Source organism: Pipra filicauda, unplaced genomic scaffold (assembly GCF_003945595.2).
Source record: "Pipra filicauda isolate LSUMZ 115617 unplaced genomic scaffold, ASM394559v2 scaffold17_size4572894_pilon, whole genome shotgun sequence".
Taxonomy (NCBI): domain Eukaryota; kingdom Metazoa; phylum Chordata; class Aves; order Passeriformes; family Pipridae; genus Pipra; species Pipra filicauda.
The window spans coordinates 2,231,378-2,292,325 of NW_024104287.1; the positions used below are offsets into that span (position 1 = coordinate 2,231,378).

The 60,948-nt window shown below is 40.0% G+C and overlaps 1 protein-coding gene across 1 annotated transcript; it reads left to right on the forward strand.

Moving 5' to 3' along the window:
* Positions 1–30,700: 30,700 nt before the first annotated feature.
* Positions 30,701–47,236, forward strand: FAM241A (family with sequence similarity 241 member A). Its single transcript, XM_027721708.2, has 2 exons — positions 30,701–30,845; positions 43,450–47,236. The coding sequence occupies exons 1-2, from the start codon at positions 30,735–30,737 to the stop codon at positions 43,693–43,695; spliced, it is 357 nt and encodes a 118-aa protein (XP_027577509.1). The 5' UTR covers positions 30,701–30,734; the 3' UTR covers positions 43,696–47,236.
* The last annotated feature ends 13,712 nt before the right edge of the window (positions 47,237–60,948 follow it).

Consider the following 60,948-nt stretch of genomic DNA (forward strand, 5'->3'; position numbering starts at 1 on the left):
CATAATCAACATTTCTTAGAAGAATGTGACATTATTATAAAGTCACCTTTTGGTATCTACTGTATTACTGGTAGGCTGCCTGTCCTCTTGCTGTGTCAGTAGGCAGTCCTTTTTTTGCAGAACTGCATCTTCAGCAGAGTAACAAACACCAAAAGCAATGAAATTCAAAACACATGAGATACAAAGGTCTTCCCAGAGAGTTGCTTTACTTTCAGTGTCTACAGTCTTGTACCTGAACCAAAGTTATGTGGCCAGGCTCTTGTCCATATATTGGACTGATGAGGACAGGTCACTGCAGAAGCTAAAAAGCTTGCAGCTTTTAATTCCTAGTTACTACATTGTGATTATTTGCTCTGGCTGAGGTTTTTTTGTGGTCTTAGTAGTCAGTGTAGGTCTTGCTTGGCTGAGTATTAATGGCATAATTTCAGGGCCACTGTAGGGCTGGGGATAAGAGGGAGTGAGACAGAGGAAAGAAGGAATCATTCTAAGCCTGTAAGGGATGCATAGTCATCCAAAAGGTGAGGAGAAAGGAGTGAACTATTTGCTAATGTCTAAAAATAAACATTTGGATGAAAGCAGAGGAGGATAGTAAGCTTCCCCAAAGTATGAGATCACATCAATGGTTTGATAAACAGTGCACTTTGCATCTTTAGTGATGGACTGTTTTGCAGTTGTCAAGTAACCACAGAGTGTGAACTCACACTTGAGCTGCGCCACACTATTCTAGACACCAGTATGGGCAACACTCATTTAATTTAATTTAATGCAACAAATCATATGGATAAAATGAACATGTCACCAGCCTTCCTGAGAGGCAAAATGCTATTGACCCTCTCATTTTTTTTCACATACTCTAGTGCTAGTCCAAACATCTCCACTTCTCGAGCAATAATTATCAAATTGTAGATAAGGGAAAGACTGTATCAGGCCCGAGCGCACTTCATATATTTTGTGCAAATGCTGGAGGGAAAACTAGAGAACACCTGAATGACTGTTTTATTACTGAACAGGACTCTTTGTCTAACCTGTCAACTACCTGGCTGGGAATCTCTGATTTTGACACAATAACAAGAGAACCAGTTTTACAAATGAATGTTCAGATGCTGAAAAAAGCAAGTCCCAACTCATATGCTCCAAATGTCACCTTTCTGTTTAATAAGGTGCAATTTAGATGCCAGTTCAGTCGATGTTTCACCCCTTGCTTTTTCACTTCCAGTTAAGCATGTCAGCAGGTTGAGATGTACATACCCTGCAGCTGTGGCAGTCTTCCCTGATAATAGCACAGAAGGGATTAACCACAAACACATTTTCAAATAATTCCTCCCCTCGGTTGGTTAATTTTCCATTTAAAGTTCTCATTTTATTCATTTGACTTGCTCACCTGGTTTAACACTGCAGTAAGACGTAAAACTATCTCTTCTGGGAAGTGTGATAATATAGGTCTCACCATTGCAACACTATCCCAAGTTGCATTTCCCCAGGCTCTGTCCCTTCATTTTCAGGAAGTCAGACAACAAAACTGCAGCTCTTTTCTTTTAAGCCTGAGGAGCCCTATGCATGTGTCAGTTGTCTCCATGTTGCTCTATTTAAGTCTAGCATTTGTACAAATAGCATTTGTAGTCTTCTCCAGAAAAATTATCTTACTTGTTCTGTCTGAAGCGCCTTTTATGGCCATGGTTAGAATAGGTGTGCATGTGCAATCTCTGCAATTTTAACTGTCAAAGAAGAGAGTTGTTGGATGTGGGCCCAGCTTTAGAAAAATTAGCTCTTCAGTAATTTGTGGTTGCTTAGGAAGGTTTGACAGTTCTGCAGCCAGAGGCCAGATTGTGGCCACTGTACACAGAGATGAATGATGCAAGAACCCTCCATCACCCCTGCCTGAGGCACTGAACAGTGCCTCCATACAGTGACAGTCCCCAAGATCCTTGAAATTAGGCAGCACTCCTCCCTTAAGGCATCAATTCTTTATCAGCAAAACAGGTGAAGGTATAGAGGGACCAAGAAAAATGTGGGAAAAGCTAATGGTGCTGAACATAGGGTCAGTTTCTTTGCTACCAAACAAAACAGGTCAAGAAGGAGGAGACAGTAACAGCAGCTTGAGTCAGTGACTAGAGTCCAGACAACAAAGAGGCACAAGAAGAAGGTGACAGGTGAGGGACGCTAGCAAAAATTGTGTCAAGAAAAGACCAAAATGTCAGCATGGACAGTGGGGAGGCACACCAGCCATCTAGGAGACAGAGAAGGTCTGTTTAGTGGAGTAGGAGAGGAAATCCCAACCCTTTGAGAATGACAGACTCTTGGTGACAGAAGCACTTTTCCTGAGGAATTAGTTGATCAATTAGGGAGCTTTACTGCAGCTTTTCTATAGATGGATGAAGCACTAACCCAAGGTAAATCAATTCCTGACAGAATCCATGCCTTTCCTTAGATATTGGCACACATAGCTGTGCCTCAACAGGGAAAGAAACTTTGTCAGCATTTGGATGAAGTCAGTGGCCACCTGTTTCTCTGAGACCTTTCTTTGTTTCAAATATGGCCTTATTCAGTTTTATTCCCATCTCTCAAACTTTATTCCTTGCTGTTCCACTGGCCTGCTGTTTGGTCTTGGACACTCTTTTTTTATATAAATACCTCAGTTTGTACATCTTTACATTAAGCCTAAAACAACTTGTCCAAGGATGCTCTATCCACTAATATATGGGAGCTCTGAACTTAGAAGAGAGAAAACATTTTAATTATACTGTTACCTTTATAACAATAAAAACATTCTTCTAATGCATTTTCTTTCCATTTGAAATCCATTTTAACAAGTGTTGCATACAATTCATTAGATGTGCGTTGTCACTTATCTACCTCATTGTAGTTTTTCCTTTATTTGACCGCAGAACAATTTGAATAGAATCCAGAGAATATGAAACATGTGGCTTATCTGTCTCTGATATTGAACAGCCACATTACAGGAGTTGTGCCTAGCCAACTAGGAGATGTCTATAAAGCTGACAGGTCCTGACTTTTTGAAAAACAAGCTTTGGATATCTGACAGTAAAATCTCTGGCTTTTACACCCAAAATTGAGAAGCACACTGAATGTCTGAGAAGCATATGTTACAAATCAGCTGTCAGTAAGTGACCAAGCAAATGCAGGGAACAACTTAGACATTCCTTGCACTTTGCAAATGCATATAGACTTTCTCTTATTTTTAAGTTTTTCCTTTACACTCATGTTCAAATGGAAACCTCTCCAAAAGCCAGGTAATGTGGTGCACAATGGGAAAATAGCACTGGGAGTGATTGATTACAAAAAATGGAAGATGTATTGTGTAATCATATGCCGGGAGAAGGAGCAGGCAACATGACTTGGTTTCCATTTCAAATAGACAGTGGAACAGTCGAGAAACTGCCAAAGTAAATTAATTCAGCATGGTTGGAACACCAGCACATTACTGCTTCAGAGAAGGTTTCTGTCGCAGCATCAGTGGTGAAAGACACAGATCTTCTGTTTTATTTTTCACTTCCTGAGCCACACTCTGCTCTCTGTTATTTTAACTGACATCTGGAGGAATGCCGGTGAGTTCACTCAAATTAGTCATAGTTTAAATTATTGTAAACCAGATCATATTCCTGCCCACTGTCCTTGAACCCCTGAGATATGCAAAATGCATGATGGACTCTTTCTCATGGGGATTTACACTGATTTAACTGCTCCTGGCAGCTTCTTTACCACATTATAAGCTTTAGGGGAGAAGGAAAAAAAAAATCTTCTAACTCTGAAAAAGTGATAGAAATAAAGAAGAATTAGTAGCTTTTCATGGAACATGCAAGAGGTCCCAAGGCCATATAAGAGCACATTATTTAAATTCTTTAACTTTCACCAGCAGAGCAGAACTTCTCTTCCAACATGTCTGAATCTGCATTTGATCTTGTAATTTGAGATATGTTAAATGAGAGGTTATCATGCTCCTTTACTTTGAAATCTGTCACAGTGCATTTTGTAAAAGGCTTTGACTTTGCATAAGCTGAATATAAGCATCACAACACACACCCCCTTGACTTGCACCAAACACTATATCTTTGCAAACTTCAACAGTGTTGTGCAGGTGTGTGAGCAAGGATTTACCAACACACCAGGTTATGCACAGCTTGTATCAGAAGGACAGAGTGCTCAAACAGTATCACAGTCTAATACCTAACATGCTTTATGTGAAAGCAGGGCACTCCTTCATTAGCTGAAGGTCACAGATTATAATAATGCTTGGCACTTACAATCCAGAAGGTGTTGTACTCCATCTAATTAAAATTGGCAGATATGTAGGCTTTTATGCATAGGGAAAATAAAGTAGAGATTTCCCTAAAGGCATAGAGAGAAGAGAAAAGAAGTCATAAGCACAGAATCCTAATTCTAATTCAGTTGCTGGGTACCAGTGCTTCCTCAGATTCCTGACCCCACTTTCTAATAATAAGGGAAGAATTCAAATTTCATTCAAAAAAAAAAAAAAAAGATGAAGTGAGGAATAAGTAACAAGTCTATCATTTATGCTAAGCCATGGCACAATATTTTGAATAACAAAGAGTTTTTCCAGGAGTATGAGTAGAAGAGCAAAGCATAACACCCACTGGTGTTAGAATTTACAGGATTATTGCAAGCCCGAAATCATCCCTTATTTCTCTTGCTACTTCACATCTCATTTTCCAGAGCAAAATCTTAGAGTAGCAGTGGAAGTTTTAAAGAACTTGATGCATTTGAGAACATCTCACACATTCATCTTATAAAGACTTTGCATGTAAGTGCATTTATTAAGCTGGACACCATAATATTACTGTTTAGCTTATATTAACCGTGTAAGCAGAAGGAAAACCCAATCTGACCAATTCTATTTTTATATTTTAAGAGTTTTTGTTCTTTTTTCTACCAAGTTTTACTAATAGATGCATACTTCATAATGAAATATCCAATTCTCCAAAAATCACATTTGCATGAAGCTCACTTCAGCTGGGAGTACAGCTATCTGTAATTCTTCACACTGGACTATGTGATGGGAGAGGTGTCCACAAAAGTCATCTCTCTTGGTGCTCTCCATCCTCATTTGAGGTTGGCTGTAAGTAAGAATGTATGTTAAGGCCTATGCATCTTATTAATCAATAAAGAGAGAGGCTGTAAAGTACAAAGTACATGCAGTTGACTGGCTGTATCTTGCAGCTTATAAAGTGTCCTTCCCTGATATCCTGCATGGCAACAGCATTAACTAGAAATGTTTAAGTAACCACATGTATTTTAAAGTGTCTGCTCTACTGCTAAACTGAACACATGTACAACTCTTCAAAAGAAGTTTCTCCATCTCATTCTATATTAGCCTAGAGAATGTCTTAACACTTAATAAATACTATCAACTTTTCAAATCATACTTTGCACTCTTAAACACTGTGCAAGCATTGTGTAGCAACATCTGAAAAATAAGCAGAGATCAGCATTCAGTAAAGTGCATTACATATGCCTCTTTATCTTTATTCAGTGGCTATAATTTCAATCCTTCAGAGCAGACAGAACAGGCTGCCACCACCTCTGTGTTATTTTGTTGCTACTGTCTTGATTTTTTTATTCAAACTGGAGCAGTCAAGAAGGTCATTATTAATAAAAGTAGCAGCTATGGACAAGGTGAATTGTATCGAATAATTAATTTTTCAAGAAAGCAGGATGTTCTCTCACAGTGTCTTGTATTTCTCATTGTTTTTAAAACAGATCAATACACTGGAATAACTTTTCTTAATAGGCTACATTTGCTTTTGATAGATTGAAAACGGAGAAAATGATAGTGTAGAAAGTTGAGAAGTTTTTCTCCTCAGAGCACTAGCCAGAGAACAGTGTGGAAGACATTTTCTGGAGTTGAATAAACAAGCTCAGTTATTTATACTGAAAAATTCCAAAGATTAGGCTTCTGCTTTTTAATGTCTCAGCCCTAAAAGGTATGTGATGTATGTGTTCAGTTTGTTCCTTTTTACATTTGCCCTTTAAGCACAGAGTCCACTGATAGCCATTTAGAAAGCACCTAGGACTTGAGTGCCATGTGTTTAACCAAAGCTAACAAGAGAGAGATTTTTAGATATAAGGACTAGTGTTTAAAACAACCTCATGAAATTGCTGGTTTCTTTACACTGCCAGAAATAAACCTGGGGTGGGAGGGGAGCAGAGAAGCTTCAGAGGAAGTCTTAAAGAAATGAGCCATAGCCAATGCTGTCATCTGTGACAATGAGACTCAGACTGGCAGTTTAATCAGGGTTAAGCTAATATCTGGAATTCAGATACCCCTGAACACAAATCCTTAATGCCAGGGAGCTCTGTAGCTGACTGGCACTTCAGCCAGCAATGCAGACATGGAATGGCTGGCTATCCTGCTGTGGATGCCATGTTCAACCTTTGGAAGGAGTAAGGGCTCGAATTTGCATAGAGATGACAACTATTTGCTTTTTTCATCCTGTCACATGGGATGGTCAGAACCACATTTGTCCTTCCCTAGCAGTGGATTCACACATATTTTTTCATACATCTTAGTCCTGCAGGAAGTCATCTTTGCTGCTGAACACAGGATACTGCAAAATTATTCAGTACTCCAGAGAGATGTTTAAAATGTAAGCCACCAGGTTTAATGAGGGGACAGGTCTTTTCCAGACTTACCAGGGCACTAGAACTTTTTCTTTACTTTCTCTGAAGCAATACGATTTTGCTTAGCCTTGCAAAAGACCTTTTTACGGCAAGGGTTGCGTGTAACGCTAGAGTTTCTGGAGATGAGTGCAGTGCCAAATTTGACCCACTGCTTTGATTGGAGTGCAGTATTCGTGGAGACTGAGGATGCCTGAAATGCCTGAAGATGTAGTTATCTTCTGTGTTACTATCTGAATTGGACTACCAAAGTCATGAAATTGAGGGTGTGAGTTCAGTGAGACTTGCCAGAGGCTTTATCAGCTGCTGAGGAACAGAGTTCCAGTGGGATTGATGGGAATTGTTGGGTCTCAGGAACAGATCTACCTCCCTTTAGGAATAACTATTGTTCCATTATTGATACATCTTTCAAAAATTTAGACTATATTTGCACCCTTTTTTTTTTAATCCAAACTGCAGTGAGAGCCTTGGTCTGGAGCACTTCAATAGCATGAGAAACTGGCAAGAACTGGTGGTCTGGGGCACAAATTTGCACTATTAACCTCTGACTCCCATTAGTTCCCAAGAAATGCCTAGTGATCAGTGTTGCTTAATCAATTTGTAGTGAACTGACAGGAAGATGTGGACCTGGTGTCTCTTAATTGTGTTACTTTCTAAATTGTGTCCTTTAAAAACCTTATTCATGTTATTCTTTAGACTTTTGACCTTCCATTCATCTTTCTTCTGCCATACAACAGATGGACTGGAATCTAGCATGAATGATGACAAGTCTTCATCTAGTAGGAGCTCTCATCAGCATTGCTCCTGCTTGTTCTGCCTTGTTAATACCCTGTTTCAATAGAAATGAGAAAAATGCCTTTATTCTCATTTCTCTGTGAAATACCATGTATTTGGAAGATAAGCCTAGACCTTCATGCTAATCATAAATCAATTATGTTTATCCTAAACCTAGAAAGCATGAAAATACCTTCTTTCCTTATTGCAAAATCCAGTAGGATATTCACAGTAATTATGGCACTTTTTGTACAAATCATAAGCTCATATCATAATCATTAGAGCTACAACTGAGTAGTTGCCTATCTTAGAATATTTGAAATGTCTGTTTCAATTGCAGTGGACATTTGGGAATTTATTTGTTTTTAATAGCTGAAGTAAATCCTTTCATAAACTAGTTTTCCCCTTTTTATTCCTCATGTAACCTTTTGAGTTTAATGAAGAAAATGAGAAGGGAACTATGAGGTTAAGCCTGTAAAATACTATCTGTGCCCAGTACCATTGACCATTGATTTAGCTGATAAGTACCCTGCAAGATCACTCCTTACACCCTGAGTTTGTAAATAGATTATGTCAGTCAAGCTGTCCCCACTGTTTGTTATTACTATCACTTGAACCATCCAATGTGTTTATCAGATGGAAACCTCTCAGTGTTAAGGGATGTACAAGGACAGTATTAACATCACAAAAGGTGGGAAGAAAGAAATATTCTTAATTCTGCTATATGCGTAAGTAGCTATGAGACAGAGAAAGTAAAGACAATTCATTGTCTTCATGCTCCTAATTTTTTGCAGTTGGGTTTTTGGAGGGTGGTTTTGTTGTTTGTTTGTTGGGGGATTTGGTGTTTGGGGGGGTTTTAGGGCGTGAGGAGGCGTCAGAGGGTGATATTTACAGTTCTGATCCCACCTGATACACAGAGGTTCCAGATTATAGGAAAAATGGATTAATCCACAATCTGTGGCTTGCACATACTATTCTGTTCCCAACCATGTCTAAAAACTGGCTAGGTTCACCATGGGCTCTCAACTCCCTTAAACCAATTTACCCCATGTGATACTAAGGTTCTGGGTTTGGCTCACATTGTGACTAGCAGTGCCAGAGAATAAATTCTCTGCACCTTGCCTCACAGTTCACTTGACAAAATATCAAATAAGCACACTTCCGCTTAAGAGAGTGCACATTTAATTGTCAATGTCTAGAACTCAACCACCAGAAATATCCCATTATTCTGTGTTCATTATTAAATAAGTGCCATGGACTCATTTCTCCTGTTGGTCTTGGACTCTGTGGAATGTAAGCATGATCTTATGGTCAGGCCCTGCTGCCCTTTCCACATTAAGTACTAAACTGTCAGAATGAGTGGAAACAGGTGTATGCAGAGAAAGAAAGATGGCTATATCTGAAAGAGTGATTTTGATTGTTGCAGCCATGGTTGAAATTAAATCTGGCTGAGAAGTGCAACCAAAATTTTTCAGGCTCTTTTGTGCACCTTCATGACTAATGACCATTGTGCCAGCAAGCATGTTAATAAAAGGGCACTTCGAAAATTCTCCCTTCATGGCAGTGCCCATTTCAGTTGCACATTATTACTTTCTGAAGCCTCTGAAATATTTTGGCTTTGTTGTGTCAAAACTTTCTAATGAGTAGGTCAAAAGATTCAAATATACCTTTTGTATTTCTTTCATTTCTGTAAAAGTAGGTGACTAAAATCAGTCCCAGTGAGTTTGCATGTAATTGCCAGTGCTGGAAAACAGACACCTGAAATATTCCATTGTTTCTCATGCACTGTGAGATAGGCAGGGAGGTATCTGCTCTGCCTGGCTCAGGCACTCTTAAGTGTAAAGTGCACTTGGAGATTACGTGCTCTTCCCAAAGGCTGAGGCTATTATGGCATCATGCATAAAAGCAGCTGCTATTTGTCAAAGTATGATAATTAATTTTATAGGATATATAGCGTAATGAAGAATTGAATCTCTACAAAAGGATTTAAATTGACAGTCTTTTGTTATCATTTTGATGGGGAAAGGGGGACATCTGGTGGGAGGTCTTCATAAAAATTGAACAAGGCAATTTCCTATTTGCAGCAGGATACAAATCCCTAGGGAAGTAGTATATTCTCAGTAACCTTTAGATTTTGCGTAATTTCTGACTAAGAGGGTTGATTAATTAATGTGTATCAAAACAACAAACCAGAATGTTTTGCAGTGGTGCATACTGTAAAGCCCTCACATCCCTTTTATTCAGTTCACAAAGTATAGCTAAACCTGGATGAATGCCCGGTACCCTCTTGTAATGAGATTCTTACAAAAGGTCTGGAAGAAAAGTGGTGAGATGAAGACTCATCCAGAAAAAACACTTAATACTTTTTGCTCAGGATTAGAAAATAAATATTAGAAATCTGCCAGCATTGCCTGAGTACATAAGAAAGCAAAACGTTCTGGCATTACTAAGCCTTAAGCAGACATCTTCTGAAGGATTATAACCTGCTTAATCAAGCCTTGGGAATGCAACAAGGCAGGAGGCAAAACATACAGCAATACTTGAGCATGACACTTAAAAATAAATTGCAGCAGATTAAAAGAAAGATGTAAAAATGTGGCACATCCCAGGATACAATGCCCAGTATACTTTGGCTTATCATGTAAATAATAAATAATCATTGCCTTTATTGATAAAGAAGAGGACAACTACAAATCTTTGTTGTTTACATGTTCTCTGATCCTTTCCTGGCAACAGTCAATCTGGAATAAGCAACTCTGCTCCTTCTGCTGCCATTTCATAGCTTCTGTCCCATGTTGTGAATGATCCCCTTAAAAAAGCATCCTATGGGGAGGCAGCTCTGGGGTCACAGAAGCCACAGGGAGAGACCTTCAGTCTTGCTGTGGGAGAGGCAGCGCTGGAAAATCATTCCCTGTACAAGCATCGCTGCACAGGGCTTTGAGGAGAAGACAGCCAGCATGATGTGAGACCTTACCATGGCTGCTCACTCTGTCAGGCCTTCTTGCATTGTAGCTGAGCTATCTCACCCACTGCAAACTGGGTGAAGTTAATTTCCTGGGAATTCTATGGCAAACATAGAATATGGCACATTTCTTTTCACCAAAATCAGCACAAGAGATCTGTTGCAAGCTGAGAATTGAAGTGAATGTATTTCTTTTTCCCCTACTCCACTGCCATATTTCACTTCTTTGTCTAAATCATTCCATATTCTGTGTCCCATGGCAACATAGTACACTTTTAGCCCATCACTGCTACAAATTTAGATTTTTTTTTTTTAATATTTCTCTGTTCTTACTAAAACATTGTCTTTGAGTGCATTCCAGATTTATCTGCAGTCTTTAAAGTGCAGTAAGAGACTATCAGTGCATCTAATTTATGCCTGCATTTGTATTTAAGTTATCATTAGCATAAGGTATTAAATCAGATTATGATTAACTTGCTTTTGCAAAGCTATAGCAGAACTTTTTGCGACAAAATGTATCTTACTGCTATCTGAAAAGTTATTTCCATATAAAGTGTGTTTATTTAATGTGATGAGCTGTTATGTAGTTCCTTTAAATTTATGAAAAGACTCAGAAACTGCTTGGCAAGAATGCTTGAAATGACAATATATATCATAAATGCCTTTCGTACTATAGGAAGAACAGCATGCAAAAAGAACAACTAAAAAGGTTCAGCATGTTCACTTATGCTCTGCGTATAACATAAGCCAAGCCGACCTCATTTTATATGAGGCCCTTTTTTACTCAAATATATCACTAAGCTTTATTTTATCTGTTGTATTTTCATTATTTTTGGCCAAATCTGAAGTGCAAGCATTCAGCTTGCCTGACAGAGAGGAATTCTAAGCTGCCTGATAGAGAGGAATTTAAAAATGAAACAAGGTTCAGAACTGACTCCTGTGATGGATACGTAACTTATTTTAAAAGATAGGCTTCTGAGCTAGCACAAAGATGCAATGCTAATATTGTGGTCCTACACGGAATACACATTTTAATTGTTTGGACTTCTACTGCAAGTGGAGTTTCAGTTCTCTCTCTCAAAAATTACTGATGTCATAGTTTATTAATTTTGGCAATCACTCTGAGTAGTTTAGTTTTGAAACATGCTACAACTTCCAAGTTAAGCCATTAGGAAAATTATTAGAGCTAAGTGCCCTTTTACTGTCAAACAATGAAGAATAAGATTTCTTGCACTAAATCTTCAATTTCCATTGGTTCCTGTAGGGTTTTGTAGCAGCGATGCAAAGTCATTTTTAAAGACAAGGTCTCACAGCTGATGGTGGACAACAAAGCACCTCTGTGAAGCACCATTACTTGACAGTTATTGCACTGATCACTCTTCAGAGGGGTCCTAGTTGTGTGACTAACTTTTCCATTTAGAGATATGCCCAAACCAAGATTCTGGATTTGAATGACTGTTAAGCAGAGAATAAAGTTTTAGCATTGAATCTAAATTTGCTTCTGCATTTAATAGGTGACAAAGGGAATGGTAGGTCATCTGTGCCTTTTTTGAGAAAATCTCCATGAGATTGTTCTCAAGGGAAGTGTACAACTAAATTTTAAAAAGAACTGACGTGTTCAATTGCCTGTAATCACAGAGTTTAGCATATTCAGAAAGGTAGTTGAATTTCAGCATCAGCCTGGTATATTCTTCTATTTCTATACCATATTAGTCTGATGGGATTTTCAACTTTTCTGTGAGGCACTTATTATTTACTATTTGCTAGTGAAAAATACCAGCTTTGATGGAAATATCATCTGATATCTTGTGGTAGATACTGTCTTCTTGAGAGCCACAGTAGCTTAACAGCCAGGGTAAGTGCTTGCACTATCAAAAGTCCAGCTGGAAGGCCCAGCTTGGCAAGGTGTGCAAACAGCATCATCCCTGAGGATTGCTGGGAGTTTTCTTACAGAGACCAAAAATTAAAGGTTTGCATGACTCTCTGTGTATGCATGAACATACCTATTTTTTTAAATACCTTCAGATTATTTTTGTGGAAATTAATCCATCTGTAAACCTGTTCTTTGTCTGAGTTGTGCAATTTTAATTGTCCCAGACTGTTCTATGAAATAAACAGGTGGCTGAGATGTGGTTGCATTAGGAAAAATTAGGTCCCTTGTGGTAATAGATTGCAGCAATCTCCGGCACAAAAAATAAGTGACAAGTGTTCGCAATAGAAAATTTATGGACATGTAAAAAAGATATTGTCAGTGATTTGGGTTAAAATTATACTAGAGTTAATGCTTATTAACAGTGAAATGTTAATGCTCAGGAACAGTGAAATAAAGAAGATATGTCTATTTTTTAATTAAGATTATATGTCAAATCTTGTAGAAACAAATCCAAACTCCGTTGAACTCTACAAACAGAATCCATGCCCGATTAATTTTGTATCGTTGCTTACAAACATCATACACAGCTGGACTTTCTGTAGCAGAGTGGCTCCCCAGTGTAAGTCAGTTGAGAACAACTTACATGACCTGTGTGCAACATATAGACAGCGAAGGTGTGCAGTGCATGCATACATAGTTTTCATTATGAACTGTGCGTAGGAGTCTTCCATCTTCCTGGAAGATTAACTATTTTTCTTTGGCTCTAGAGAGGTAGAAGATACACTGTGGGAGAATTCAAAAAAGGAAGCATTCATTTGAATTGAAAACACAGACAGGGAAGTACATGACATCTATAGAACAAGAGTTTATTTCCAAGGGATTAGCTGATGAGATTTTTAGGAATAAATACAATGTACATTAGGTTTAGGAAAGGCTTTTCCCTAGATTACTATAAGAACATTATGCCATTGATTTCTGACACTGGATTTGTAAACTTAAAATGTAGTGCTGAATCAGTAAGCACAGCTTTCATGGAACTTAAAAATCATCTCATGCAGTAATTGTTTCAGCTGTAACTCTGACACCAGCAGAAGTGTGGGAACTTTGATTTCTGTTTTAATTGTATGAGGATTGGGCTGAATTTATTAATTTCAATGTAATTCCATTGAATTAATGAAGCTACACTGGAAGAAAATTCTTTTCTGGTCTGATTTTCAGCTGGGTTTTTCTTCTTATATATTTTTACCCAAAGATAATTGTGGATGGCTGGATACAGACAGAGAAGATGCTGGAGTGCCTGGCCCTTTCTCAAGATGCCACCAATGCTGTGTGTCATTCTGACTTACATTGTTAGGAAATATTTATATTTTAGTAGTGCACAGAAACACAACTCGAGATAAAGCCCTACTGTGCAAACTTACTTTGCCCTACTCTAAGGCAAACTTAGTAATAGCATACCGACTGCTTAGGAAAACTCACATCAATTTAGAGAGCCCTCAGGAAAGTCACTCCTGTAACAGAAATTACTCATCCTCTGAACACCAAATGCTCCGTTAAGCTCTGAGATGTGCAGTAAGACACAGTAATCGCATTTTGCCTTGAAGCATTTGGGAGTTAATAATTCTTGTAGAGAAAATCCACCTTGTTCAATTCTCAGAGGAACTCTCTGTCCACACAGCCATCAGATCAGTCCAGTTTTCATCTAGAGATGTTGCTTCAAAGGGACAGCAAGTATTTCATGCTGTATGCTGGAATGTAATTCTGCATCACTAACTCATAACATGATAATAATAAACAGTGACATAAGTGACAAGGACTACAATAGCGATGGATAATATTTGGCCAATACAAACTGATAAGCATGTGGAGGGTAACAAATGTTAGTTGCACTCTGCTTTACATGTACACAATGCTGGGTCCTGTTTCTGACACTCTCAGTTGCCCCCCAAGAGAACTGGGAACCAGGCACCAGCTTGGGGCCACTCACATCTCCCATTTCACTCAGGCCGGAAACTTGAAGTGCTTTCTCTCACATCCATGCCTCTGAAACGGTACCAGCCTACTTGAAGGGAAATGGAAATCAGGCTTTCACTGTCCCTGTAGCTCAGTTCCTTCTCTTTTAAAATATTGTGAAGGTATATTTATTTAGTATTGTTTTAAAGTTCAGGTACCTTAGTGACACAGGCCTTTTACACAAATATTTGGAAGCTGTTCTTATTCAAGCTTTTAAAACTTAACTTCTCTGGAGTAGTCCAGGAGTCTAGACGGATTTATTTTCTTCACATATGCTTTCTTTCTCTCTCTTTCTCTGTTCGTCCCCCCTTCCCATGTTCTGTAAAACATATTAAGTTCTTTATCCTGAAAGGTATTTACTTTCAACTTTTTCAACAGACGGCCCCTAAACTCCATAGTTACATGAATTAAACATTATCCAGTCTTTGGAGCTGCAAATGTTGCTATGCTGCCTTGATTCTGTAAGCGGTTGCAAAAAGGATTTTTCCCGCTTTTTCAGTGACTCATTGGACATTATTCTGTATGAAATACGTCTATCCACTGATCTGCATGTTTTAGCAGTGGTTATAAATATGCTGAATAGGTACAAGCCAATCAAATAAATAAATACAGCTGATTGCTGGCTCTTGAATGAAGCAAACGACAACTGTAATCAACTGCTTTAGGTTTATGCAACTAACTCTTGAATTTTTGTTCCAATATATTTGTTAAAGAAGAGGAAGTGCTTTTAAGTCCTACCTTATGCTGCCCAAGTTGTAATTACTGTACCACTTCCTTGGATTTTAATGATGTTTTATGTCTCCATGTATCTAGTTCATAAATTCCCAGACATTTTTTCCCACTTTGGATAACTTTACCTTGTTTTGGAATGGCAGACCTCAGTACCATGGAAGTAAAAAATAAGCTGTTTCAGAAGAGACTGAAAGATTGATGAAGAACAGGAACTAATAAATTACATGGAGCGGGCATATCCTGCACTTATTTCACATAATTCTTTAAAATTATTATGATGTAATGATTTTTTTGTTCCATGAAAAGGGCTTTTGGCAAGAACTTGCCTAGTGAATACATCCTAGCATTAAACCTACACCCTTTTTTTTTTCCTGACAGGAACTGGCAAAGAAAAAAAAAGCCCCATAGCTGGGAATGGGTCTGCTGGAAGACACCACTATGACCTGATCTGCATGCTCCTTTACTGAGGTCATCATCATTCAGGTAACTCTCATGCTGTTTAAAAGCCCTGCCCCTGAAGAGCTGTGTTGAGTTATTTCACTCAGGTGACTGTTTCAGAGCATTCACCTCAGTAACTTGGTACCTTTCAAATCCGAAGCATCTGATCCTGACAACTCCAGGAACCAAAGGAAATGGAGCTGAAAAAAAACTACAGAAATATCAAAAGTAGGTATCAAAATTTATTGTTTTCAGGCATGGAGTAATCTGTAATAACAAGTTAGACTGACAATTCAACACCATTAACAGGAACTGATCCTTGCTAAAACAGCAGTGGAAACTAAGGCTGAATGGGCTTGTTATTTTCAGTTGCAATTTGTGTAACTCCATAACCAGTCTCTCTAATTTTGGGATAACTATCTCAGTTCTTCTGTCAATCGTGCATACCAGGGGCTTTGCATTGTTTCTTATTAAAAAAGCTTCACACATTGTGTCACAAATCTCACCTTTGAAAAAATTATGCATTTAAAGGCAAGCACGAAGGACCTCAGCTACAGAGCTCCGAACAGAAGGTTTACATTGAATTAAGGGTGGAAATGGTTTGGACCCTTCCAGAAGCACCATCTGTTTCTACGGCTGGTCATTGTTTGGATTATTTATGACCATAATTTTAAATTTATCTGGTTAACCTTTGGATAGCCTCCTAAAATAACTATTAACTCTTTGAATTTTCAAGGTAATATATTAAGATGCGAGGGTTTAATATTATTATATTATGGAAAGAACCACAAGCCTTTTCATGTAATATATCAATACCTACAAACCCAGGAAATAGCTCTACTATCACATGGCAAGAGGAACTGCAGCATCACATATTTGTTATTCACACCATGGCCTATGCAAGCTGAAATTTCTTCATAAGAAAAAGCAAAGGATAGCTTTTTTTTATTTTTTTGTAAAACTTCCCCTCCCCCCACAGTATCCATCTTCATGTTACAGTTCAACAGAGAAGGGAGTTACATGGGATGAAGGTCCTCCAAAAATAATAGAAAAGAAAAAGGAAATGGGTCTTGAGGATTCATGACTTGCATCAGGCTTTAAATGGATGAAAGGAGATGAAAAAAATTCTTTTACGTATCAGCTTGTATGACCTCATCCTGAACTATTAGAGGTGCTGGGAGTCTTTCCATTTTCCTTGAGGGATCAGGTCCCACAATTCAAAATTACTGTGCAAAAATAAAAAATGGACATAACGCTGGTTGGTTTGGCAAACATTCATCAAGGATGGTTCAAATTTAGGTTGGAAATAAGCTAGTAGAAATCAGTATCTGTGGGAAAGGTTTTGTAAAACTAAGGTAGGTTTAGTGGGAGTATGATTACAGTTTTCATGCTCACTAGTTTATGCATACCAATATATAGACTTCAGGATTAAACAGCATTAACTTTCATGAATTTGTTTGCATTTAAAGGGCAGAATTGCAACTAAATGAGAATATTTATAGAATATATTCTTCAAAAAGGGTGAGCCCACAATCTCATGTAGCTTTTGGCTCCTCTCTGTATAACAGGCTAAAACAAACCGTGAGATTAAAACACCTTACTGTTTCACTTTGGACTTTATGGCTTATGTCCAGTTTTGGTTTAAAATTCATTTTACAGTATTCTGAATCCACACAGCACTGTACAAAATGTCCATTAATAAGGATGTTGGAAACCAGTTAAAAAAAAACCTCTTAAAAATATGCTGTAAGGGAAACTTAGTTTTTTCTTAGCAAAACAAGGATAAATTGAAAAAAACTTTTCAGTTTTCCTAATAATGCACTGCATTCCTCTTCTCAGCAGAGAAAATAGTCTTAAATTATGAAAATCTAAAGAAGGCATTTTTCCTGATTGTCTCCTTGTGTTCCTCTATCAACAAAAAACAAATCCAAGAGAGAGATTCCAGTACAGTGCTACGATAAACAGTAGCCTCAGCTATTTTAGAAGGAACTATAGGTATCTGGTAAAACAAAAGAATATTAGATGAAGATCTCAAAAAAACATGAATTCAGGTAGTACTGAAGGTACTCCCAGGTAGTACTGAAGAACGATCTGATTGTTTCATTTTTGTGAAAAAGAGCCAAAATGCTGCATACCTGGTCTTTTTGTTACTTACCCAAATTAATTTTGGCATTTTTAGCAATCAGTGAAGGCAATCAATCACATTATCACATGCGCTGCTGAAGTCAAACAAACACAGCAGATGTGGTGAACCAGGCTGACTTATTTTATTACAGCTGGGAGCTTCCCAAAATTTAGTCAGTATTTTACTCTGTAGTCACGGAATCTTCCTTTTTATGGTTCTAAACCTATAAAATCAATTCGTCACGTGAGACCCAAATTGAAATTTCCATATTCATCTTAAACACTAGCAAAAATTAAACTAAATTGTATCGAGGTGTATAAACACCTAATGAGAGGGAATAAAGAGGGAGCCAGGCTCTCTTCAGCCATGCTTACTGACAGAACAAGAGGCAATGGGGACAGAATAAAAACCAGAAAATCTATAAGCAAGGAATTCCTTTTTTACTCTGCAGGTGGTCAAACACTGGCACAGGTTGTCCAGAGAGGTTGTAAAGTTTCCATCCTTGAAGATACTCAGAATCCAGATGGACATGATCCTGGGCAGCCAGCTCTAAGTGGCCCTGCTTGAGCAAGGGGCATGGACTGGATGACCTCCAGAGGTGTCTTTCAACCTCAGCCATTACATGATTCTGTGAAAATAGGAACTTTTCCTATAACTAGTTCACCTAATTCAGCATCAGTGTAAGACTGATGTCAGAGTGTGAAGAATTTGATCATATTGTAGTTTTTTTTTATTCTAAATAAGATTCAACAATGACTAAACTGTATTTAATGAACTTTGCTAATCACAAACAGATAAGGTGAAGGAAAAAGATGGGTAACTTATATGTACCTTTTGTCTTTGTGGTTCATCAGCTTCAAAAAACACATTTGAACCATTGGTAAGTGAATCTTGTGAGACATATTTTTGTTCAGCATCTTGCTGATTTGATAAGGAAACAGGAAAATGTTCTACAGTATTTCTTATGGTACTGGCACGTGTTTCGAAGTTTGCTATAAAATTAATACAAAACTAACAGATATTTTTATATGACCTGATCTTATACTACCACCTAGTGGCTAAGATCTAAATGAGTTGTTGTGCAACTCCACTATGGATGGGTATATAGTAGTTGTGTATGTTATAATATTATTTTCGTCCATTTTTAGAAACTATTTTACATATATTATATGTCCACACAGTAACAGCGCTGCCAGACATAGTGAAGAGGAGAGAAATTTCCGTGTTCAAGGACAATAATATTCATGTTGAGCACTACTAGTGGTTGAGTGCCATCTTACTGTCAAGAGGACCTCCATTTTAACATAGTTACAGTTTGAGATAGAATTACTTTCAAGATGAGCTTTAGTGAAGGACTTCAGCCATGACATTTGAGATATCTATCAGCTGTTATTATTAGAAAGAAACATTCTTGGGGTAGATTGTATTAAAAATGTCCCATGAAGAGTCTCTTGCATCTTCCTGCAAACTCTTATGGCCCAAATATGCATGGGCTTGGTGGTGAATAATTTATCTTGCTCATTTGAACACATCCACATACATTAAGTCTTCAGGCATCTATTTCCCATTCATTGTTGTAATTCCTGTACCTGGCTAAGATCACAAAATAAAGCCCATTATTGTATTTAGCTTGAACAGGTCAATCATTCAGGAGTTCCATATTTTCCCATTTCATCCAAACCCCATACTGCGGATCCTAGCAGGAATATATGACTTGGCAAAAAATTGGGCTCTTCCAGGAGCTTAGAGGAAAACTACTAGTAAAAACTACTTCTGCAGCTAACAGTGACAACAGCTAGTTGGAGGAAAGGATTCCTCCTCAGGAAAATGAGTTTCCAGCTGCTTGCACTAAATGGCTTTTAATTCTTGGCATTCTATATGCCTGCCACAGAAGCTGCTCCTGCTACAATTGTCAGCCCTCTTTGTGAGGGCAGGAATTATGGTGGCAAGGAGCAAGAGATGTGCACATTGACAATGTCTAATTTTTTTTTAAAATCAACATATCTATATATAGAGCTAGATCTATAGAGATAAATTTAAAATTAATTGATCTAGGTCTCTTCCCTAGAGGCTTCTGTAACTCAGGTCTTGATGGAGACATTTTAGTACACAGGTGAGGACAGAATAAAAAAGTCATTTTGTCCACAAGGTGGCACTGGGGCATCGGGCTTCTAGGTTTAGAAAATCACCTGAAGGCAAAAATAAACTTCAGGTTATGATTATACGAGGTGTAAGGTATTATTGAGCAAGGATCTGTCTGTTTCTGTAAATGTAATCTACCTAGATCTTTTCTGGAGAGGTCGTTTTGATCTTAATAAAGGAAATGGGATTTCTGTCATTGACTTTAAAGAAAAGTGACTTAGCCTCAACTAGGTGGAAGCATTAGGGAAATAGAATCTCTTTGCAGTGTGCAGGACAGAATATTTTTGTTCTCTCTGGTTGTTAGAAGAGCTATATGAGTGATGGTGAGTGAATTGTATCTAATTCAGTAGAGAAGGGAAGTGGAAAATGTGACAGTCACTGAACGGCACAAACTCAGAGTTCTGGATGATGAATAAGCCAAACAGGCAGTACAATTCATTCTGCAATAGTTTCCTGCACCGATGGAAAACACCCAACTACAGAATTCATAAACTTTTTTTTCATGCAGTTTTAATCCAACACACACATTGCCTGAGGTACCTTTTCCACCATACCAGCTGGAAGTTAGGCTGCAGACACTGGTATACTGTAAAGACATTTGTACAGTGTAAATAAGAAAAAAAATTATCTGTGGTGTAGCAGCACAGCTGGAGTTTGGAAACTGTCTTTTTACAAGTCATCTGCACAACAACCTTACCTGAATGTTTTTTAAAAATGTTTTATTCTCTTCTGCAGTTTGCGTGATTACATATGAGTATGTTTAGTTAATGTAGAAATGTTAGGTGTATGTGACATGCAATATACTGATGGTAGCTGAAACTCTTTCCTCAGTGGAAGAGATCCACCTCATGTGGCAGCAGCCAGTGCACCCCAGCACCCCAGTACCCCCAATCAATACAATCCTGGACAACTTCAGGCCTTACCTCCAGACCGTTTCAGTCCTTTCCTTGCTTTCTGTAGCAGCTCTCTGACAGTAAGAACTTTCCCAGAAGCAACACAGGGAGATCATAGAGAGGAACTGCCAAGGCTTTTGTGTTAGGACAGGTCTCTGACACAGTTGCTGATGAAGGAATATTGTATTGATGACATAGAACTAGTGAAGAGCTTTCATTTCCTGACTAGCCAGTTCATATTTTGGCCTTATATTTCTTATATTTGTTCATTTTCCATCAAGGGTCATCTAGAACCATTTGTGTTTTGCTACTCCATTTACTTTCCAGGCTTCTCAGGGACTGCTGAAAGTGCCTCAGTATACATTACTTCTTGTTAAAATAAAGGAAGTTCCTGTCTCCTTAATGCAGTACATGTACAACTATTGAACATTTCCTGAACCCTGTCTAGTGTTGTTTTGCTGAAAAGCAGGTTTTCATTTCAACAGCTTGTAAGTGAGCTGGGAAAAGGACAAATAATGATTTAAGAGTAAGTGCTCTTGTAAGAGCACTTACAAGAAAACAGTATATGAATATCTAGTTCTCTTTCTTAGAAACAATAAAAGACTGTCAATGCACAGAATTGGCTTACAAGTCCCATTTGCTATGACCAATTTGTTTCTGCTAAGGAAAACTGTTTCCAGGGCATTTGCTTAAATCAACTTTTCTAGGAAGTGCAATTGTGTGCTAATCTACACCATGCAGTAGGAATCTGCCTGACCCCATACCACCACTGGAAGAAGACACTGAACTGGAAATGATAGGTCCAATTAGTTTACAATTGTAGAAACAAGCTGCTCCAGTAATAAGCAATTCCCAGAAACATAACAGCATCCTGGAATCATGCTGTTGCTATTTTGGATCTGAAACATGTTGTTAGTGTTCTCATTATGAGTTTTAGCTGAGTTGTTAAAGACAAATACTGAAATGAAAACTGACACTTCTGTCTTGCCTACAGAGATAAGCTTCTTCTTTTAAAATTTGCTCTGTCTGCTATGCCTTAGAACCTCAAGATGTAGTTGTATTATTCTAATTATCCAGCCACACTGGAAGTGTTTGAGGGCCTCTGCACAGATCTTCATTTTACATCTCAGAGGAACATCTTCTAATGTTTCCTTCCTGCAAAGGAAAAATTTCTAACCTTCTCTTTGCTGTCATCTCTACCTCCCTTCCTACCTCCTTTCCTGTTATTTCCATGCTACTTCTACTTCTCCCTCAACCCAGAATTAATATTGGAAAGCTTTACAAAAGAAATTAGAGTGGGAAATTTCTTACCTTTACCAAATTAATTCCAAAAAGTACTACAGGAAAGGTACTCCAAAACTGAGAATAAGACTATACTTTATCATTGTTGCCATGGTAACCAAAACTAGGACAGTAACCTTTTTTTTTTTTTTTTTTTTTCATTTTTCAGCCTCTGCTTCTGATATGCTAAAGAACTTGGTTCCCAAACAGGGGTCTGATTAACTGCAAAACACCAATCTCTGAGCCATGAAAAAGAAAAGAAGTTAAATGGCTGAGAGTTTTATGATTGTTCCAAAGAGGAAAGTGAAAAAAAAGGCCAGGGATACGAATGTGCTCACATGTATACCATAGCCATCACTAAATAATTGCATAAAACAATGAAGACCATAGTCAAAATTCAGTGCAGCTTTTTAGCACACAACCTCATAATTTTATACTGTAGTTTGCGGAAGCACCTCTCTATAAAGTTTGTCAAAACCTCTCAGCTGATATCAAGACAGAAGAAGCCAATCAGACAGGAAGGACAGGGAATTCTATTTGAAAAACTAAGGACCGTATAACTTGATAAGAAATTCAAAATGAAGAAAATAAGTGGGAAAGGCATTGAATTACACAAATAATTTGAATTTGAATGGGGTTTAGTTTAATTCCACAGAGCTTGCATTTCCAAATGTAAAGATCAGAAGCTTTATTAGGTAATACATTTAGGAACATTTCAGTGTAACCATTTCTTAAAATTTCTCACATTTTCTCTCTACAAAAATTCTTCCAAAATAAAGGATTTTTTGCTTTACACAATCAGGCTTTGCTGCTTTGGAGCAACACAAGTTCTCATTATTCTTTCGCTTGATCATACCCTCACTCATATGATAGTGATGAAACTGGGAATTTCTACAGTCGGTGAATTCAGGTTGAGGTTCCACGTGTAGTACTGCAGGTAAAGTAGGACTGTTCAAATTGTGAGTTGCAGTGTCAAAGGCACTGTAATGTCACATCAGACTTGTGTGATGCACCTAGCTTTTAGTTGTCAGTTCTCTTTTCTAACAAACACACATCAAACATTTCCTTCAAGCCCCAAAATACAGTGCTGTTGCCAACCATCCCTCTGATTGCTGTTGCCAACCACCCCTCTGATTGTTGCTGTTGCCGCAGCCACATCGAGCATGAGCAGCACGGTTCTTCCTGGCAGCTGGATCTCCGGTCGTACTGGAACTGCACTTAGAAAGAAAGGCTACAGGATGTGTCCAAGAGGGTCATCATACACTTTAAACAAAACTTTGGGTTCAAAACAGGCATGGGTTCAACAGCTTGCCTCTTTTTTGACTGTCCTAATTTAATGAGCGTCTCTCAAAATCACTGCCCTCAGTTTGTCTAAATTGAATGGCTATTTTAGCACCTGTTAGATCAGCAGAGCAGGTCTGACAGGCTGGTCTCTGTGAGATTGACTGGATTAAGCCGTCCTACTATGAATGTTCCAGGACAACTGTCCAGAGTGGAAACTCCATTAAAAATAAATAAAATAGCTTCACTCGAGTACTATTATGGGGGAATGAGGACATAAATAAAAACATGAAATAGCTTTAAGAGAAGGTTTTCAGTAACTTCCTTTTCCATTGTTTTTCCCCCTGGAATTAGTCATTTTCTTTCCTTTTTCTTAACAAGCAAAACAGACGTGCAGCACTGGAACAGACTTACAATTCTTTGGTAGCAATTAATTTGCTTCCTTCTGTTTGGATGTCTCCCTGAAGTACAAAAATAATCTGATAAGGGAAAAAATCCTAGGATATTTTAAAAGCTAAAAACTTCAGTTAGTTTTTTATTAACTACACCAGCTCTCCATAATTAGATAATAAGTCAACTAGGCAGGATAAATCTTTCTATTGAGTCTAACTACAACCTTCGTTGAAGCCAAATCATGATCCCTGAGCAGCTTTAAAGACTGAACAGCTTCTATTTTAAAGTAGGTTCATAATAATCGTTTATGGTTGCTCTCCAACACTGGTGTGGAAGGGACAGCAAAGTTAAAAAACATCTTAGTAATTTCAAAGCAGAACTCATTCAGTATTCTCAGTATCTTAGTAGGTAATATTTAAGCCAATTTTCTCAGGAGATAAGGAACAGAAGGCTTGACAGCCACGAAAAATTCAGTTATTTGGGATTTGTTTGGGGACGGTTCCTTCATATGTCAGTTTCTCCTTTCCCACTTACTATGTTTGTCTTTTGTTGCCCCAAGGAGAAATTGTAGTAGCAATAGTAGCTACTTTGCATTTCTTTAATTAAGTTCTGAGAGGCACCAGATGCTTCCATTTGCAATCACCCTTTCTCTTACTAAAGCACAGGGGAGTCAATCATATAGTAGGCTTTAGTTTATTCTGAACCCAGGCTGGGGCAGAGTTAATTAAGTCTTGCCATTTAGTTTAAGTATAGCCTGTCATCGCATCAGGTCTCTGTTGCATTGCTTTGTGTTGTTTTTTCAATCCAAAAGAGAAATCTCAGATTTTATTACTCTCAGTAGTTTAAATTATTAAAGACTTGATCTGTAATCATTTCTTCTTGTCCAAGAACTAAGTGTTATAATTTGGCCCTTAGGAAGAGCCTGGTTCAGTCATACTGAAATGTAGATAGCTTAAAACACATGCACACACAAGCCCCCCAAACAGCAACATACTATTCTGGTCTGCCCTTACTTGCACTTGGACAAATGACAGCACATTAAAGAAAGTTTGGGTTTTATTTTAGCCTAACAAATTTTACATTATTAGCCCATACTTCTTAAAGTGTCCATTGTCTGAATATTCTTGTCCTCAAAACAAAAACCAACAAAAAAAAAAGGCATTTTTTTATGTAAACACGAAGAGATTTTCAGTGGAGGAGAGGAAGCATAATTAAATGTTGGGCATGAGGTCACAGATCCACAGTATAAAGTGTTCAGCATCAGTGCTTTATTAAGGAGTTTCCTCTCCCTTCTCTTTCTCATGCTTCAAGCTGATTTTTCTGTTCCTATGACTCAAAGCACCATGCTGGCTTAGTGGCACAAAAACTGTTTGTGAGACTGGGCTAGGAATGATCATAAACTCTTTGTCATACTTGTCCCATATGTTTCTCTCCAGGCCCACATCAGGGTCCTCTATGCACCTGCAGCTGTGGGAGGGCAATGGGCCAACAGGATGGATGAGGAAGGGAGAGGCTGGGAGGGACCTCTGAAACTGGCATGGTACTGTAAAGACAAAACATCATATTAGTAACCCATCAGACTTATTTCAACTTACATATGAACCATTGCTATTTGACACTGCAAAAAGAAAAGGCTCTAATCCTGTAGAGAACTGCTGGAAGCACAAGACCTTTGTGAGTGGCAGCAAGCAGCAAACTGGACCCACACTTCCATCATCCTGAAGTAATAAACAAATAAATAAATACACTGCTGTGAATTTGGACTGTCTATACATTGTCAAAGTACTTTTTTGCCTGCTCTGAGGTTATATGCCGTGGAGTAAATGCTTATAAAAGGCTCATGGCAAAATAAAAATATAAAACTCACTTCTCAGGTGATAGCCAAGAAGAAAGGTCATAAATTAAGAAAGATCAGAGCAATTGAAGCAAGCAAAATTAAGGTTTTGTTTTGAAAGCTTGCTAATCCTAATGGGGTTAGAGGTAAATATTGATCATGCAAAGAGGCTGTGCAGAAAATCAGGCTCTCATCAAGGATAGTAAATTAACCTAACCTAAAAATAGAATTAAACAAAAAAGGGAAAAATTAGATTTGATATCCAGGGAAGAGCCTCTTTTCAAATTTTTTTATACTGTGAAATAATTTCTAAGGAAATGGCAGAATTCAATTGAAATATTAAAAAAAAATTAGACTGGTAAACGCATTAGAAAAGGTACTACAGAAAACTACCTTGCAATGCCTAGTACTGCTCCAGGTGACCTTTTTTAATAGAACTTCTCCATGACTGTTTTGTTTTTCCCTTTCTAAGCCCGTGTATATGAGACCATGTATATTTTGCTTTGACCCTTAAATGAGATTGCATGATACATATCAACTATTGGAGAATAGATATTGCTAATGCGAGGTGATCTTCAATGTCCTTTTGTCATTATACATAGAAGAAAAAGGAGCCAAATTAATTGTTTCATTTCATTTTTATTCAGTATACTTTAATATATTTTCATGGTTTGAATTCCAATTTCTTCCAGTTCACTTTGTATCCAGTGTTGGAAAAGCCATATCATGTATTTCTTAATATGCTTGAAGGATCTAAGGAAATTACAGAATTTAACAGCTTTACTTCAAAAATCCATGTAAAAGCTATAATGACCATCATAAGCTGCATGGTCATACTGGGCAAATTGTCTGAGAGTTTAGAGAATTTACTTATATTAACATCTGGAATATAAAGTAGATAAAACCCATCAGAGAGTTAGAAATGTTCCATTTGTCAGTAAATCCATTATCCTATATAAAACCACATTGACCTCTTTCCAGTTAGGACAAAAGTTTCCATTAACAGAGGTTTAAAGAACCTCTGTTTTTTCCAAGCCTTTTAATATTTAGATGAACTCTAGAGTTTGAAAAGGTTCAGGATTAAACTGTGCAGTCAGCAATCTGAGTGAATCTGATACTGAAGTAAGTTACATCTATGAGATGCACATAAAGGGGGGGGGGGAAAGAGGTTGGTTGTTTGGGTTTTTTTTCCCTGAAGTCTTTAACCACATACTTATTAAAGGAAGTTAGCTGAGTTGCCACTGATAGGAAGTGGTAGGTAGCAAACAGGTGAGAACTCTGGACATCCATTGGATCTTATTTCTGCCCCTTCTGAGTCCCCACAAGAACAAATTTTGTGTTGGGAATAACCCTGAAGGCTTGGTCTGGAGCAGATGCAGGCACACAGTTGTGTATCTGTTGGACTGGATAGTACATGGTGCCCCATTTGATGGTGGGTGTTCATGCCAGCTTTCTGTCAGGTAGGAGAGAAGACACAATACCTGCTCTGGCTAAGACCTGTATACACAGTGCTAATCCATCAAAAATGTTTGACCTGTTTGAACAGACACAGGAAGGTGTGTGTGCGCTACACGGCGATGGCCTTTTCAATCTGGAATTAAACAGCCAAAACCTGGTTTTACTGTATGGTCATACCAAAGCCTGCACTCTGGCAGGCTTCAGTTTTGCCTTCGTGCCCTCAGGCAGGTAGCTGAGATGGGGAAATCCTGAGAGCAGGAGCAGCTGACATCCCTGGAGAGGGGGCTCACTGCCCCAGCCATAACAGCAGTCTAAGGAGGCATTAATGAAGGCCGGGGACATGAAAACAAAATTGCAGGATGAATGGGATACATTCCTCTGGGCAACAAGACCAGTATAAGCACTCTGTGTGACTTGGCTGCATGTGATCCCTGTGGTAGAGGGCCTTCCTCTGCTGCCTTTGAAATACTGTTCTCACTATCCAACCTGGAGCCTAGGCTCAGGAAGTCTTTGAACTTCAGACTACCAGAAGCCACAAGAATAATCTCAAGAAATATTAAGAAGTTTCACTGCAGCATCTATTACCCTTTCCCCAGTACCTACTATTGGCTTTGGTTAGAGCACAGATACCCATCTAGAGGGAGTTTAGTCCCACTCACTCCAGCTGTGTCTACGTTTTGCAGTCTTGTTTCAGCACTTTGTTTCAGCAAGGCCAGTGGGCTCAGCCTGTCCTGGCTCTGAGCAAAGCTACAGCATTTAATCTTCCTTCTGCTGCAAGTAGTTCTTTTTCCCAAAAACCCATTAATTACAGATTTTTGCATGAAGTTCTGACTCTCTTTAGTGACCCCCAAATAACAGAGTCTTGCAAGGCAACCTCTCTTTATTCCTTGGGAGATATTTTGTCTGTACATGTATTACAAATGGACTACAAGTTGCCTTGTGAAACAGTTATTGTGCAGAAATCTGCCCTTAAACTTGCATTTTTGCAAAATTTTTTGGCACGTGGTTTTTTTGCCTGTCACTTAAGTCATGCTGGGGTTTATGCTGGCATTTTCTGAGAGTATTGCTACTGGGAGAAGACACCATCAGCAGAAGGTCAGCCATGTCCTGAGGGCTTTGAGAGTGGGAAACTTCACTCAGACAGTGATCTTGAAAGGAAGGTTGCTAAGTTGTGGTGATCTCTTTTGGTGATACAGATCCTTGAGCTTGTTCTTGTGATTAGATCCTCATGAAGCTACCACACAGTTATGAATGTTAGGAAATAATCCTGATTTCAGTAAGACAAAGGAGATACATCACTCACTCAGAGAAGTTCACAGCAGGTCAGCTACATTCACAGACTCAGGGACCAGTGTGCAGAGCACATGAAGCCTCAAAAAGTTCATCATAAGAAGAGCTAGAGGTTGTGATGTGATTGTGGCATTGCCTTTACTATGAGTGTTTGCTATGAAGGGGAATAGGTTTCTTTGAGGTTACCGAAGTTGCACAGGTGAATGCATCCTAAGAAATCTCAGTGAGGGCTTCTGAGTCCCTCTTCTTCCCCTGGTTGCTGAGGCTATTGCCCCAGGGGTGCTTCCCCACATAGAGAGTGCCAGGGACCCAGAGGCAGTTCCAGTGCACTGAGTTGCTCAGTGTGTGAAAAAGCAGTCAAAGGCCGACAGCTGCAGTAGGGAGGATTGTGACTTACTAAGAAATATGATAAGCTTTCCTTCACTAAAGAAGCTCTGGAAGAATCTTCGTCTGCAGGGAGATCAACATCCAACCAGTGGGACTGCAGATAAGTGAGGATGAAACCATAGCACCAAGCCAGACAGTACATATTGTAGTACTCCTGGCAGAATGGTTGCTGATGGCCAAGAGGCAGCAGGGATCAGAGGCTGTACTGTGAAGAACAGTGATGGCCTCAGGATAAACTTTCCCTAAAAAAAATTTCTAATGCACTTTTTTGTGATTCACAAATCAGCAAAGGTTTAAGCGTACTAAAAAGCTCACTGAAAGGGACACCTAATCAGTACTTCAATTAAGACTTTTTTTTCAGAAGGCATTTACTGAATGTCACTACTATGTGTGACACTTTATTTCTTCACAAATCGCCCACAGAGCAGAGAACCTCGGGGATGTTTTACAACGCAGCTGCTGAGCAGTCACATTGCGATATATATCACCACAGCCCTTGGTGGTGAAGTCCATAGGATTTTTTTCTGGTGTCCAGTAATTTTGCATGCCAACAAGACTGCAGTGGTGTATGGGCACTGTTTCAACAGCTTGATACTTCATCAAGCTTATCCCTGTTCCTAAGAAACACTACTAAGAAATAAATGGGCAAGCAGTTAGTCAGGTCTTCAGGGCAAATTCCTTTTGGCCACCCTGCACCTCATGGAGCAGCCAGGTCAGCTGCTCCATTAGGATGAGGAGCCACAGCCAAGTGGAGCACTGAGGGCAGAGCAGTGGCCCCTTCCCCAAGTGCGCAGTCCCAGCTGTCCCACATTGGCCCTCAGCCCCTGCAGCCAAACTGAGGGCCTGGCAAGTGCTGTGGCTTGTTTATTGTTCAACACTTATGAAGAATACTTGCTTGTAGCCTGAAGGTGTGACTATACCATAGTACCCTGAGCGGTTCTTTTTTATGGTTTTAGGTTTGCTACAACTATTGCTGATTGTTGGCAACAATAATGACAGAAAAAGCAAAGAGCAGGTAGAATTCACTCCAAATGACAGTGGGACCTACACAGTCACCAAAAAGCCATATAATATTAATCTATCTGATTTGCACAGAATCCTACTATCTTGCAACCTGTTAGCACCTCCAGTAATTACTTGTGCAAAGAAAACTGAGCCAAGCAGACCCGCCACCCGTAATGCATGAACTGGCTTCTGGATGAGGAGAAAAGATGCGTAAAGGTGATGACAGTGGTCCCACTAGAGTTTGGGAATGCCATGCACTGAGATCCAGCTGCACTTTCAGGCTCCGTCCTTCCTGTGCTGTGCTGGGCTTGACAGCATGGATAAGATGTGCAGGGCTGGCAGGAACGAGGCCTCTCTATAGAGGTACAGTTGTGCTTGGAGCGGGAACTGAATACACCCCTGTGCAGTGGCACTTTATTGATGTAGAATCAGAGGATCATTTAGATTGGAAAAGATCTTTAAGACCATCGAGTCCGTTAACCCAGCACTGCCAAGGTCACCACTAAACCGTGTCCCCAAGTGCCACATCAATGCATCTTTTAAATACCTCCAGGGACAGTGACTCCATCACTTCCCTGAGCAGCCAGTTTCAATGCCTGACCACACTTTCAGTGACAAATTTTTCCCTAATATCCAATCTAAACATCCCCTAATCTAAATCTAGTCCTCCATACACCAAGCCTCATCTTCTGGGTTAGCTGTTGTGTTTCCTTCTTCCTAGCGTGTGTTAGTTCCTTCTAAAGAAAGAGGACCTGATCCAGGCACCTTCGGAAGAGCGAGGCCAATGTTTCCTCTTTCCCGAGGGAGGAACAGCAAATGCCACACCTCATACTGCCAAGAGGCAGCCGTTCCTCCCCAGGGACATACCAACAGGGAGTGGTGCTAAAATTAACGCTTTATTAACACCTGGCGCTTCCTGGTTTTAACAAAAGCTTGAGAAAGTGGGTGTTTAGGTTTCGGTAGGGTTTGTTGTTTTTTTTTCAGCTTGAACTAGCAGCAAGCAGCTCTCCGGTCCCACTCGGGACCCGGCAGCAGGAGGTTCCCCGCCCCGGGCCCCCCCCAGTCCCGGCGCGGGGCCGTGCCAGGGGCCGCCCCTCGCTCCCCGCGGCGCCGCCCTCCCGCCGCTCCCCGCGCCCCGTGACGGCCCCGTCCCGCCCCGGCAGCGGCGGGAGCGCGGGCTGCGCTCGGCCGGAGGAGCCATGGGCTCGGCGGCGGAGCTGCTGCCGCCGCCACCACCGCCGCCGCCCGGGGAATGCGAGCGGGAAGCGGGGGCGGCGGCCGCCCGGCACCGGCGGCGCCCGGAGGAGCAGGTGGGTGTCAGCCGGCGAGGGGGCTGGGAGGGCGGCCCCGGGGCTGCCCCGCCGTCGGGCAGCGGGAATCCGTGAACGCCTCTTGGTTCCTCTCCCGTGGCGTTCCCGGTGCAGCCCACGCGGGTGAATCGCTCCCGGGTAACGCTCCATTGCGGCGGGGCTTATGCAACCCAGCCGAGCTGCGTGGGGCTACCCACGCGTGATGCTGGAGGATCCCCCCGGTGGGCCCGCCTGAACCTCCTTCTTCCCTTCGGGACGCTTAGTTCGGCTGGGAGAGGGTGGGAGCAGATGGTTCCCGCACGGCATCCACGTGTATCTCGCTGGAAATAACCGGGGTGCTCTTGTCATCCCCGGAATTCCCCAGTAGTTTAGCTCTTGTGTTCCTTCACTTGAATATTTTAAGCTTTTAGTCTCTTTATTGCTCCTAAAATTTAATAAATTGTAATTGGAGAAAACCACCAACTCTTTTTTTGCTTGGTTGGTTGGTTGGTTTTTGTCTGCTTTCTTCAGAATTTATGTCTTTATTGCACGGAAGTGGGTTTTTTGCTTAGGGAATGAAAGGACCGTTTCCCTATTGTTAACTGTAAACTGGCTTTCCATGTACCCTTTGTTTTGCAGACAGCATCGTCCCGGTGTTTAGACAAAGGCAGTGCTCTAAATGCACCTTTACTGATGTTTTATTTAAAGAAAAGAAGAACATTTTTTGTTGAAGATTCTTATAAGATGCTCTCCCCTTAACCATGAGTGAGCCCTTTCACAGATAAAATAGCTTAATATTTGGAAGTGTCTGGTAGTACTTGCCAGACATTACATCTAGAAGTGGGCCAGTGAAATATGCTGGTACTTGAGAATTCACTGGGTCACCATTTACGTAAGTCAGTGCATCTTCTTGTCCCTTTCTCTAGAAAAATAGTGCAGAGCAGGGCACATACCTGAATGTAGTGTAAGGACAAACTCACCCAAGAGAGGCTCAGCTGTTCCCCTCTCTGCGTCCTTAAGCCCTCCTGCAGGATATCGCAGGAGAGTCAGGAATACTTGCTGGTTCTTGTTGCTGTCTTCCCTGGAAAAAGACGTTAAAAAATTGCATTAGATCATCTCATCTGTTCTTTCTCTCAAACTGGTTGTAACTCTTTGCTGAGGAGATTGCTCCCTGCAGGTTACCACCGCTTCTTAGTGACCAGTGTGATGGTGTTTCTAGGGGATGGTGCATGCTGAAGAACTGCCTTCCAATGTTCCCTAAACACATTTTAAAATGAAGTTGGTATAAAGGTACTCCTTGGTTGGACACAGGCACACGTGGTTGAGAAACTATTGGCTTTTCTCAGATACAGGTAGTGATCCTGGCCCTTTCTGACAAGTTGGGGCATAACAATAGGATACCAAGGCAGAAATTTTAAATAGGCCACAAAATTTCCTGTTTACTAGAAATATTTCACTGTTGTAGCATGGAATAGTTTTTCTGCATACTGAGGTGCCAGCAGCTGGGCAAATAATAAACTAGATTTAGAAATAAGGAATATGAGTTCCCTTTATTTAATATGCATAGAAAATGTGAATGTTGTATAAAATAGCAGTAAAAACTAATCATAATTTGATAAATAAATAGGAGTATTTTATTTTTATGTGTGGGGAAGAGCAAAGCTAGGTGAGGAGTTGGTGGTGCGTTCACTTGCTGCAGACTTTGACAGAAAGTCCCATATTCTCTTGTTCAAGAAAAGAACAGACATGTAGCTTGACTTGGAGGTCTCCTGTGTCACCGAGGCTAGTCACGTGCTGTACTTCTTTTGCTTTCATGAATGTGTTGATATTTCTCTCAAAATAATCAGTAGCCCCTGCCCTTTTGTGCTCTCATGGAAGGGCTGTTGCTGAACACCGCTGTTCCAGCGGGCAGGAATCCTGTTTCCAGGCTGAGTCCTTACTAGAGTACCTCATGGAGGCCCAGCAGTGTCGCTGTGTTTGCTGAGGGTGTTTGCACTGTTAACAGACTCTGATCCTCAACTCATGTTTTCCTGTTTCACATGCGCCACCTTAGTGGTATGTGCAGTGCAAAAGAAAGGAGTCAAAATCTGCTCTGATGTTGGTGTAAATTCTTACTTCTCTCAGCTGGTGTGAAGTAAAGCCTGCATGAGAGCAAATCCTTTGGCCTTATTTGAGAGGATTTTTTAGGTGAGGATCTGAGGCTACAAACCTGGGTATGATTTGTTTTTCCCGTTTCCTGCAAAATAAGCTCAGTTTGTGTAAGATCATATCTTGTAGCATAATGCTAAAAGAATACCTTCCTGTATTTAGGTCCTGTAGCAGGACCTAAATAATAATGTATACACCCTATAATATTTTCTAAGAAAGAGTACTCTGTAGGAAATGTCTACTTATTTAATGTCAAACCCTCTGGGTTTAATTTTTTATTTATTGTGTCAGCAAGGACATGCTTAGTGAAATTACTGACATGCACTTTTTTAAAAAAATGGGAGGATATGTAACTAAATTTTATACATAGCCTTTGGAATTCATTATTTGAATAGACTAGAATTACTTCAGTGATTAGATCTGAGAGCTGAACTGGATGCTAATTTGATTAATATCCTTTGTAGGTTTGCATGCAAAGATGAAAATAATTACATTTACTGTAGTCTTCAAAGCACTGCAGAACCTGGGTAGTTTCTTCCACCTCTCCTTTATTGCACTGCTGGGCTTCACAAGTGGTACATGAAAGCACCAAAAGATTTAGCTGTTGCTGAAGCTGTGGGAGCAGATTGCTGCTTCGCCCTGCAAGTTCACAATTTTTTCCTAACTGTTAATAGTTATTAGTCAGACAAACACATTGTCCTGTATTCTCAACATCACTACAGATAAGGATCAAATCTCCTTCCCTAACCCACTTTCTAAAATAGGTTAGCCACTGTCACATTAGTGCAGTCTAAATCTCATCAACACCTATAAATTAAACCATGAAATAAGAATAGAAAAGTATGTGTTATAATAATAAAAGGTGATGCAAAACTCCTGCATTTGTGTCTTCTGCATCTTGCACATACCATACAGCAAGGGATGAGGTGGTGTTAGCAGCAGACACAGCACCTGCTCTGTCCATAGGCAATTTGAAGCCAAACTGTATCACAGCAGAGTTCCTGAAAGCTGTGGCACTGTGACTTCCTTCAGGACTGAAAACTGTCTGTCTGGGAAGTAATGGGATTTAGTTTCTCATAATCAAAGTTGAAGGCAATGGCAAAATCCCCAGTTGCTTCAGTGAGGTTGGGATCTCCACCTCACACTGGATTTGCGTACATAGAATCCAAAGTGCTGTTAAAGTGTAAACCCAATGCTTCTAGAAAATGTCTAAGTGCAGAGTTAATATGTGATACATGTATTCAAAAGTAGATTAAATTAGCTTAGATGATCACCTTTTCATTAACTTGAGTTTGTAACTCTTTGGTATGTTTTATTATTATTTTTAACAGTGTTTTATTTCTATAAGCGGAGTATTTTATCTTCTAATAGATGACCTCAGATTTAGAGGTCTGTTACAAAAGGGCTTGGGGGTTTCCTGTTGAGAATTTTGTTGAGGAGGTTTGGGTGTCTTAACTATGTTCGAGTCCTGAACTTTTTTTATAAGTCTCGAGTATCACTAGTATTTCTCCAGCATGGGAAGAATGACCAGAAACAGAACTAGAGGATAATATCAACACATTTGTGGTATCCCTTGTGTAAATGCCTAATTGTTCATCAGACTGTAGAATGGATGTATGCTGTGTTGCACAGAATGGTATAGTTTGTCATAAATCAGTAGTGGCCGAGAATGTTTTGAAGTGCGCTTGTATATGTGGAAACTGATGCCTAAGGCTAGAAACCTATTCCTGATTTATTCTACAATGAGATAATCTGAAAATTGAAGTTTTTTCCTGCTTGCCATTTGGGATTTGTTTCTGAAAATAGTCATACCAGGCAGGGAAGGCTTAATCCCAAATTTGTTCAGGCTCTACAAATAATTTAAGTCTGCTGCAGAGGTTCATATCTACAAAATAATAAGTGATAGTAACTTTCTAAAAAGCATTAGTGGGTTTTCTGAGGCTTGACAGCATTTGAAGAAAAAAAAAATCCAACATTTCAAACATAACTGTAGCGCCTACAGTAAGCAGGATAACGTGCTCTGCTTGAATGATGTGAAGATCCCATTTTCTTAAAGAAAAAAGTATTCTGGAGATAGAAGCAAATAGAAATCCTTTCTTTATAAGACAAAATTAACAGCTGTCTCATTTTAGCAAACCAGTGCATTGAAACCATGCTGAACATACAGGGATTGAAAGCCTTTTGCTGGGTCAAGCTGACCAGTTTTAGTGGGGGAACCCTGATAAACAAAATCCTATGGAAATTTAGTGTTGCAGGTGTAAGGAAAAGATGAATTAGTACTGCATTTGATCTAGTCTCTATGTAAAATTGCAGCATGGATGGGATCAAGTTACAGGGACAGTAGTAGGAGCATAAGGAGGAGCATAAACAGCACCCAAAAATGGAGAAGAGAGAGATCTTAACATGCAGGCAGGCAGGTTTCTTCTCCCACAACCCTCCTGTGCTAGGTTCCCGTCTCTACACTTTCTTATCTGGTGCTCTTTTGGTGGGGAAATTTACTCCCAAAATTATGGGACTCCAACACTTATTTTTGTGTTTATCAAGCGAAGCCTCTTTTCCTCTTGAAGCCATCTCTGCTCCACCCATACACAAGTTAAGTATCTGGAAAAGCCTTTTCATCTCCTGTGCACAAAACCTCTCCTGGTATTTTGAAGTTTGTTCCAGCAACTGTTGATTCTAAACTTGAGTTGCTGTAAAGGCTGACTAAGGGGAATCCAGTGCTGTTGCTTTTCTTATGTTATTGCTTGTTTCTATAGAAACATCTTGTCTCAATTTTATAAATGATGTCTAGATTCCTGCTGTAAAATGAATGTTAACCCAATCTTCGGTTTGGAATCTTTCTATTTAAACTTCTTCTAAGTATGTCACTTTTATTGGTAGCTGCTGTACAGTGCTTTTGGTATAAAGATTTTTTGCTACTTTTCTTGCATTTGCTTCTTTTTCTCAGAGGAACAAGTTAAACTTAGTTTTTTTCTATCTTGTTTTTCATTTGGAAGTGAGGTATGTTTTTTTTTCTCATTTCCTAATCTATTAATCTTTTCATACTTAAATATCAGATTAAAATTAGCCCGGAGAAATGAACCTTGTTTGTTTTTTTTTTCCTCCAGACAGTTGAAATTGATTTTGTTGTCTTAATAGTCTGTTGGCTGAATATCAAAATCTTTTTACTGCTTACATTTCCAAGGTTAAATACTAATTGTTAGTTTTATGCTAGCAAAGGATACAAAGGGATACTGGTTTTATTTCCTGCTGTAGTGGAAGAGGAAGAAAATCAGAAACTTTTCCAATAAAATTATTTGCCCTTCTTGGGCAAATTTCACTTTCTTTTAATTGAACATAAGTTACCTTTTAAGTGTAGGAAAGCAGGGTGAAATCCTGATCACATGCCAGGTGTTACTAGTAACGAAACTGTCTCTTTTGCATATGTGGAGGAGTAGGAAGCAGAAAGCCTGCACCCACCCAACCAGTGCGTTGGCAGGGTTTTGTGCTGGTGCCCTGTGATGGGATGAGGCGGTGGTTTGGCGAAAGAGGAGGTCGTGACCTGGGAATTTGCTGTTCACTGCAGATCTCCAAAGCCTGTCCGTGGCAATACACTGGACAGTCAGATGGCTGAGTACCAGCAAGATTTTAGTACCGAGTGATTCGTTCCTCCAGGACTAAAATGGCTGGTTATTCAACTATCAAATACTTGTAGCTGTGTGTCGGCTGATACGTATCCCCATCTGCACCCAGCAGAACTTGGTCTCTTTGTTTTGGAGGGGAGGGAGCTTGTGGTTTCTTCCATCCTGGTCTCTCTCATCTGCTCACTTTCGTCTTGTATTTTCCTTAAGGTTGGTCCTAAAGTGCTTTCAGTTTTAGTTTGCATCCTCTAAAAACAGATGACTCTGTGATGCACTCGCTTCTGAACATTAATGTCCCAGCTTTCAAAAATATACGAGTATTTTCCAGTAAGTTAGCATGTCCATTAAGTCGTATCTCACTGGCTTTTTTGACATTTAAGTGTCTGTGGGCTTCAGCTAGCAGACACACCACCTGTTCCCTGGAGTAAAAATAACCACAACTGGAGTAAAATAGATAGTGAGCAGTTAAATCGTGCAGAGGAAACATTTTACTTGAAAAAAAAAGGTGAAATGTGCATGTGGGTACGTAAATGTGATATCCCCGTGTTTTCTTTATTGCAGTTTTTTCTTAAGATTTCATTTAGATGATGTTAAACACGTTTACTACAAAACTCAAAAGGGGTTTCTTTTCTATCTAATGTGGAAATAAGTCTCTTAAATGTGCCATTCCTTTTTCTTTCTTTTATAACTGTACATGTGATGAATTGTGATCTGAGGTACGTCAAACAATTTGGAGATGCTGCTGCTTTTTTGTGTGGGAAGATGGATATTGTATATACCTTTGTGTCCTCTCTCTTTACCTTCTTTGCCCAGCAGCACTTTTTGACTGTAAAATAATGTTTTTACGTGGAGAGTAATTATTTTCCCAATCCATTGGACATTTCTCCCCCATTGTTGGAGTTCACATTTGTCTAATCCTGTTTCAGGCAGATGATGCAGGAAAAGAGAAAATGATGGACTTGTACTCAGCTTAGTGCTATTGTTGAGTGTGGGGGGGAATTTTTCAAGTTGTCTGAGCAAGAGAAGGTTGTTGAGGTTTCTTCAATTCATTAGTCATGAAAAATAGAAGAATGCTATTTGGTTTGGTTTGATGGATCTTATACCTTCAGAGTAGTTGAATGGATTTTTATTTTCTTTTTCTAACAAAATACCCTGAATCTTCAAGTGGTACAGGTTTCTTATGTTCATCTATTTCCTCCCACAGAACAAAAGCAGTTGAACTTATTTCACTCAAATCAGTTACTTGGGGTTTTTTTCTACACACACAAAAAAATCCCAAACTAAACATGCCATCACAAGATCCTTAGGCTGAGTGTGGAAAACCGTGGACCAAGCTGCTGCTTAATCAGGTGAAATACCCGAAAGACCATAACCATACCTGTTCTCCCCACAGCTAGTGCAGTGATGAGGTTACAGGACTGAGACTCCTTGTGGTTACTTTACAGCTGTTCAGTCCTCCCAGCAGAAAAGAATAAATGCTAAATCTGGGCTTCCATGCTCTTTTTGATCTAGCCACAGGAAAATAACTTCCCAAGTGAGGCTCTTGTCCCCTTCAGATCCATTTGTGTTCTGCATCCTCCAAGAGCTTGGCAGACTTACTTGCCTTGGTGTGATCTGCAAATGGTCTGAGGCAGGAACTGTGTGCTCCCAGCAATTTGAGAGGAAAAGACCTTACATTGGCTACATTACACTTAGGAGATGCAGACAGGGATCAGTCTTAAGCCATTGTGAAAAGGTCAGTGCCTAACTTTATCCTTCTCTCCCACTTAGTAGCACATGACTCCTTGCAAAGATGGCTTCTTTCCAGGGGGACAATGTTCCAATGGGATCTCATGTGTCTGCATGATCAACACCCCTTGATAGGAAGGGAATAAGCAAGAAAAGGATCCTCCTGTCAGACTGGTGTGAAGTGGCCTCTGCTCGTGACATACCATGTGCTTTCCTGAATTTAGGAAGCAGTGCATTTGAGTGAATGTGGTGGAAGTTTGCCATAAGCAAGGGTAGTTAGTGGTCAGAACACAGGGAATTTTGTGTGTTGTGTTGATGACAAACATAACTGGTAAAGCCACAACCGGATGTTAGTTGGGTTCAGCAGGATGAGTTGACTTTACCTTCTCTGTCGTTTTAAAGCTAGTCAAGGAAAACATTCAATTACGTGGGGGATTTTTTCAGAAGCACTTCAGGGATGTAGGAACATCAGCTGTGTTGGAAGCAGACAGAACTTGGGCTTAGTATCTCCTCTCTGACATCCTTATAGAGTTTAATTCTGAAAAGAAGGCGATTTTATGGCATCCTGCATCAAATCTGAGAGGGCACGTTATGGTTCTCCCTAAAGTATCAAAGCCCCTAAGCCATTTGGCCATAAAAACTGGGAAAATTTAGTTACCAGGTTCCTGTATACAGTTTTTTGGAGTTTGGACCTTCAAGTTCTGACTTTCTGCCAGTAAACAGTGGAAGACAGCAGACAATGGCTTTGCTGATGAAAATGTGCCATTTCGAATACGGAGGGAAATTTTATAATACCAAATATCTGAAAAGACACGAGGAAATGGGGGGCTTGATGGGCAGCTTCATGTACCAGCGGGCTTGCAAAGGACATTGTGTATGCTAAGCAGTAGGGCAGATCAGATTCTTCCCCTTCTGTTCCATATGATAACTCTGTTTTTAAGTAAAGTAAAAAAACAGAAACCAAATATGAAATTGAGTATGGAGTACTGCATCCAGCTGTGGAGCCCCCAGCACAGGAAAGACATGGACCTGCTGGAGTGAGTCCAGAGGAGGACCATGAAGATGCTTCGAGGTCTGGAGCACCTCTCTTGTGAAGACAGGCTGAGAGAGCTGGGGCTGTTCAGCCTGGAGAAGAGAAGGCTCCAGCGAGACCTTATAACACCTTCCAGTACCTAAGGGAGGCTACAAGAGATTTGGAGAGGGACTTTTTACAAGGGCATGTAGGGATAGGACAAGGGGGAATGACTTCAAACTGGCAGAGGGTAGATCCAGACTAGGTGATCCCAGTAAGTCTAAAATAAAATCTTTGATGTAAAATTTATTTAAATTACAGTAAGAAGTAATTCATTACAGTAATTTGATAAGAAACATTAGGTTAGGAAACAAATGCAATCAGCATTTCTAATACATTCCTATTTAGATTTATTCGCTCAGGAAAGCCCCATTCTCCTTTATCCTTCAGGAATAATACTATATGTGTGTATTTAGTGTCTTTCAGCCAACTGGAGGAAGGAGGAGAGAGAAGTTGGGGAGACAGTACTGCTCTTTTCAGGAGATATTTTGGGCATGCATTAATCTATATCCATCTATATCTCTGGCTGCACTTCTGTTCCCCAGTCCCTTTGCATTTCTTTGTCGCTCCTGTGTTCAAAGAGTGAGGAAAGGCAAACAAACTAGTGCAGTTGAAGTGTCTCTCTCTTACATTTCCTCCTGCATTGTGGCAGATGAAGTCTGGGGGTGTCCCCTGCAAAGTACACGTTAGCTATAAGGAGAAGAGCTGCTGGGAAGGCCTGGAAAAAGCATGCTTTCTCTGGAGCTACTTGCAGGCAAAGAAATTCCCTCACAGAAATGATTCTTAAAAGTTATGAAGCCAAGGCTGGGTTGTTGATTTTTGAAACTAGCAACTTTGAAACAGAAACTTCTTGTGTTTTTAAATGAGGAAGTTTTGTTTTGTAGGGGGGGGGGGGGTGCAGCTGCTCGGAATGGGTACATTTCTCTCTCAGCATTTTTTCTTTATGGTAGTGTCTGTCTGGCTTCAGGCTGATTGATTCAGCAAGATTTAGTATGAAAATAGCCCTGTGAAAATAGTTCTGTAAAAATTAAGAGTCAGCTGGGAACTGTGTGTTTGCTAAAGATGGTCAATTTCTAAAAATGTTTAGAAAAGTACTTTGGGGGGAAAAAAAAAGTATTTGGTTCTGAGGCTATGGTTTGAGAGCTACTGGCACATATATGGGATTGCGTGCCATTTTACTGTTGCCTTGAAAATTAGTGAGAAAAATTCTAGCTGCGGTGTTAAGCTTATTTAACAATCTTTAGTGATCTGGAGTATTTGCCCTAATAGCTCTATTTTAGCTACACCTCAGAAGAAAGGTATTTGCTCAGCATGTAAATTATTATGCAATAGCAAAGAAGAACATGCCATCAGTGTTTCACGGCTGATCATATTTTCAGCTTCGCTTGCTTTTTGCTGAGTTGCCTGAAGCAAGATGTATTCAGCCTGAATTAACTGAAGCAGACTTTGAAGTCTTGAGAATCTTCACGATCATTTTGAAAGGTTTTGTAAGCTATTGAAAATATTTGGGAAAATTTGACACTTGTTCCGTAATTAAACACATACTTGTCAGTCTCTGTACCTGGAATCTGCCTTTGCATAATCACTTTAGGAATTAATGAATCTACCCTTGTTTGAGAAGGCGAGGGTGAGGTAAATAAAAAATCAAAAAGACCTGGACTGCCTAAGTGAGGTGGAATTCACTCTGTACCCTGCTTAAGAGACTGCGTGCAGTCCTTGCTGTTACCTTATCAAAGCAGGAGGGGCTGCAAGCGAAATCCCATGTCCTACAGTTGCCTCGTACCAGGAGAGATGTTGTCAGCGTGGTCACGTAGAGTTAATCATGCTTAGCCCAGTGAGATGGAGCTTGCAGAGGAGCTTGCAGACACATTCCTGCTGGTGGCCTCCTGACCAGTGCTGCACTGGGCTTGCTCTTTGCAAAGGCTCCCAGGAGCCTTTGTTAGTACCACTAGCAATCCAGAGGCAAGGAGGTGATGCATTTGTTTCCCTCTCACTGGCTACTTTGCTAGAAAATGTAGTGATTTTTCCTGCAGACTGTTTCTCTCAGAAGTGATCTCTGCAGCACTTGACACGAGCTGGGAGCTGCGCTCTGATCCCCTCTGCCCTCGTCCCACAGGCATATGCTCCCTCTGGTCTCTGTATGCAAGATGCAAATAAATATATTTTCCCTTCCTGGCACATCCTTTCTCTTTTCCCTAGTTGTTTTGATCAAAATACCACTTAGCTTGTTTGGCTCCCTGTGGTTTTTGGGAATGGAGAGATGAGAGTTCCTGTAGTAACATTGTGTTCCCAGCCCTGCCTAGTCTGCAGGAGCTCACAAGAGGCTCTGCCTTTCCGGAAGAGACTAATCTTGAAACACTGGAATTAACGAGTCAACATTTATTTGAATTAAATAAAGCACAGTTAAAGCCAAAATGCTGAAAACTGGAGTTTCCACACCCAGTAAGGAGGAGAAAATGATCTGGGTTTGAGAAGCAGACTGAAAGGAGACGAGGGGGTGTCTGGCTGTACGTAACCTCCAGTCCTGCAGTTCTCCACACTCAGGCTCTTGTGTAGAACCGCAGAAAGAGTGAACACAATGTTAGTTATGAATTAGTTATGAACATGTTACTATTTAGGCTTCCTGCACCCCTCCCTTTCTGGGATTCTGTACTGAAGCTTAAACCAGACTCTTTATGGATGAGCACATAAAAAAATATCCAAGCACTCTCAACTGAGGGACTGTTGGGGTTTTGTTGGGGATTTTTTTCAGTAGCAGCTGTGGAGCTTCACCCAGCCTTCACTCAGCAGGCAGGTTCTGCATCGTGGCCTAAAGTCTGGCCTAGAAAAACAGTAGTCTTCCTTTGGTCTTTGCTGGATGTTCTTCTGTGGGAATGGGAATTCACTTTGTTACTTGCTCTCTAGTGGAGAGCCTGGCACTGCTGTGGGAGGGAATTTCTGTTTCTCTACCAAGGCCATGCCATGTAACAAGGGATGCAGAATAGCTTTCATCCTTGAAGACAGAACATGTTTGCTTTGAATCTGGGAGTAGGCTAATTGCCCATAGAGTTTGCAGGCAATTTGTAGGACCCATTGATCAGTCAACTGAAATATTGATGAGTACTTGCTTCATGTGCTTTCATTGCTGCCTAATGGAAACATTAGGAGACTTACGTTCATCCTCTTTAAAACACGTTCGTCCTGTCATACGCAAACACAAGACAATAAGGTTTTGTGCAAAGGATCTCTGGACACTGGGAAATGAGAGATCTCAACCTCTTATCTAGTTGCAATTTACATGTTGAAACATTCACATTTTCTGAAGTGATATTTAACTCTGTGATATCTTCATCTAAAGATGGTCTTCTGCCTTCCTATGCGTTTGTTCCACCACTGTTCACTTTGCAAAAAGTCCAGCACTTATTTCCCCTCCCCTTTGCTTTTTTGTACCACTACTTTGCATCTGTGCAGGCCTTTGGTCTGCCTTCCTTTGCCTGACTTGCATGGCTTCTTACATCAACATTGGGATAGATGTTTGTCACCTTGCTAGTTGAGTCCTATGCCCTTCTTTCAGCAGTGATAGTAGCCCTTCAGTTCCCTTGTGCTTCGGTGTGAAATACTTCATAGTTCATGTTTAATAGTTTTGTATCATTCTTGTGGTTCTGAAGATATTCTGGAAATAATTTATAACAAATCTACTTCAACTAAATCCCCTCCCTGAAATTACTGGCATTTCATTCCACTTTGTTTGTCCTGACAACCACAGACAGGTTGCACAGACAGGTAAGATGTGTGACCTGCAGGAGAGCTTTACCCCTCTAGACTGGTGTCTCGAGGGGAGACAGGCTATCATATGTTTGTAGCAGTACTTTAGTGTCCCAGGTTTGGAAAAGTGACATCGTTAACATTGTGCCAAAGTCACAAGCTACATAGCATTTTCAATATCTTGATTTAAGGAATAAATTTATTGCATGTGTATCTTAGTTTTATGCATTCAAACAGAAATAGATGAGACTTGTTCATAATGACAGCAATAAGATTGTACAACATATTTCCTTATTTTGTCTTCTGTCCACAGGTCCAGCAAGAGCAAAGGAACCACACCACAGAACCTGTAATAGATGACTATAAAAAGATGGGGACTCTCTTCGGCGAACTAAACAAAAGCCTTATCAGAATAGGCTTCACAAGGATGTACTTTGGAGAACGGATAGTAGAACCTGTAATAATTATATTCTTCTGGGTTATGCTCTGGTTTCTTGGCCTACAAGCTCTTGGACTGGTTGCTGTTCTGTGCCTTGTCATTATTTATGTACAACAGTAAAATTTTATATAGATACTGTTCAGATTATGTATTTCTACACCATCACTATGTCAGTGGATTTATGTGTTTAAAGTAAATGGGCAGCATATCAAAAGCTGCAATGCTTCAAATTGCTGAAATTCCAACATTTGAGGTGAGGAGGACTAAAATTATGCATTTTAAGCCAAATCAGCAGTGCCCTCTTACATCTTTAGGGGGTATGGGGAAAGGAGATGTTTGTAATATAATGGTGTCAAATGTACTGTTTTCTGCACTCTTGGGGCCTTAGCCCAAACACTGGCTTTTTGTTGTCCACTCTCGTCTCCCCATCTTCTTGCTTTGTATAGTGAAAATTTCCTGCTGATTTTAAGAGGATACTCGATGTGAGTGTCCTGTTTCACTGTTGGGGGAGGCTTATGTTCTGTTTGTTCCCTGAATCTGCATAATTTGTTAGTGTTCTGCTGAAAAGCTGCGTCTGCACAAGGGAGGTTTAGAAACAAACTACAGTGACAAATATTCACAAAAGCATCTTTTGTTTGTATAGTTTATAGTAAGCTTTCCCCTAAGAAACAAGCTATACCAGCAAAATGCTCTTATACTAATATTAGTGACTGCACACAAGGCTTCAGCTGTTGTTAAGGAGAAATTGCAGTCCTACATTGGCCAAGTGGTGTAATGCAGCTCTGCCTTGTTTTTTTGAAATGTACTCAGCTCCTGCTGCTATTTTTCTTTCTTTATTTTTTGTACTTGCTCTTTCCCCCAGCCCTCCTTCTTAACATAAATATTTGGATAATTCATGGAGTTTGTAGGTAGTTTCAGCTGCAGTGTTGGAGAGTTGCCATTCCAGACAGCAGTGCTAGGATGTTGTCTGCTTCCTCTGGGTGGTGTGTGAAGTGTCTGAACAACCAGATATCAGACTAGATCTCTTAATGCTTCCCTGGTTTTGCAGTGTGGGCCCACATCAGCTAAAGCCTTGCTCACGTCAGCAAACCAGATCTGTTTCCTCATGCAGGGCAAGAATGTAGTTGAAACCAGGTGGTCATTTTATTTAGTAATCTTAACTGATTCGTTTCCACACTGGGCAACAAAAAATGCCTACCTATAGGTATATGTCATGGGCCACACAAATTAGGGAATAGGGTATATACTTCACTCTGACTCCCCAGGGGCCACACCAGGGGTGTACTGAATATTTCCAGGTTTGAAGAAAAACAGTAAAATGAAACAGAATCTTTAGTACTTCTACTTTAATACTACTACTAAATAGGCTGCCAATTTAATAATTGGTGTACATTACTTTTACTAAGAAACTTAAATTAAATTGCAGAATTGACTTAATCTATGGTCCAGTGAAATTATATATTTACTGAAAGAAATGTAATAGGAGATGTGAAATTTACAGAAAATTACTTAAACTTTTGCAGTGACTTTTTCCTAAAGAACAATAAATTAGATCAACAATCAATTAGTTGAAAATGCTGTCTTATTCAGAGATTTTTGAAGTTAGGGGAAGTTTCTGTATGGTCCCAGTCCTGCAACTGGATTCTCAAGGCCAGCTTTATGCCTGCATGGACCATGTTGACTGCTAGGCTCTATTTCCAGGGCCTCTGGCCCCAGTCCTTATGGACTTTCCTGTTAGGGAAATAATTGTTATTTAGGGCAGTAAACATGAAGGCCCAGCTCCTTTAAAGTCTTTATGTACTGAAATGCCATCTTTAGACATGTCTCTGTGCGTTTCTAATGAACATGTAGTTACCTTCTGAGGAGCCAGGTTACCTGTCTGGATCTTCAGATGACCTTGACTGTGGATCTGAGAGGCTTTGCTGAACCATCAGGACTGCAGGGAAGTGGGACTGAGGCCCCAGCTCTGTGGTCAGATGGCAACCCGTGTTGATTGGCACATAGTTAAATAGTTACACTTGTAGCAGGGAAATGTTGGACAACAGAAGGTGTTTCTGGATGCAGGGATTTGTTGTTCTCATCTGGAAGACCCAAAGCAAACAGCAAGTACAGGCTGAACTCAGAGGCAGGAGCTCTGTGCTCTAAAGTGCCTAGGGGTAAACTTTGAGTTTGTTTCAAGTCCCCTAGAAGCAGAACATCTGTTTACCCCTCTGCGTAATTTGTATAGATAGAATGGTGGTTTTATGTGTATTCTTCTCCTGTGTAAGGACTGTACTACAAAAGCATCCTGTCATTAAAAGTAAAAAAAAAAAATGTTCTTTCTTTCTTCCCACAATCCAGTTACTGTTCAGAGGGTCTCATCTAATTCCTTTCATCCTGTAGGAAAAAGTGTCTCTGTGATACTCTTGTTGCAGTAGTACTCTTGTGTATAGAGGCTGTGCTGTGAGATGGCATGTGGTATTTCCTTGAGGTGGTGATCTTGCTCTGTACATATGGAATGGGGAACGGTGAATCGTGAGTGTGACCAACAGCTTCAGTGAGGACATTGTTTATATGTGTGTAACCTTTTAATATATGCATAACTGTGACTGTTGCACTCATGAATTCATTTCAGTTGGTTGTTCGCTGTTCATGTTATACATGTACTGTGGGGAAAAGTAGCTTTTGGACTGAGATTGTGTATAGTGAATGTCTTGTGTGGTTTCTCTTAAGGGTAACTTGCTATGTCTTGTTCTTCATGGAAGTTTTTCATTTTTAAAAATCTGAAAGAATAATCCTCCTAATAGTGTTAGGTTGACTGAAAGTGGAAAAAGAAAAATAATGTATTGCATGGAAAATACCCCTCTCCTGTTCATACATTCCCTCATATATAAGAACTTATACTGAATTGTCTGTCCTAATTTTGTGCAATTACTATATTATCTCCCTCTCATTTGCAGGAAAGGAAAGAGGGGCTAAGGAAAAAGGGGGACTGAGTTAGAATCAGACATAAAGAGTGCAAAATGGAATGCGGTGAAACGATGCATATATGTGTCCAAAAAAATCTGGTCATAAATGTGTGTCAAAACAAAGAGGAAATGGGTGAACAGTCATTGCCTTGTATTCTTCATTCCATCCAGATGTAGCTGCAAGGCAGAGGAAGCACCAAGTGCTCAAAGGATGTCCCTAGCTAAAAAGCAGAAGGTTAATTTAAAAAAAAAAAGTCAATTTCACTGTTGCCTATAGAGTAAAAGTTGATAATGTTATTTATGGTGTTAAATGTTATTGTTCTTGATAGAACTGAAAGCACCTTTATGCATCTGTGTGTAGGACTGTATGAAGGAATTATGTCCCTTAAATCTGTGTTGAACAACAAACGATGCAGTTTCTGTTGGTTAGCGTGACATGGAAAGCGTTTTACATAACCTCGTTTTTTTAAAGGATGGACTCTTCAGTACTATTTCACACCTACCAAATGCATAAATGTTTGAACTACTGTGTATAGAGAAGAAACTCCACGTGCAGGAGAATCTTGGAGAACCCTGTTTGCACTGAAAAATCACCACATCAAAACTGTCCATATAAAAAGGAAAAATCATATTTCTTAAAAACTCTGTATGAAGTGAATTCTATGGAAAGCACTTTGTTACTCTTTCTAATAAAAAGTATTGCCATCAATGAACCTGTGAATTCTTTATGGTGATTTGTTCAATGTTACATGGCTCCTTTCAAAATTTCATGTTAGCCCCAGATGAAATGGGTCAATGTTCAGATAACTGCTGAAATCAGTTCACTTGCAGCTAGAGGAGAAAAAACTGCAGTACAGGAGCTGAATAAACTGCATCAGGTCTGTATGGTTGTGTGCAGCAAATTATGCTGAACCAAAAACCAATAAATAGTAGAGCAAGATGTTAACAAATAATGGTAACATTACATTGTGAAGTAGATTTTAGTTCACAGCATATCTGTTTTGCATCTAGAGCAGCCTCTGAAGGAACCAGATGTAGTCAAGGATGCGAAAAATCCTTTGAAGTGACAATTGGTGTGCCACAGAAAGGTTTGAGGATTTTTATTGGTTTTTTTAAATATGTATAGAACAGTAAATGGTTCAAAACAAATCTACTTTTAACTGTTGTTATTGCTTTTTTCTGCAAGTCTGAAAGGTGTTCATTCTGCCAGATCCAACAGATACTTAAATGTATCTGTTGTTGTTCAGGATGCACAGTGAGTTAACCAGTTTAGGGTTTTTTTAAAGTAGCAAAGTTGCATTTTGGTCCTTCAGACTCTCATTGGTGGATGTGCACAGAAGTAGTAAGGCTTATTCCCGAATGCATTCAAGCCTTAAAGTTTTATCTCAGTTGAAGTATCTTTGTCGGGCCTTTTATAGGGTGCATGCAAATTCAAAAACAATCTCTATTTGATTCTTTCCATCCTGGGCTTTACTCTAGGTTTTGGGAACTTTATTTCTTAGCCTCTCCCCTCTGCCAGAACTGATAGCTTCATCCCCTTTATACGTTCCTCCTTTCACTCTGAGGTGTTGCCTTCTCTAGGGGTGTTCACTTTGAACAGTCTCTCTCTGTGCCAAAGGTTCAGGCTTTTTCATCATTCAGTCTTCTTAAAAGCTACCTAGACAGAAAATCTATTTTCAGATGGGTATTTTGTTTGTTTTACTGTGTGCATGCTTAACAACAGAAGGGAGGAAATTAGAGGATTTTTAAAAAATATTCATAAGCTGGTTAGTCACTTCATTTTTTGCAGTGCTTATCTGCTGGTTTAGGTGATGGTTACCAAACTGCAATGTGCTGTCACCAAAGGTCCAAGAGAGTGTTGCAAATGTGTAGGGTAAGGAGCTGTTGATAGGTTGGCATCAGGATTTTGAAAATTGATGGGACAAGCAGTGTGTGGCTCAGGGTTGTTTCAAGCTTAAACAGGCAGGTAGACTTCTAACTTCCCTTAACTCCTGCCAACGCCTCAGTTATTTCTGGGAATGTCTCCAAATGCATATAAAATCATCAGTATTCCTTCTACACACTGAAGAAAACTGAGCTTTCATCAGCTCTGTTTTACACAGAGGATGAGAATGGGAAAGGGGAATTGGACTTAGCATTTTTTAACTTGCATGCAAGCTTGTGGTCTTTTCAAATTAGTCTTGTAGTTTGTGTCTTGTATGCAGTTGTCACAAGTCTTTTATAACCCCCAGCCTATATGTGTGTTTTCCAATTAATACGGAAATGAAGCAGCTGTGATAATACATGCTTTTTCCCAAGCAATTTATTGAAAACTACACGTCCCTTCTCAGGTGCAGGAGGGATGTGACTGGATAAAGCCCTTCTGATGACAGGAGCTGTTCTTGGTGCAGCCTCAGGGGCACCATCTCCCTCCCAGGTAGCACCTACAGCAGGCTACCGGAGTGCTAGGGAAACATCTTGCCCAGTCCCAGGCACTGCTGAAATATCTGAAGTTCAAGTGGCATGGAAGGAGAAGGACTGTTATACACCACAGTCCAAGGGATCTGATCAGACAGTGTTTCAGACAAAGCTGTTACAGAGTACCGTATCTAGATTTTATATTCATTAAATGAAATTTAATTAAGCCCCATTGTTTCTTGGCTTGTCCTGGTGCATCACCTCGTGTTCAGAATGAATGCTGCTTGCGGCAAATGGTTCTGCTTCTGGAACCCATCTGTGTCTGTAGGCATATTTTATATGTACCGTTTAGCATTAATTGCATTTTAAAGCATTACAAGGGAAAAGGGCTCATCTTCCAGTCGGCATTTGGATGAGGGTTTAATTAATATATGTGAGAAGGGAGCCAAATTAGTCACTGGCACACTGATGAGGGCTTCCTTTTAGAGAATAAAGCTGCTAACTGATGTGTGGGTAATGAATGTACGAGAGACATGGGTTTGCATACTGTCCAGAATGGGTGATAGAAAGTGACCATTTTTCTGCCCTAGTTCACAAATTAATTATCTGTTTTTAAATGTAGCTATCTTCCTTAAGTAGCTGGAACATACTTCCTGGGTACAAGAAGTCGGTAGCAAGGAAATGAATTATTAATTAAGGAAAACCCTTGGTCAACCAAAATCCTGGTCTGTAACGGGAAGTCTCTTCTTGACTTGAATGAAATTTGAGTTCTTCAGTGTTTGGGGTTATTAATTCTTTATATTGAATATTTTATCTGGTTATTGTTTTAAATCATTCTTTCATTCATGTTCTTTCTAAAAGTTGTTAATATCAGTCCAAAATTCTTGAAAGCCACTTCACTGTCAATAGCTGTTACCAGTAGGGCTGTAGGGAGCCCATGCATGTGGAATGGCAGGTCACAGGGAGAGACTGGTGTGTCTTTAGTGTTACCTGGCTGGCATCACAAAGCCTTAAAGCAGGTTTTCAGCATTTTCTTTGCTGTCACTTTCTGTATGTATTTTGTTAGGTGCTGAACAAGAGCTCACATTAGCCAAGTACCTGATTTCCTTGGGCATTTCAGCCCTCTGAGCTTGGGACTTTATGCTGCTGAACAGACTCAGTCTGCCCAACTATACACAGCTGGGCACTCACATAACTGTCCTTCACTTCCTGCTGAGAGTGGAAATACTGTCTCGCACATGGGGTCATGTCCTCGTCCTAATAAGATTAGGAAAAGTGTGATCATACAATTTTCTGGACAGAACAAACATTTCTGTGCCTCTCTGTGAAGCTTCCTGTTGCAGAGAGGGAAAAATAATTAAGTTTTGAGTCTACTGCCCATCCTTGATGCTTAGTAGATAAGAGAACCAAAGGCATGTAACTATTTGAATATTATTTTTTTTCCATTTTGATATCCAGTTTCTTCATTCCATCTGTGATTAGAGAGATAAAAGAGTATTTGTTTGAGCTCTGTTATCAGTAGAGTTAACTTGGCTCTTAGTTAGTCTTATCCCAAGGTCTTCAGCAGGTATGTAAGAATTGCTGTATTTTTTATGTTCAGTCTGTTTTTTCTTGTTCTGATGCATCAGCTTAGATTTATTTTTTTATTATTATTTTTTTTTAAAGAAAGCCAGGCATGTTTTGGGGAGAGTCTGTTCCTTGCCATGAATATACCTCAGTGGTGATAAGACTGTTGGACTATTTAGTGTTATGACCCTGCATTTGGCAGGGGTTTTGTCATTATTGAGACTTGCCTGTCTTGTCACCTGGGCTTCACCATCTGTAGGGTGCGAGGGGTTCTGTGCTAAGAAGCAGGTAGGGTTTAAACTGTAGTTAAGGCTTGAGATTATTAGTTACTTGTGCAGCGAGAGCTTTGCTGCAGTTTCCTGGGAGACAGTTGTGTTGTGATGACAGTGTTTTCAAGGAACTCGAGAAACTGAGCTAAAGAAAAAAAAATTCAGTGCATTTCTATATCCTCCACTTAAATTTTGAAACTGGTAGCACAGATCCTTTTTGATGTTACCCTTCTCCCATCGTTTCTGAAAGCTTGCTGATTGCCACCTTTATTTTTCCACTTCAAATTACTGTGTAATACAGAAAGTAGAGGGAGAAAAAAGTGTAGCTATTCCCAAATAGAATGCACTTGCTTCCAGTGTAGTGGTAGTGTGCTGATTTTTCCTCCCTAAGTGCTTCAGAGTTCTCCTGGGGAAACTCAGAAACTATTTAACTCAGAATCAGCTCTGCTTCTGTGTCATTGTATGTGTCATTTCCTTTTGCTTGCTTTGAGGAGTAGCATTTTAAAGCAGGTTTCTGACTGAGCTTATTTGAGACTGCTGATGAAAACTCCCTTTGAATCTTCATGATGATTTTGCAGAGAAGGGGTTTGGGAAGAATTCCTAAAGAAAAATAAGAGGACAAGACCAGTTAGAGCAGGATCAAGAGCAGTGTTGGGGGTGGGATATGGGCCTTCCTTTGCAACTTGAATTTGACCCTGGGGACTTTATCTGAAAGCCACAAAAATCACTGTGAAGATTCAAAGGGAGTTTTCAGCCTGCAGTAACCTTCCCTGTAACACAAAGTCATGAAGAAGCGTGTCAGAAATAAGATGCTTAATTATCATGGGAACTGGTAAGATACAAAGGGGTTTTTTTGGAGTTTCCTATAAAACACTGAAGTAGTGAAATATTACATTCTCTTCACTTTCAGCACTGTTAATGATTTATTTGCTACATGCCTGGTGGGTTGTTGGATTTTTTTTTCCCCACACTTGTAGTCAATGAACATTAGAGTTAAATTTCTATCTCCTGAGTAGTGTTGAGCTCTAATATTTTCCATCTTGACATTTTTGTATTATGTTTTTATTCAATCCATTGTCATTCAATCCACTGTCATTCCTAAGCAGCTGAAAGCTCGTTAAAAGCTGCTGTTGACACAGGACAGAGGGCAGTCATCCTGCTCAGTAAATTGTCCTTCTGTTGCCCTGTGTCCTGGAGTCCAAGTTGTGCTTACAGCAAGGCTTATGCTGTGGTGGATTTGAAGCAAATCTGTATCCTGGCTTTTTGACACCCCAGGAAGAAAGTCATCAGGACAGTCTCATGACAGTGCTGCTCTGAAGGCTAATGTGTTTCGTGACAGAAGTCACCTGCATCTCCAGTGACCTTAAACAGGGCAGGCACATGCTACCTCTCCTCTCTCTCTGTGCTGGTGCGTGGGCAAGGGTAATTCTGGCCTTTATGGGATTGTAAAGCCTTTGCCTAGATTTCTGGCTGACAGTTTGTTTAGGTGGAATGCTTTGCCAAGTGTGTAGTTACATAGACTAAAATAGAACAGGTTCTGAACTTTAAAAACCAACTAAGCATAGATTTATGATTTTCTCCTTTGGGGCTTTTTATAAGGAATACATAGAATAGTTTATTTCTCAAATAGAAGTGGCATTTGAACTACTCTTTTGTAAAATGAAAACACAGCGAGTCTTTAAATAACACTTCTCATTTCACCTCCCAGGGCATCCTGGGGTTTCCATATGTCCTAGCAGTTGCCTGAAGAGCTGTGCCACAGCCTGTTTCCTTGTGGTGGCTGTGTTTCAGCAGCTACCACATGATACCAGCTGAATGCATGTGGGTATTTTCTGTGTGTTCCTGAATCAACATTGTTTTGTTGCTGAGCTCAAAAGTGCTTTATCTTGAGGAGGAGAAATGGAGCTTACTCTATCAAAAATGTACACAGGCACAAGGGTCCATGCCATTATCACTGTAAAAAAATCACGGAAGCACTCCATGGAAAAAATTCACAGTGCCGTACATTGGGATGATTATCTTTATTCATCTCTTCCTGCTTCAATGGCTTTATTAACAGCAGAAATTTGCAAAGCCATTCTAGCATTGCAGTTCACAGACATGCAATATGTGTTACCTTCCCTTCTGGACGCAGTAAAAAAATTATTAAATGTCATTTCTTTTGGGAGTGTCTTCTTCATATTTTGCTACTAATAACATACACACAAATGGAAACTATTGTATTATTTAGAAGGTTGGTGCTACCCAGTTTGAAATGTCTTCACAAAGACTTTTTTAAAAGATACTGCACATAATATCTTATGTAGGATCTTATTTCTTGAAATATGGGTCTTTTTCATCTCAAGCATCTGCAAAGGGGCCTTCTCCTTCCTTAAGCTGTGCCTGGCATTTCCCTGACTCCCATTCCAGTCCCCCCCCCATGACTATGGGGTTGTGCACTTCTGTCTTTATTAGTCATATAATATACTGTTCTTGAAAAGCATCTCACAGACACAAAACTAGAACTCACACGAAGATGGGAAAGAATTATCAAATTAGTTTAAGGATCACAAAGAGGAGCGTTCAGCAATGAACGGCATTAACATCAGAAAGCCAATAGGTACAACTTATATGAGCATGTTAATTGCCAGTTCAGTTATTAGCTGTAGACAACTTCAAATAGGACTGGACTGACTTCTGAGTTTTGAGTGGCCTGAAGAGCTACTGGTTTTGTAACTAAATTGACCTTTTATTTGGTTTGTGTTTGCTCAAAGATCTCCAACTCTTCTCGGCAACATACAGCTTGGACATGTGCAAGCCAAACTGCAAATCTGTCCTGGTACATCAGTTCAATCATTGTTTTCTCTAGAAATTAATTACTTAAGAGCTTTTTTTGAATACTTTTGGACTCTTAACAAGCATGTTTCTGCTTTAGCATGCTATTTCTGTTCTTCATTGGGGCTTCCTGCTTGTTTATGATTAAGTGCAAAGCAGGAACCATGCTCTGCAGTAGCATTAGCTGGTGTAGAGGGGAAAAAAAGGAATGTAAATTATTTATGTGCCTCATGGCTCACTCTTGAGCTGATTTTCAGCAAGCTTGGCTTTTTTTGAGCCTTTGATACTTTCATGGATGAGCCTTCTCCTTTAAGAAATTAAATAAAAATAGCTTTAAGCCTTTCCCTGTATTTGGCTTTTCCAGGAAGTTTTGCTTGCATTTCCTATTTTGCCTTTTGAACAGTGAAATTGTTGAACAGAGCACCTGAAGCCCAGACTCCATAGAGTTAGCAGGAAACTATTTCTAATATTGCTTACTTGACACTTCCCACGTGAGCATTCTAAGTGTTATTTCCATAACAAAAAACTTATGCACAAAATTAGATAATAAACTGTGAATTTATTTCTTAGAGCCATATACCATATACTTTTGATAACTCATTTCATAGCCAGGATATGTAGGATAAATGTAACAGACCTAGCTGACCTGTAAATCAGTATTTATAGAATACAGGAAGAAAAGCATGATAAAACTCCAGCTGAGACAAGGGAAATGAAGAAAAGCTGTCAGACTGGAAGAAGTCTTGCAGGAGAATTCTTCACAGTGGGGTCTGTACTCCTACTTTGTTTTTATTTGGAGTAGTGATGGCAGCACAAGAATTAGACGTGTAATAAACTTACAGAAACAATAGGAAGGATTATGCAAAATGCCTCAGCATTAAGGCCTGATGCTATGAAAACAGGGAAACTAAATTTCATAGTATGGTGTGCAAGATCATCATAGAGATCTAAATTCATAAAAAGGCTCTCTAAGAGCTCATCTTTTGAAACTGACAAAGGAGGATAGCTGGAATTTTAGCTGCATGCTGGGAAACAGGAGCCAAGAATAAGATGTGGCTGTCAAAAAAATAAACCTAGGATGTTTTGGACAATATATTTTCACTAGACATGTAATAAGTCAAAACACTGCACTAAGTTTTTTTAATCTTTCAAACATTTTCATTAAAATCTTATGGAAGCTTGCTTGTTTGTAAATGGAAAATGAAGTCATGGGACAAAGCATAGGAAAAGTAAGTGAAAGGCTGTTGGCTGCAGGGTATTTAGGTAACAACTGTTAGTAACTTTAGTCCAAATATTAGGCAAAATTTCAAACCCTCATTTGAGAAGGATTCTGAAGGAGTAACATCAGTGACAACAAGAACTGGAAACGGCTTTTAGGATAAAGCTTGGTTGTTTCCAAAAGAGGTGCTGTGGGATGATTGCCTGCAAGAGGGAAAGACCAGACTCTGGCTCTGAAGCTGAGTTTTTCCAGTTCTCTGGTACAGCTACAACTAAAAGCTGAGTTGAGTTGCTTGTGTTCTTCTAGAGACATGAGTGCAAGGGGCCAACTTTTAAGTAGTCTGCAGAGATTGCTTTTTTGCTCGTTTCCCCTGTTTTGGTTGTCAACATGTTCCAGTATTGTGTATTTATCTAACCGCATCTTTGCTCCAACTTTGGCTGGTTTAACTGAAAGATTCTTTTCTGAGATAACACAGTTTATATTTGCTTAATACTGTTCTCGGTTTCCAAATATCTGATTTATCCAGCTTGGAGGCAGGAGTGATATTCCTGTGGAATAACCAAGCTGATATGGTCTGTGTTAGCCCCATTGCAGTGGAAGAAAGAAAGGAGTTAAGTGATTAGGCTCTAAAATTATTGCCAAATTCTGCTCTCCTCTTGCATTTGATTTGCTCAATAAACTGTACATTGTAGTAATGTGCCCCCAGCATCCTGGGCTGGACATTCAATTACTTGTGACCATAAAAGCTGATAATCTCATGGCCAGTGATGTGAGCAACACTTCCCTTTCCAGTGTTAACAGAAATTGCTCAACAGTTACAGAACCTTCCTCCCCTTCTATGTACAGTTCAGCAGCACATGGATGCCTTTCACAAGAGTCATGGCATGAGGAAAACCTTTTCAGTTCTGGTTTAACAATTCAGAGCTAACCCAAGCCACCAGGAAAACCACAACTGCCCTCACCTTAGGGATTACTGTAGGGCTTCTGCATTTGGACTAAATTACTCAAACCCAGTCAGGAAGGCAGTAATCCACAAAGCAACTGTCACAGGTGGCATTATTTGATGTATGTCATCATCCAGCAAGCCAAAAAATAGAGGCTTAGGGAAGCACGGAACCTGAATTCAGCTTTAAAGGAGGGGTAGCCCAAAGATTACAACTTTGGTTAAATTTTTCGTATAACTTGGATTAATTCTTTCTTGCCTCTGTTGAAGGCTTTATCTCCCCTTTTGTAAAGGTGAAAGGAAGGAGGGCGTAAATAAAACAGGCCATTTAAGGGAACATCAAAGTTAAGTGGGATGACATTGCCTCTTCAGAGTGTGGAGTTCCCTGGAAAACCCACCACAGCAATGCAGACCTGTGCTTCAAGCCTGCTGGTAGGTGTGGTTAAAATGTGTATGCATGCTCTCTTTAAAAACATATACATTTTTACGTCTTTGTGGCTGAAGAGAACAACTTAAAAGATGTCATTTAAGAAATTAACATCAAAATATCACACTTATCCAATAAGTTATCAGATGTCAGCATAGGATCAGTGGTCTCCCACATTGCAGAGTTCATTACCACAAAGACAGCATATGGTATTATTTAGTTTCCATTAGTACCTGCAAACCTCTATGCATCTTATGCTGCAAAATCCTGTTGTAAGAAGTCGTATCTGTTTCTAAAGGCTTACACCTAAGGAAATGAAAAACAGAAGAGGGTTGAAAACAGTAATTTTCTTGGGGAGATAGAGAGTGATTGTATTTGGTGGCTGAGATTTGCTTGAGATCAGGAGAGTTTACAGGAGAGCTGGGAACTGAACATGGCCCTGTGGAGGCCCAGTCTCACTCTTCCCCATGTTAGTTTCCCACCTCTCACTTTTGCCGGAGGTGCACGCTTCAGGCACTCATTTCAGAATCTAAAAGTATCAGTAACCGTCTGAACTCAGCTCAGTAACAGATTATTTGTCTTAGTTCCAGTAAGAAAAGTAAATATTTCTACTGGTGTGGATTTTCCCTGACAATCCCATTAGAAACACCTACTTGGGTTGCTGAACCTGCAGGGCACACAAAGCCTGAACTCTGCCTGCCTGGGCAGCTGTTGGCAGGATGCCAGGAGATCTGCAGAAAGGTGGTCACGAGCATCCAACAGCATTTACATCCCATACAGTCCTCTGTTTCAGGTTGTCTGGTGAGAGTACCTAGAAATTACATTCAAGTGTTTTAGTGCACTAATGGAAAAGTCATTATCTTTCACGTGGGTGCCTCATTCAAATACTCAGTTCTTGCTCAAAAAAACAAGCTTGAATTTTGAGATCCGCTATTAGGTAAAGCTATACACCCTCAAAGCACCAGCCAGTGGGATGTGACTGAAATAAATGAAGAAATGCTGCTGGGGAACGTAGCATGAAGTAAAAAGAAGTCTGCCAAAACCAACTGAAGAAACAGGTAATCTCTACTGCCTGATTAAATACAGCAGAAGTTCATTTGTCACACTTTTGTGCTTTGTTAAAAAGTCATCACAACTGTGGCTGCAGCACTGTGCATTGTGCCATGTAACCTTTACAGGGAAGGAAGTCCAGATGCTGTGATAGAAATAGCATAGAGACCTTTCCAGAAGCTTGAGGGCTTCACCTAATTTGACCATTTCTTCCTATAGAGGTAAAACTAATTGACACCATCTTTGTGAATCACATCTGCCATCACTGCTGCCTCCCAGCGAATGCTGCAGAAGAGACAACTGAGTAATGAGTATGGCTGGGAGGATTTCTTTTTGCCTTCAAAGTGAATCAGGCAGGACAAAAATTAAACACACTCTCAAACTTGCATTTCTATGGCTGTTTTGAAATGAGACACATGTCGTCAAGCTATTTCTAACAGAATACTTATTTCCTAGTGTTTGCTATTTACTAACTGGAAAGGGTGTTAAGACAAGTAATTTCTTGTTCCATTGAAAAAAATCTTTACCTCGTTTAAAATTGTTCATAGAAATCCCAGGCATAAAAAACATATTGATCCTAGCTCAAATTTCATAAGGGCTGGTTTGGGGTTTTCTCCCCCCTGAAATACACTTTTCTGGCAGGGCTGTGCTGCCCAGTGACCTGTCTGTGTGGTACCTCAGTGCTGTGGGGAGGGAGGCAACACACTGCTTAAAGCCAGAGGCTCCCAGTGGAGGGCAAGTGCCCTGACATGGCAGTGACCCACGAATCAGGTACCAGCATTTAACCACCAGCCTCTGTGATTCCAATCCAACCTGCAGCAGAGAGGCCAAAAGAAAGAGGGGAGCTCCCCACTGGGTGCATGGGGATAGCTCCACCTGACATGTGCACCCACTTTCAAAACTTTTCACTATTTATACATTTTAGCAGACAAAGAAATAAATGTTCATTAGCTATAAATTACATAATTCTCTTCATTAATTAGTGTTTTGTCTTCTATTGGTTATTGATTTCTTGCTTCTTATGCTAATTTTCAGTTATTTTTGTTATCTTTTTCCCAGATAGGGAAGGTTTCAGTACAATTGTAGAATTGTCTTTGTTAGTTTCTTCTTTATGTTGGGGTTCTCCAAAATGCCTTTGTGGTCCATAAATGCTGCATTCCCTGTGTCCGTTTTCAGCAATATGTCTCTCTCACAGGCTTTGTTAACCTCCTTCTATGTGTAAGATCATTGAAGTATATCAAGGTTGATTACAGTTGTTTTAGCAAAACTTAATAGTTTCAGTAATTTTTCCAAACTGTGTTCCCACAATAGCAGTTTATGACAAACCTTGCTTAATGCTGGCATATGACAGAGTGGAAAATTACACTGCTTATGATTAATTAAAGCAATTAATTAGAAAGGTTAATTAAAACTTTTAATTAGAAAAGTTATTAGGAAAGTTATGTCATTTACTAAGCACTCTATGGTACAAAACTAAGCATTTACAAATGCAGGGATCAAACAGTATTGTGCTAAGGTTAAAAGAATTTTCCAGCATCTTCCCCCACTGCTGCATCAACTCCTTTTTAAAGAAATATAATTTGTTCAGTAACATCAGGAAGCGCTTTTTGCCTCCCTGCACCCTCCTCAGGAAAAGCCAGGGGGCTTCTGGGCTGAGCCCAAACACATGGAGCTGGGACTCTGCTGCCAGCCCATGAACAGCAGCACGGTCCTGGTTCCAGGCCCCAAAGCACTGGGCTCTGTCTATGTTTCTGAGCACAGCAACCCAGGACTTGATCTCCTGTGTTCCAAGCCCTAGATTTGACCATGTGAGCATTGTTTCAAGCCCCAAAAATGCACCACTTTGTCCCTGTTTCTACATCCTCAGACCACAGGATTTAGCCTCAGTTTCTTGGCCTCTGAGCTGGCCAAATGAGCCTAGTTCCAAGCCCCCAAAAAACACATATCTTGGTGTCTGTTTCCAAGCCCAAAAATGCAGGACTTGGTCTCCAATTTGCAAACCCTAAAACTGCCCAAATGAGCCTGTTTCCAAGCCCCAACAATGCAGGACTTTAGTGTTGGTTTTCAAGCAGTAAAACACAGGACTTCATCTCAGTTTTCAAAACCTTAAACTGCCCAGATGAGCCTAGTTTCAAATTCCCAAAACACAGGACTTCATTTTGTTTTTCAACAACCTCCCCCCCCACAAAATGCAGGACTTAACTGCTTCCAAGCCCTAAACCTGTTCAGTTTGGAAGCTGGAGAAGCCTTACAAGTTGCAATAAAAAGCCTGAAAGGCAGATGAAAGGAAATGGTAAATTCAATTAAAACCTCATCTAAGCCAAATTCATCATTTTTAACACAGTGAAGAGAGGTGGGCAGTGTCCACCCTGCTGCTGCTCTGCCACTGGGATTTCTGTTTTCTGCCTCCAGTGCTGCCTTCAGCTTTGATGACCCTTATTTGACGCAGCTCCATTAGCAGCAAACGTCAGACTGACTTGTACAGTCAGTCTGTACAGGCCTGAGCATCACATTATCCACACTGGGGGGCATGGAAAAGCCCATTTAAGGTTTGCTTTTTAAAAAGGAAAGGACAAAGTCACCACTTTAACGCACAGCCTCTGCTTTTCACGTGTTACATTTTTCCAAGCCTCCATATCATGCCTTCATATACCAGCAGGTTTCCTTTTCTAACAACATTGGAAGTGAGGAGAGAGTAACAGCAATTTTAATAACAAACACTTTCAGATGTGCATTTATTTTTAGTGAACAGAGTGCTCCTTCCCTCCCTCCTTTCCTTGCTTTCCCATGTAATTGGTACACATCTCCTACTAAATCACCTTTCATTATTTGCCATTGTCTTCCAATGAACTTTTCCCTGCCATTTGCACTTCCTTGGCAGTTTAGAAAGTCTGCTGGCATGCACTATGTTTTACTTTGTTTTATGATACTAATACCAAAATGCCCTTGTTTTTTCCCCCAGTTTTCCTGGACTACATATTATACACCATACAAATATGGTCACTCACAATGTTTGCAAAGTCTCATTTTTCCTCTAGCCATTTAACTATTGGAAGCACTGCTCCTCTATTTGACAGAGTGTATTGCCGTGTCCTTCCTCCCCCCCCCCCCCCCCCCCCCCCCCCCACTTTCGTCTCTCATTCCATGTAAATACTGATGACAGAGAATAAAACATGTGGCTGTTTCAGCATCCCAGTATTACAGATACTCCACAGGGAGTAAATGAGGGACCCCTTTATGCTCCTGTGAGTTTTTTGCCAGGAGAGGTGGGCTGTTGGTAAGAACACAAATACAGACATATCCCAAGCTCAGCTGACCATAGAGAGCTGTACTGAGTGCAAGTCTTCACAATTAGTGAAAAAGAGGAAATCTGGATGTTTCATAGAGCTTTTGACAGCAAGAACAAGCTGCTTTGGGGAGGAGTTTAGGAAATAAACAATTGTGGTCCTGATTCAAACAGCTCTGTGCTGCTCACCGTGGATGCCTTAGCAGCTCTTGAAGCATATTTCCCTTGCACACACTCAAGTTACCTGGATGTAGCAGTTAAGCATTTTCTCATAGTAACATAGAGATTGATGCATTCAGGTTTGAGACACTGAGGGAGGTTGGTGATGGAAGTGTAGGTCCCTCAGAAATCCCTGACAAGGATTGGTTCTGTCAGGTGGGATATACACCTTGCTCTGTGGTAATTTGATCCTTTGGCAGACTCTAAAAAGGTTAAACTTTTATATAAGCCTGTT

Excerpts from the sequence above, each read along its gene's own strand:
- FAM241A (XM_027721708.2), top strand. The coding sequence starts at position 30,735 with ATGGGCTCGGCGGCGGAGCTGCTGCCGCCGCCACCACCGCCGCCGCCC. Across the intron at positions 30,846-43,449 it reads GGCGGCGCCCGGAGGAGCAG|GTCCAGCAAGAGCAAAGGAA; the intron begins GTGGGTGTCAGC and ends TTCTGTCCACAG.